General features: G+C 42.4%; 1 protein-coding gene across 1 annotated transcript; it reads left to right on the top strand.

Moving 5' to 3' along the window:
- The first annotated feature begins 965 nt into the window (after positions 1–965).
- LOC145342239 (uncharacterized) lies at positions 966–52,432 on the top strand. The gene is made up of 4 exons (XM_080187634.1): positions 966–5,169; positions 43,579–44,256; positions 48,765–48,837; positions 52,287–52,432. The coding sequence occupies exons 1-3, from the start codon at positions 1,027–1,029 to the stop codon at positions 48,816–48,818; spliced, it is 4,875 nt and encodes a 1,624-aa protein (XP_080043760.1). The 5' UTR covers positions 966–1,026; the 3' UTR covers positions 48,819–48,837; positions 52,287–52,432.
- Positions 52,433–53,780: the final 1,348 nt, after the last annotated feature.

Here is a 53,780-nt window from a genome sequence, read left to right as displayed (position 1 = left end):
GCAAAATTAAATAAGTTGGTAACAAGTCCAGAAATCAATCTTGTCTCAGATGACATTGTAAACAAAGTTTTGAAAGTAATTGTAGATGCATCTACTTCATCATCAAATGCAAAGTTTGATACCAAAAGGCTCCAATCAGGACAAATATCTACGACAGCAGCTTCAGACCTTCCCTTTGATTTAAAATCAGTGAAGCAAAGTCCCCAAGATGCACACATATCCTCGTTATTAATAACTGGAGTTGCTGAAGGGCTGGTTAGCAGCCTGTTAAAGAAGTGCCTTGTGTTCCAAAGTCATACCACAACTCATTCACAGATTGGAAAAGCTCAACCTGCTGATGGTATGTCAATCAGTTCAACAGCACCAGGATCAGACTATGAGAAGCTCTTTACCATAGTAATGAAGTCAATTACTGATATTTTAGGAGATAAAATACAGATGTCCTATGCAAATATGGCTGCAAAAGGCCTAACAGACTTAAAGCCAATACCCACGACTGAAGTATCTGTGAAAGGAAAGCCAACACGGTTAGAAGATACAAAGTTACTTTCAGATGATTCATTTCAAAGATCTCCAGGCAATCTTATTCCTGCACCAACTACTATTATTAAAAAGCTGCCCAAAACACGCAGATTATCTTTGACTAAGATTGCAGTTAGTCCCACAAAATCCTTGTCTTCAGAAAGTCAAAAATTAGGAAACAGACCAGAACGCTTACCAGAAGCAATTCCAAAATCAAAAAAACCTATCACGAAAAAGAAAACCAGTATTTCCAAAAAACCTCCCATTAATCAAAGTGTGGAAAAGTTCCCGGTTTTCCAAAAAGTAAAAGAGATAAAGGTAATAAAAGATGAAAAAACAGAGAAAATTGCTGTCCAAAGCAAACCACATCAAAAACCTACCCATAAGGATTCACTTGATGATAAACCTGACCACAAAGATGATAAATCTGAGGAATCATTCGACGTCTTTGATGAAAAGCTTATAAAATTACTTACTACTCAACTTAAATGTGAAATTTCAGAAATGGTTACAGGGCAAAAAAGGAGGTATACAGAAACATCATTGACTGATGATAAATCCAATACTGAATTAAGTGATTCTTGCCTCGATGTTGTTTCAGAAGATACTACAAAAACTGTTTTAGACCACATCAAAAAAGTAATTGGTCTCTCACTAAATTCATTTGAACAGAATTCTGAATTTGACAGGGAACAATTGTGTGCCGATAAATCATCAGAAACATCGGGCAGTACTTCAGATTTCACTGAGTGTTTTACAAAACTGTTCAATGATATGGCAAGCTCAGTATCTCAATCATGTAAGTTAGGTCTAACTTCACCAGATTTTTTAAATGCTATTTATTATGAAATTAAAAAATCATTAACAGCCTATAAAGAACTAACATCTGAATCAGGGCAAGGAACAAACCAAAACAGAACACCAGCTGATGGAAGAAAGCCCAGCAGCTCATTTGGAGATCAAGTCACAAAACGGCTTCATGAAATATTACAAACAAAAACTGAGATGCTCATCTCTGGTTCTAAAGACTTAACAGAACAGAAGACGACTGACACAGCAAGACGCATGAAAGAGGAACTCATAAAGTTTGCCTTACAACAGCTTTTAAGTGATGAAAAATTTTCCCAGGAAATCACAAGTATTATTGATGGTGAAAGAAAACTGATTTCCTCTCACATAAAGGATCTTGAGGCCATGATTACTCCAGAAGTTTTGCAAGATATTATTTTAAAAACTATTGACATTTTACATGAGAAGATAGATTCCACGTTAAGCTTCATATCACTTGAAAGCGAAATGAATAATGTTTCTCAAGAACTTGTGAATGCAGTTGTTGCAGAGGTAGAAAGGAAGTATGCTTTGGATGATTCATTTGTAGTTCGTTCACATTCAGACACTGGTGATACTTGTCCATTTGTTGCAAAGAAGACAACACAACATACTCCTTTTGCCAGTATGCTTTCTTCAATTTATTTTATAAATGATGTCACTGAGCAAGTCAAGAAAATTCTTTCTGTGAGACCACTGATGCAAACTCAGATAGTTCTCAGAAAGCCCGTGGATTATCAAAACACATTAACCGACGCTGGGACAGAAGATGTTGCATCATATTTTGATTTAATTTCAGTAGACCTTGTCAGATTTATTTTGGAACAAATTCAAAACGTTATTAGTTATTCTGAATCTACAAATGAAATGCAATTGAGCCATTCGCGGACAACAATCAGTGAAATGTCATTTATTGATACTTGCTCAAAGGATACTGCTGCACCAACAATCTGTAGTGAACATTCCTCCAGTAGTTCAAAGACAAGTAAAAAGAGAATATCATTCAGTATACCACAAGAATCTGTTTGTGAAAAAGTATATTCAAGTAGCATTTCATCAATGGCGGATAGTATGACTGAGGAATCATCAGAAGTCTGTTATCATGAGCCAGGTCTAGCTGGCTTAACAAAAATGTCTGAAACATTGATTGAAAATGTAATTAATTCAGTACTCAAGTCTGAGCAATCAAATGAAGAAAGCGGAGTATGTCCATTTGTTAAAGCACGTGTTACACTCAGTGACGATATGGAAAGTAATTTAGTACGTTTCATCTTAGAAGAAAAAAATAAATATCAATGTTCAGAATCTATGGTTTCTGAACCTTCTGACTCATTATCAGATCAAAGAGCTGAAAAACATGTTTCTGGAATGATTGATGAATTTGACACATGTTCCTTACCCTCAAGTGAAAAACAGGTCTGTGGGGAAGCAAAAATGATTTGTGAATATAAGAAACAAGATGCTAAATGCACCTGTTCAGCACCTAAACTGTCTACAAATATTGATGTAATATTGTTACCCCATGTGATGAAGTCTATCACTGAGTATGTAAAGTACAGTATATATCTGAGTCAGTTAGACCGGTTATGTGGGACAAAAGAAGCAGATAAGTTTAAAAATGATATTACCAGACGAGAACTGCAGGATTTCTTCCTGGAACTTGTAACAAAAGAGATAATACAGAAAATTATGGAATGCAAAAAACAGGCTTCATTTTTTGACAAACCGCAATCACAGTATCTAAGTGAAAAAGAAGACATTTGTCAAGATAAGGAAAATGAATTTAGAACTCAATTTCAATCACAATACCCAGAAGAAGAAGAAAGCATATGTCAAGATAAGGAACATGAATATAGAGTTCCTGATGATGTTAGCTGTGATTCAGTATGTCCATTAACTCGAAAAGAGACTGTGACATCATGGCCTGCAATGTCATCAGTTTGTGACACTCAACTTTATGATGACAGCTTTAAGTCAGTTGATGGACTTCATAAAATATTGTGCATGGAAGGAATGAAAAGTCTGTCACAAACTTCAGATTCAGGCTTACTAAAGCCAGAAGTTACATCTGATCAAACTACGCAAACCTCTCAGTTAAATCTGTACTCAGATCCAGTTATTTCAAATACTTACCAAGGATTAGAAAGTAATTTTGAGCCACCATGTGTTTGTCAGCTTGAACCTTCACAAACTGATGTCTGTAAGTTTTCTGGCAAACAGAGCAGCCCATTAATATTTTCTGATAAAGAGAGTGTATGTACACTGTCAGCCATTGAGCCATCAGATTCGAAAATTATAACTTCGTATGATGGACCCTGTACTTGTCCACTACATTCTGATGACAGAAAGCTTTCTGTCTCTTCAGCTGATGAACCACTTTATTCAACAGGGAGCAGTGAAGCAGAAAGTCTAGTACAAACAGTTTTATGTAATATATGGGCTAGTATTCCTTCTGAAAAGCTCCTGTCCTTAGAGGCAGGTGAACATAAATCACATTCTAGTGAAAGTTCTGTTGCACTAGATGATTTGTCTGAGGAGCTGTTGACAGAGGCATTGATTTCCATTTTTTCACAATTAATAGAATCACTTTTTCCTGAACCATCTGAGAAAACAAGTGAGAGTTCACATTCTTCTCAGTTAAATTTGCTTTCAGAAAAAATTGTTTCTGATGTTATGCAAGAATTAAAGTGTTACTCTGAATCTTCAACCTCCTCGTTGCTTATACCTTCATCTACTGAATCATCTGACAAAGATAGCAAACAAATTTCTTTTTTCTGTGATAGTTTAAGGAAACAAAAACCTAGCAAGCTACAAGCTTCTGTAAATATTAGCTCTCGAGGTAAAACTCCTACCATGGCACAAGGATTTGCAGAGAAAAAGCTTTCTTCTTCTTCTTCTTCAACAGAAAGGACGTGTTCCTCAAGCATAAGTAATGATGCAGATAATCTAGTTCAAACAGTTCTAGGTAATATATTATCAAACACAGCTCACAAGAATTCACAAAGCTCCAAGGCCATTCAATGTGAAAAGGCAATCCAACAGCAAACAACAACTCCACATGGCACTGAGTTTTCAAGTGGAAGTTTTCTTTCGCTGGATGAATTCACTGAAGCATTGTCAAAGGAAGATGTGATTAACATTTGTTCACGTGTTGCAAGTACACTTTTGCAGAAATGTCTCACCACACCACCTCAGATAACAAGCTGTTCTCAGTTAAGTTTGCTTTCAGAAAAAATTGTAACAAATATTATTGACGTTTTAAAAGACAGCCCTGAATTATGCAGTTCCTCCCAACGAAAAATTTCATTTACTGTTCCTAGTACAAGTAAGTTAAGCAAAAGAACTGATACAGAACAACCAATTCCTAAAATAGTCGCTTCAGAGCATACAAGCAATATGGTATCTGACTCATCTTCAACTGAAGAAACATCACATACAACTTCAAGTGAAGCAGATAATGTGCTTCGTGAAGCTTTCAGTGAAGACACACTTGGTACAATTTTGGGGACTGATGAAGAAGTAGTCCCCGTGAAGATTGTCCCACGTAAGCGAGAAACACGACTGAAAATAGATCCAGAGCTCGTCTCAGATCATTTGTCTGTTATTGCAATAAAAACCCAGCCAATTGAGTTGCTCCAGGAAATGAGCTTGTTACAAACTGGTCATGACCTGCAAGAACTTCGTACTGCATCTTTGATAAATGTACAACTAGCTCCAAAAGTTGACAGAGAAATGCAGATCAATCATACAACACAACCAATATCTTTGAGAAGAGGTTCTCTGAACACCCATGGGAGATTAAATGTAAAACATAAAGAGGTATGTTCTAAAACAAAAGTTATCTGTTTTTATCATGGTGCCTTGTTTTGCCTTGTTTTGCCTTGTTTCTTCTGTGTACCATTTCCTGATCTGTTTGAGGTTTTTTTCCCAAACTAACAGTTTAAGAATTGTACAATAACAATGTGGCATGACATTTTCCCTCACTTTTCTCTCTTTTTCATTGGGAAAATTACACTTTCTCTGATACCCTGGCCATAGATGGAGAATTATAGAGATAATGTTATCATCTACCCATTTGTCAAGTTGCCTCACCAATGTCACCACAAAATAACAAACTCTGTACCAACATGCGAACATGTACCAAATAAATGAAAATTCTCTCTGAGGCTTCAAGTTGATGCTGAGCCTGATGTTAGGGCAGCCAGGAATGCTGTTGCACATCTCTTTAATCTGCACCTGCACTCACATTTTGTGCTAGATTTTTGGTTGGATAGCTGGGCTGATCATGTAGAGTGTGACTGTGGCAAGAAAATCATAATCAGCCTGTTTTCCAAGGGCATGACTCTCTACTAGTCACTGAGATGGTACAGCTAGAAGAAACTTTCCCCTTCCTGTTTCTTAAGGACAATGTATTATTCTGCTGTTAAGGAGAATCTTGTATTTTTAAACCCACAAAATCCAATTGCTGTTAAAGTCGATAATGGCTGAGATCATTAATAATTTAATTGCTCTTAAGACTGAAGATCAGGGCCCATGATGAAATGTCTGGATTTTCTTTTCTTCTCTTCAGGTATAAATCATAAGATCAGTCAGATGTAATAAATGACCCTTACGTCACTGGGGTATTTTCAACTGTTGGCAGTATTTCACTATACGTAGTCTTAGACTTAGAAGACTTGCCGCTTTTAGAGATGCATGAGGCAGACAAAGCTCATCCTTCTGACTTTTTCATAGGTTGTTTTTCCTGGAACAGGTCACTAACCTGAAACTGGAGGCTGAAGCTCGGAATGTGTCACTCCACAACAAATGTGGCTGGCCTGAGGTCTCTCCTACTCTTACCACCTGCCATAGGTATATTGGGAGGATTTACAGGTTGACAGTCAACCTACAAATGGCTAAGTTTTAAATGTACCTTCCTTGACCATCAAGTTCTGGAATGGGGCTTGAACTTGGAGTTTTTGGCTCAGAGGTTTTATCCACTACGTTAAAAGACATCATCACTATACATGCTAAGGATAGAATTTAGTGGAGCCCATTGGAACAAACAAGATGATGGGCGTACATGGATAATTGTGTGAAAGGCCCCATCAGATTCCCAGCAGCAAAAAAGTGTCTTGTGTTAATTGCATGGCAGGAAGGGCTTAACATGGACTACACACGATTGGTAGTGAGAATCTAATACAAATAGTTAACCCAATTAAAGATAATTTGCATGTAACTCATTGGGAGCACTGCTCAGGTTTTCCTCATAAGATGACCCCCTAAAGGGGTACAGGAGCAGAGAGATTTGGGTGTATATGTGCATTGATCATTGAAGGTGGCAGGATAAATGGAGAGCAGTTAATAAAGCTTCATTAATAGCGGCACAGAATACAACTGCTAAGAAGTTATGCTGAACTTATGTAATACACTAGTTAGATCTCAACTGGAATATTGTGTACATTTCTGGCCATCACATCATAGAAAGCATGTGAATACATGCATGTAATAGCTGTAAGGAACTGATGACCAACAAGGCAGACAAACAAATGGGATAATTGGGGGAAAATAGTTATATATAAGACAGTGATAAGAATGCTTCGCAACCCTATGGAAGCAATTCTCTGACCCCTTCAAGACAGCCCGTGGGAATCCTGATGCCCTGATGAATGGACTGTTGGCCAAAAATCACTAACTAGTGTGAGGGCTGTCAGGATTCACCCAACCCACCCCAATGGCCCCAATCAGGTTCTCACCCAGAGTGAAGGGCAACTCAATAATTAAGCAAACCCGCCGAATTTGAATGGCATTAGTGGGCTTGACAGGCCATTCACCAGTCTCCCACATTTATCTAACTCATCAGCGGGATCAACACCGAGCAGGCTTTACATGTGCTACCTGTTGAGGACCAGATCAGAAACTCCAAGGTATTTTGTGAAGCTTATGAAGTCTAACTAGACCCTCACTTTTACATTGGATTTTGACATTAGTGTGAGCATAAGGTGTTTCACTCCAGGTATGATTCAAGTGACCCACTAAGAAGCTTCTATCAAAACAAATTTTATTTAAGAACAATTAGGATATATAAAGATTTATCATTATTTTTACCAATTAAAATACTTAAACATGACAAAGCATAATTCTTAACAGCTAGCTATCTCTATTGTTTCAATTTAGCAGCATCTCCCACAGGCATGAATCCATTCTTTGGAACCAGTTAGCACAGAAACCGAAAGTGCTTAATTGCATACTAGATTTCCAGCCTTTTGATCCTTCTGGAGAGTGATCCAGACAGCAACTTCCAGAGAAGGCTCCACTCCCAGACAACAGAATCTCAGAGAAAGAGATTTATTTCCTAGCAGATTCCAGTCTCCAGACCTCAGACAGAGCAAGAGATGCAGAGAAAGTGACCTCTCTCCAAAGATCCCAAAAGTGGATTGCCTTGAGTTCTCTGTGAAGGTTTAAGCCTATCATGTCATATGACCTTAATTATAAATCAACTTAATCAAGCCCCACTCTGCAGTATCCTAGGGGAAAACACAAAACAACAGTTCCATACATTAATTCAGATCAAAACAAACACTGCATCAATTAAGATCAATTATGTTGCTGCAGTAACAATACACTGCTGTTGGATCCAGACAAAATGGCTTCAATAAAATGGAAGAGACTAGTGAACACATTCAGCATAGAAACGTGACTAAAATACATTTCTTAAAGGCATAGTATTATCACATACCCACAAGCAGGGACATGGTGTGCTAGATCTCGCAAGCTCATTGGAGCACCTAAAATGCCTCAGAAAAAAGGGGCATCTTTTCCCCAACACCACACAGGCAAGAATGTGACCCGACCTAACCATTTCTCAGCCCCCATTCCCCTTTAAAACCCCTACTCAGCCCCCCTTCGCCCTCAGACTCCAAGTAGCCCCCCTTCAGGCCAAGCACCTTGGCAGTGTCAACAGTGCACATTGGCAGTATCAACAGTGTACCATGGTACTGATACCCTGGCCTGTTGCCTTGAGCCCCTAGAGGGCTTGAGAGGTAGATCCAATGGCTATTTTCTCTCAGGCTGCAGAGTACATGTCCTTCAAGTGCCTTGGTGGTTGGATAGGCTGGGAACAATGGGTTAACCTCACCACACCCCGCCGAGATGTGGGTGTCAAGGCTGGATTGCCCCTTCTAGCCCTGGCAGATCACCCCTGGCATGGTGATTTTAGACAGATCCTGTGAACAATATCTGCTTTCCTGTCTGTCAGCTGTGAAAATTCTGAAGTGGCTGGGTCATTTTAATCTCCATGCCACCAGTCACCTGGCAGGATTTCAAATCTTTGAAGCACTTCATTCTGCAGAAGAGATTTTGCTTTCTCCCTGTCAGAACCTGCAGGTGTGAGCAGACCCCTTTGAAGTCCTTTGACAGAGAGGAGGTGTCAATTTCACCTAACTAGAGGTGGAAGGGTTGCTTTTATTCTGCACACCTGTGTACTCAGCCCCAATGTATCCACACATTGATTTGAAGTTGCTGAGGCTTCCTAGCAAGCTAAAATTGTTGAAACCCTCTTCATTGCACTCTAATTCAATGTGCAGTACCCCCTAAAAGATTTAACTGCCAGCTCATTGGATTTCTATCATCCTCGAGCCATCTGTGTTTATTTTTATTCATGTCATCATTGAAGCCACTTCAAGTGCCCCATCCATCCTGACCACAATGTTGACAGAGTCTAAGTCTGATTGACAGCCTGTGGTTTCGCTTCCTCTTTTGTAAACCCCAATTATTTTGAAAAAAATCACAGGCTATTCAATGACGGGGGTACCATTTTATTTTTGGGGGGAGGAGGTCCTATCTCTGAGTTGCCCTTTAAAAGGGCCCTTTAAAAAGATCTTGACACACCGGGCTGGCCAGCGGTTTGCTCAAAATGAATTAATTAGTATCTTTCAGGTGGGTGAATCCCATCTGAAAGTTGTTGTCAATGCCAGCACAAAACACTCCCTTTTTCCTCCCAGCGTGGCACTTAGTCCCAAAATGGGAGAGTCAGGCCCAATGACCTCAGGACTCCTACTGCCAGAAAACCTGCACTTCTAGGTTGAACTTAAATGCCCCACCATGATTGGCCCAATGTGATCATGTGACTCCATGTTAACTCACCCTTTGAAGGGGCATGCTACCTTATCACTCCCCTTTTAAGTCCTTAATTAATTTGCAGTAACAACAAAATTATTAATAACATTGTTACAGCAAAAGAGGGAAACTTAACATAGTCTTTTACAAATTCTATCTAGAGACTTTCTAATTCTTTGAGAACATTGTAATTCCTTAGCAGAGGCTTCACGAGTCGAGGTAGTTTCGTCTTGAACAACAGCAGGAAGGCTTTCAGTTTGCGAAGCTCCTTTATTGTAAACAACCTCTCCATTCTCACCAGAATGTTACTCGACGCCTCCTCAGAGTTGTTTGATTCAATTCCTCTGGCAATCACTGCAGCTTCACTATGTTGTTTGTCCATCGTCATCGATGAGGACCTCAACACCATTAGTCATTTTGAGGCTGGTTGCGGTGTGTCCAAAGATGACTGATCAGGCCAATTCGGGCACGGAATGTCCTGGCACATATTGGACAGACTTGTGTAGACACTGTAGTTGTTGCGCTGGTGGCTCTGGACTTGCGCAGCTCGCGCTTAAGTTGTGCTTCAGCAATACACCTTGGTTCGTGAGCTTGACACCCTTTGTGGATGAGGCAGCACCAGGTAGGGCAGTTTTGTGCCAACATTTCCCAGATGGTTGTGTCAATGTCAAGTGACTTCAGGGAGGCTTTGAGTGTGTCTTTGAAACGTTTCTTCTGCCCTCCATGCGAGCGTTTCCCAGCAGAGAGTCCCCCAAAAAGGAGTTGCTTGGGTATGCGCTCGTCTGACATACGGATGACATGACCTGCCCACCGGGTCTGTGTTCTCATCAGCAGTGTGTGGACTGACGGTAGACTTGCTCTAGAGAGAACTTCAGTGTTTGGTACTTTGTCTTGCCATCGGATGCGTAATATTCTGTGAAGACAAGTCATGTGGAAATGATTGAGCTGTCTTGCATGCCTTCGATACACAGTCCACGTTTCACAGGCATACAGGAGGGTAGTGAGTACCAAGGCGCTGTGGACCTTCAGTTTTGTTGCTGGGCTGACTCCTTGACATTCCCATACAGTGTAGCGCAGTCCACCAAAAGCAGAACTTGCCTTTGCTATTCTGCAGTAAACTTCTGCATCAATAGTCACTGCTTGGGAGAGGGTGCTGCCAAGATAAGTGAGCTGGTCCACTGTCTGTAGTTTCTGCCCTTTGATTGTGATTATGGGTTCTGTGTATGTTGCATGAGGAGCAGGCTGGTGCATGTCTTCGGTCTTTTTAATGTTGATGGTGAGTCCAAAGTTGTCACAAGCCATAGAAAATTTGTCCCTACTGACTTGCATCTCTGGCTGTGAGCCAGCGTACAGGGCGCAGTCATCAGCAAAGAGGAAATCTCTCAGAACAGTCTCCTTCACTTTGGTGATGGCTTGAAGTCTCCTCAGATTGAAAAGCTTCCCATCCACTCTGTACTTGAGGCTGATTCCAGCAACACTATCCTGGAAGGCATCATTCAGCATGGCAGTAAATATCATGTTAAACAGTGTGGGTTCGAGCACACAGCCCTGTTTGATGCCATTGGTGACTGGGAATGCCTCAGAGGATTCTCCGCCATCCAGTACTCTGGCCATCAAGCCATCATGGAACTGGCGTACCATCTGAATGAATTTGGGGGGGCAGCCAAACTTTGACATGATCCTCCACAGGCCTTGTAGGCTTACAGTATCGAAGGCTTTCACGAGGTCAACAAAGGTTGTGTAGAGCTCGCGATTCTGCTCCTGACACTTCTCCAGAAGTTGGCATGCAGCAAAAATCATGTCAGTAGTCCGACGACCTTTGCGGAAGCCACACTGTGACTCTGGAAGCAGGCCAAGCTCCAGTTGAGTGACCAGACAATTCAGCAGGACTCTTGCGAGGGTTTTTCCTGTGATGGAGAGCAGCGAGATTCCTCGGTGGTTGTCGCATACTTGCCGATTGCCCTTCCTCTTGTAAAGGTGTACGATGGGAGCATCTTTAAGTTCCTGAGGAATGGATCCTTGCTTCCAAAATGACTGGAACAACTCGGTGAGCTTCTCGATAAGTGCAGGACCAGCAGCTTTATAGATCTCTGTGGGTATGCATCTGCCCCTGGGGCTTTGCCCCTGGGGCTTTGCCACTGGATAGCTGGCTGACACCTTTCATAACTTTGACTACTACCGGTGGGTCATCCATGGTGTTGTTGATATCAACCTGGGGAATCCTGTCTATTGCCTCATCGTTAATAGGTGACGGTGGGTTGAGGATGGCTTCAAAGTGTTCAGCCCATCTCTCCAGGATCTGAGTCTTCTCTGTAATGAGAGTTGTACCATCTGTACTCAGGAGGGGGGAGCTCCCGAGAGCTTCACTAACAGGTGTAGCAGGGGGGCTGTCTTCTCACTTAGTACAGTGTGTGGGACTCTTCTGACTGGGTGGTCCACATGCTTTTACATCAACTACATATGACACTGGACCTGTCTTTGCCACAACCATCCCAGGCATCCAATTTGGATCAGCATTGAAATTTCTTACATAAACTAAATTGTTTACCTAAAAAGTCCTCTCAATCTTAGTGGAGTCATGATATAGAATCATAAAATGCCTACTGTGCAGAAGGAGGTCTTTTGGCCCATGGAGACTGCACCAATAACAATCCCACTCAGGCCCTTTCCACATAACCCCAGGTATTTACCCTGCTAATCCCAGTGACAAGGGGATTACATTGCCCATAAGGGACAATGTAACATGGCACATGTTTAGACTGTGGAAGGAAGCCAGAGCACCCTGAGGAAACCCACGCAGACACAGGGAGAATGTGCAAACTCTACACAGGATCCCTGGTGCTGTGAGGCAGCAGTGCTAACCACTATGCCACCATCTCTAGATATCTATGCATTCTGTTTTGCCTCCAACCTTGTTAAGTTTGCAAATATTAAATCAAGTCTTGTCCAAAGATGTCTTCCCGTGAGCAATTCCTGTTGTGGCATGAGGAGTTCTTCTGTACGTTAGTAGCAGGTCAGTAGAAGTTGTAAAGGTGCAGAGGCCTTTTATTTTGGTTTAAACATCTGGATCAGCTTTTCAGCTAACTCATTTGATGTCGGGTGATAGGGGACTGTTCCAAAATGCTGTATCCCATTAGTTTGCATAATATTAAAATTTGTCACTTGTGAATGAAGTCCCATTGTCAGAGACCAGCACTTCAGGCAACTCAGGTGTGGCAAATGTGTGCCCTAGTTTATCAGTTGTGGTTAAGGAGATCTTCATCTCATGAATGTGTAATCATTTAGTGTAAGCATCAATAATGAGAAGAAACATGCAGGAATCTGCAAAATCAACATGGAGTCACACCTTTGGCAGACCTGGCTATTTCCATAGGTGCAGAAGAGGTGAGGGCAGTAAACTTTGCTGGACTGGACACTGGTCATCTGGGTCACAATGCATAACTTTTTCATTTTCATTATGCCGGGATATACACGGTGCAATTCTTGTGAGAGCATCATCCAAGCAGGAACAGGAATGACCACCTTGGCTCCCCACTATAGTGCTCCGTCCTCACAACTCAGCTCACTCTTCCAGATTTGGAAATGTCAGAATTGTACAGAATTGTTGTGATGCCAACAGTGAAGGACAATTTGTTTGACTTCAGGTAAATTGGGGTTCCTTTGGGTCTATAACTTGATTTATCAGGACAATACAGGTAATTTGTCCAGAAAGTTAAAAATAATTACAATTTCTGGGGGTACTGGTAGCATTGGAATATTTTGTGGCAAAGGAAGGTGGCAGTGGGGAGCTTTATGTTGGAATGTGTAGTTGCATGCTGCTAACAGTAGAACCCAATGTTGGACCTTCGCTGAAGCAATGGGGGGAATGGCTTTGATCTTTCTGAACAAACCTAAAAGGGGTTTATGGTCAGTAATTATCATAAATGTACTGATGAAATTTTTTTATCCCATAAATCATAGCCAAGCCTTCCTTTTCGAACTGAGAATAGGTCCTCTCAGCGTCTGAGGCAAAAGTGATAAGTCTCTCTAATCCATCCTCACATCTGTGGGACAATAATGCTCTTATTCCATAGGGCAAGTAGTCATAGGTAAGCGCTATTTCTTTTGTGGGATCAAAATGGACCAAGAGGCTTGAAGGCTGCAATGTAATTTTAACCTGCTCAAATGCTTCCTTTTTATGCTCATTCCAATGCCGCCTTTGCTACTTCCTGCATGTAAAGATGCCAGCAATGTGGACAGGGTTGGGGATAAATCATTCATAGTAATTCACCGTCGCTAAGAATGATTTCTGGGTGGTGGTACTGCTTAGACCACCTTACCTTCTCCTCCATTGGACACAGCTTTTCAGCATCATCCTTGAATCCTAAGTATGTTACTTTGTGGGCTCGGAATTATAATTATCTCTCTTGAGCCTTACCCCTTGTTGATGGGGTTTTCTTTGAGGCTGTATATTACTAAACTTAAGCTAAATAGAGAGACTCATGAAACTCAGTGTACTGATTTTAAGATGTGACTTTATGAACCAGACAGTCGAATGGAAGAATAATGTAAAGCAACCCAAGACTCTAGGTAGAGAATGCAGGCAGCCCAATATCACTCTGAAAAATAATGCCTCCACGAGGGCAATTTTCAAAATCATATTTCCCACCTTTCCCATCAGCATTATCCAATAAACATTAAAACAAATCAGCCAATAACAATTTAGATCCCGACCTCATGGGATCTTATTGGTCCTTAATTTTGAATGTTCCCTTCTATTGGTTGTCCAGTAATGCAGGATGCTGAACAGTGAAATGGGAGGATGATTTTCACAGACTCAAACCCAAGTGACTCTCAATCGACACTGAGAAATTTCTTATGTCAGCCTTGCACCTGTGTTTTCAGCTTTGAGCTATATAGTTCGATTCATCAATCTGGCATTGATAGTCCAATAATTGCTGATAAAATGACCACATTCAGTAGAAATATTGTCCCATGGAATGCAGGTCCAGAGTGCAATCTTATCCCATCAAACCCTACTTACCTTGCTGTTGGCTGAAAGCAAACCTCATCCATTTTATAAATTCAAAATACAAATTTTAAATGAGGAATACTTGCTATTCTGTGATGACAGCTCTTTTCAGCACTTTCTATAGTATAAGATCATTCATTCTTAAGTCAGTTTTGTGTTAATGTTTTCAAACCATGATTACGTGTTTTCTCTTCACCTAATTTAATCCTGTTACATCAATCCCCCCTCCAATTTGCCAAGACCAACTAAGGCCACTAAATAGATATATCTTACTAACTAATTTTGGTCCTTAAAAGATGAGTTGGTTTCTGGGGTCCTCTTTTCCTTACCTTGACTGCCATCAGTGATGCTATACTTCTCATGGACTTAGAAAGTCATGCATGCCCACATTTGATCAGCTATACAATTACTACAAACACTAGGATCACAATAAAAAGTAATATAATTCCTTACAGGATCAATATTCCCAAAGAGCCTTTCCAGCCTGAGTGCCAACCACCTAAAGTAAATGGTTCTGGGCTGTTGAGTTTCTCCAACTGTTCATGTGTACAACCAAATTAGTAATGTTGACTGAACTGTCTGGTATGTAAGTGCAACATTCTGATCCAATTATGGCACCTGTCCCTCCCCTTGCTGCCAATATGTAATCCTATGCCATTCTATGTTCTCTGTATGCATGGCAACCATCTCACCATTGATCTTTGTGAGAGCAGTTGCTGTATCATTGGCAACTTGTTTCAAATGGAGTACACAATTATAATCTTTTGCATTGTTCTAACCACTCCATATTGGGAAAACATTATGCCAAAAAATCATTCTCTCTCTGTCATAGCTCACCAACGTCTTGGTAGGCAAGGGATTTATTTATGTATGGAAGTTTCTCCAAGGTAACAATATACCTTCCATCCAACAGGAAGCCAAGCATAGGCTCTATCGCCACAAATCCAATGTACTATTAAAAGTTGGATATGTGTTAGCTCCACTAAAGCATTACAATGTATTACATGGCTGGTCATTACTGGGTGGACTCAGGCAGAACATACTCCTTGGGTTTACTGTATAATCACATTCGCTTACACTTAAACTTTCCCCTGAACCTTCCAAATTCTCTGTGCAATAGACCTCTCGGTTTTGATGCTGGCTGCTCTAAAACTAAGCTAGGAGCTGATCTTATTAAATTATAAACAGGTGTGTATCCCTTCATATAGCTTACCTTCCTGCACAGGCCTCACTGTCGTGAAACTCCCCCCTTATTTCCCAACTTGAAAATCCTGGTATGTAATGTCCTTATGTGTGTGCCAAATTTCAGTATTAACCTGCGTTTTCTGAGGAAGATGTTGAATGATCTTAGATGCTGATCCCATTTGAGCCAATATCTGCATTTTCAGTACTAGAAGAATAGAAACACATACATGCATTATAACAATTGCCATAATTCTCCCTTCTTACAAGTCATGACTGTTGATCAATGTTGAACAAGCAAAATGCAATTATCTTGCGTTACAATGACAGTATACTTGATGTGGTCTTTTCATCATCTACGTTGAGTGTAGTCCCATTGTTCTGCTACTGGGGAGCAGTCTTGAACTTTAGTTGTCTTCTTTTTCAAGAACTCTCACAATTCTATAAAATTTAATTAGGATGCCTTGTGGTATTGTTAGTTCCTTATCAATTCAATCATTTTTAGCTCTTCCCCTTGATATCCCCCTGATTATTTTGCGCCATTATCTGACTTACCTAGTTGCTAATCTATAATTTCAAATTACTCCAGCAAAGTTCTCAAGCTACTACAAGAGCCATTATTATCCCCTGTTCAGTATGATTATGAATCCATTGGGGTAATCTACTGATACTTACCATTTCATATGGTTTTAACTGATTCAGGTGTTGCCACTGTGGCCCAGGCTTCTCATCAATGAGCGCACATGTTTGTCCTGTAATGATCACATCATAAGGGCCTTCCCACTTGACCCCCCCCCCGCCAGCCTTTTTCTATCTGTCATGAATTTCACCATTAGCTTATCCGCTGGTATAGATAACTTAGGAGTGTTCTCCTCTGCTAGTTTTGTCCAGTCTCTTTGCTGCTGCTGGGTAACCATCTGTCTTTTAAGAGAATGTAAATGATCAATTGAGTCTCTCATGCACTGAAACACTGCTCCTTGGCTGATTTCAAGTTCTCCTCTGCGGGTTAAATTGAGTAGCTTCCTGTCATGACGATATTACAGGCAAAGCCCGCACCCAATTGTTCCTTCTTCTAAATGGCCTTAGCTAGACTGTTTTTCAATGTCCTGTTTATCTGTTCTCCCATTCCTGTGGTATGGTATGTGAAATCTTTGCTTTACTCACAACATTTTACAGATCTCTCTTAAAACTTCCTCCGTGTGCTTCTTGATCTGAATCTAACTGAAGAGGCACTCCCCACCTAGGTATTGTCTCATTTGCTAATATCAAAGCCACTGTTTTGGCTATAACATCTCTACATTGGAGTGCTTCTACCCACCGGGTAAGCTGATCAATGATTACCAGGCAATAGGTCTTCCCTTGCATTCTGGGGAAGGGCTGTGAAAATCCATCTGTAAATTCTCCCACAGTTCTTAAGACCCTGGCTGATTCCCCATCTTGACCCTGCATGGACGATCTGATTCCACTAGGATGCACAGTAGGCACCTTTGACAATATCTTGCCACGTCTCTTCCCATATTCTTCCACCACCAACATCCCCTTATCAAATTGTACACGCGGTCTCTACTCCTGTATACTAATCCATGATATGCCTCCAGTAAGGTCTATTGTATTACTTCTGGAGCTATTATTCTGTCTTCTTTTCTCCATACGCCATCTTGGCCTTCCTGTCTTTCACATTTCTCCGATTCCTGTCTCTGTTCCTCTGATGCCTGTTCCTGTCTTTGTTTCACATCTATGTCTGTGAATTCCATGACTTGCGCTGTTTGAATTCCTTCAGGGTTCTGTTCTAACAGCTCTCTCACAGTTTCATCTGCCTAATCATTTCCCTGCTAGGCTTGCGTTATAATTCTTGTGTGTGCCTGTGCCTCTATTACTGCTGCTTTTAAAGGACTATGGAGCTCTTGAAATAAATTCCTGAGCATCCCGCATTTGGGGACTTCGCACACCTGAAGTGCAAAGGGCTGGCCTCATTCTGGGTGAACCATTTGTTTGATCATGGTTTCACTCCTGCCAGGTAAGTATTGGTTAAAGCTAGCAACTCTGCCACTTGTACTGAATTACTCGCTGGGATTTGTTCTCCTGCAATCACTGTTCCTTCGCTATTCACCACCGCCCATGCTTTGCGGGGTTTGTAATTAACATATTTTCTGGCTCTATCATATACAGATTAATCACTCCTTTCCCTGTGAGTGGTTCCTCTGCTAGCCCATCACTTGATCCTGTCACTTCCACTACACATTCATGCTTTGTTCCTTGCACTGCAGGATTTTCTCTTACATTTCTGCTGATCTCTACACGTTTCTCTCCTGGCAAGAGAAGTAATACCCCACTGGTCTTAATCTGTCTGCATATTTTTGGGTTACTACCACAGTTTGCAGTACATTGTTCTCTTGACATCTGACAATCCCAAGGCATGTTTACCATGGCCTGTTTTAAATTGGAAAAGCCTGCTCCTCTGGGTTTCCCCATTCTATTTTCTCATTCCTAGCTTTTCCTCCCTTAATGAGTTCCTGTCAAGATTTGCAAGTACGGCATATTATTCTACAAAATTCCTACAGTAATTAAAATGCCCCAATATTTGTCTTGCCTCTTTCCACTGAGAAGTCTTTGAACCTGCTTCTGGTCCTCTGGGACTTCTTTTTTACTGAATTCTATAACATAATAACATCTTTGAAACAGAAATCAAACCTTTCAATTTGATTCCAAGTAGTAACTTATTTTGATTGGTCATTCTTTATCTTAAATGGTATCATTTGGTTAAGGTAGCTTGCTTAACAGCACATTTTCTATGCCAGAATTGTCTCACATTCAGAAAACAGTGTAGTGGCCTTTCAACTGTTCATTAGTGTCTATCTTATCTTTTTTTTAAAAAAAGAACTTGTTCCTTCATCCGTATCTATCACCTAAACTGTATTTTACTTTTTAGAATCCCTTTAAATGTCTCTTTTTTATTACCATTGTTGTTCTCTGTACCCAGCAAATGAATCCCACCTAGTCTGTCCTACTCTGTTTATTATCTCTGACTTTTTATTACCCTGTTCACCTCCCACATCTCTTCTGTACATCACAGATATGTTCCTTTCCTTTAATCTTCATTTATTCCACTGGATTATTTCCCTCATCTTCTGTTATAATAATCTGTCAATCATTAAACACACACTCCCATTCTACCTTATGGAACTCTTCACTAAATGCTCTGTCTCCCCCTCCGCTGGATTTTGATTTAAACTAATAATTTTTACTATATTTAAGATCTACAAATGAATTTTTGAATGCCTTAATGTTACTGCAAAATCTTAAAACACAAAGATCCATTCTGTCTGGGACAGAATGGGTTAACTCTCTACTTGTTTCAAAAAGGAGACCGTAGTACATTTTCTCAAATGGACATCATCATGTAAAAACTCCGTATTTTCTGAACCAAATTCTAAACTTTATCTTTTCATTGTTAATCATAATCACTTTTAAATATCCAAATTCTCAATCATACCTGCTAGACTAAGACTATCATATTAATTTCACTATCTTATTTTCCTTATAATTTCCAAACACAATTCTGACTACCTTCCAGATTAATGTAGACATAAATACTCTCTCCAAAAATAGCAGAGCTCAAATCTCTGTCAAGTTATTTTCCTCTTTTTTAAGAATGACCTTGGCCATCAACCATTCTCAAAATTAAGGAATTTCAAGACCCCATTTGATTTTAAAGTGTCTGCATCAATCCCATTAAAAACACTTTACAATTTACCTGCAATTCTCAAGCATCCACATGAGGATGCTCCAAACTGTTTAATCTGCACTCTTTCTTTGTATGTCACAGTTTGAGTACTGTTCATGCTCTCTTTTTTTTAACCCCTTGAGTCCTTCCACCCCCTCCACAGGGATCTCTTGTGCTCTCTCTCGAGTGCTTTCATTTTTCTCTTAAGCAATCCTTAATGCAACTTCTCTGTTTAGCTGATAATGTCCATCACCTCTTGGTGCAGCTCTCTCTCTCACTCTCTTAGGTGCTTCCTAGGGCGAAGCAATCTGGGGTCTTATTCACTCCTGTTCCTTCGTATTGAGTGCCCCTAATTTCTCATGTCTACCCTACCGCACGCTGTTGTTGCTTCACTGTGCAGAGAAGTAGCATGTGTCCATTCATGCCTCCCGCACTACCACCACCACCACCCCCCCCAACTTTTAGTGCAGTTTAGTACCACTGCATATCACAACCCCTAACATCAATCCAGTCTTGATGGCCTGACAGGGACTCCTGTAACTAATTGGTGTGGTCAGTATAAAAATATATTTACCCCTACTTAGGAGACATGTCCTGCCACCTGAAGATAGTGACGTCCGCAGTGCCAAATTGTTGATGGGATTTTCTTTGAGGCTATATACTGCTAAACTTAAGCTAAGTACAGAGACTCATAAAATGTGATCTTGTTAACCAAACAAACGAATAGGAGAATCCCAGTTCTCCAGGTAGAGAATGCAGGCAGCCCAATATCACACTGAAAAACAATCCCTCCACGAGGGCAATTATACATTTTCAAAATCAAAGTCCCCATCTTTCCCGTAGGTATTATCCAATAAACATTAATAGAAATCAGTCAATAATCATCTCTGACACCAACTCCTGCCAATAACAGTTTACATCCTGACCTCATGAGATCTTATGTCATTAATTTTGGATGTCAGCTTCCCTTGGTTGTCCAGTAACTTAGGATGCTGGACGGTGAAATGGGAGAATGATTCCCACAGACTCAAACCCACGTGACACTTGTCCGACTCTGAGAAAATCCTTACATCTGCCTTGCACCTGTATTATCAGTTTTGAGCTATATCGTTCTATTTATCAAACCGGCACTGATAACTGTTTTGTTCCCAACAACTGTAGATAAAGTGGCTGCATTCAGTGGAACTATTGTCTCACAAAGATGCGAGCCGTGTCTGCTACCTCATCCCATTAAATCCAGCTGTATCTTGTTTATGGCTAAAGTTTCACAAAATGTTATCTAAAAGTAAACTGCATCCATTTTATAGATTCAAAAACACATTTTAAATAAGGAATACTTGTTATTCAGTTGGAGCTGTCTTCCATAATGACAACTCTTGTCAGTGCTTTCTATAGTCTAAGATCATTCATTCTTAAGTCAGTGTTGTGTTAATATTCTCAAACTGTGATTATGTATTTTCTATTAGCCTAATTCAGTCTTCCTATGTCACCCCTGCATTTTACAATCTTTTCAACACTTCCTTCAAATTTGCTAAGTGTCCTTCTTTAGAAGTTCGTTAATACATCTTCTAAATAAAAAACTACTTTCCATAGTACGTTGGAATCTGGCACATACCAAAGATACTCCAAATGGTAGCCAAATTTATTGATATAAGCCTTTGTGAGTGTTGATTGTTACAAATTCCCTGGATTTCTCATCTAACTGTATCTGCTGATATAGATTTGTATAAGTCAACCTTCCAGCTAAGTTGGCATAAAGGTCTTCAGTTTTCAGTACAGGGTATTGATCCAGTTTTGCTGCTTTGTTACCTTATAGCTTCTTTTTATCCTAACAGTCCTGTCCAGCTTAACCACTGGAATGGTGGGGGCAGCCCAGTCAGAAAACTGCACAGATTTAATTATTTCCAGCTGCTTGAGCTCAGCTTCTACTTTTTTGTATAAAAATAGGGCCTGGACAGGCTCTGTAGAACTTGGCTGTTGACTCAGGATCAAATAGATGTTTGCCTTGATACCCTATATCTTGCCCAGTTTGTTTTGAAATACTTCCTCAACATTTCATGAAAGTTGCCTTCATTAATGCTGAAGAACTCCAACCAATTTAATCAGATCAGATAGAATCCATCTCAGCCCATGAGTCTTGGCCCTTGCTCCTTGACCATGATGATAGGTAACTGAGCTGATTGATGTTGGTAGGTTACTGGTGCTGCTGTGGTATCTTCAACAATTCTCCAGTATACATGGCCGTTGTGCTTTTTAATTTCAAGGACTGTATCTTACCCTTGCAAATACGAATATATCGACTCTCCTACAACAGTGCCAGTGGCCCCTATATCCACCTCCTTTCTTAGTGGGCAAATGTTCATTGTTAGCACATTTACAAGTGGAGCTGACGTGTTCACTTTAATACTGTTTAATCTTGTAAACTTCAGATTCTTCTTTGGAGTCATTTTCTAAATTATGCACCGGAGTTGTAGTTTTTTTAATTATCCCTTGATAGGTTCTGTTTGGCTTTGCTTTTAATCCTAATATGCCCCTTTCTGTTACTAGCCAAACATGTTACATCTTTAAACTTACATTGCTTTTGAGTGTGCTTTCCCCAACACTGGTAGTATTCTTCTAAGTTCTTGGTCTGCAGATCTGACTTCCTGTATCCTTGTGCCCTGTCTTGCTGTGTGCTGTTCAGGTCATGGCTTTCAATGCCTTCCCCTGGTGCCATGGCTCCCTGAGGTTTTCCGCCAAGTTAGCTGACATTGTCTACTTGCATTCTTTGTCTCTGCTAATAGTTTTTTTCTATATGGTAAGATTGTTCAAACCACAAAATTATCTCTTCACATATTGTTTAGTGTTCTCATTGCTCAGCTAACTTCCTTTGCCATGCCATGAACATTACTATCATCTCCTCTGGATTGGGGTGGCATGGTGGCATAGTGGTTAGCATTGCTATCTCACAGCTCCAGGGACCTGGGATCAAATCCTGGCTTAGGTCACTGTCTGTGTGGAGTTTGCATTTTCTCCCCATGTCTGCATGACCAAAGATATGCGGATTAGGTGAAGTAGCCATGCTAAATTGCCCCTTGATATCAGGAGGATTATCTACGGTAAATGCATGAAGTTATAGAGATAGGGCCTGGGTTTGATTTGATTTGATTTATTGTCACATGTATTAGTATACAGTGAAAAGTATGTTTCTTGCACGCTGTATAGACAAAACATACCATTCATAGAGAAGGAAATGAGAGAGTGCAAAATGTAGTGTTACAGTCATAGCTAGGATGTAAGAAAGATCAACTTAATGTAAGGTGGTTCCATTCAAAAGCCTGATGGCAGCAAGGAAGAAGTTGTTCTTGAGTCAGTTGGTACGTGATCTCAGACTTTTGTATCTTTTTCCTGACAGAAGAAGGTGGAAGAGAGAATGTCGGGGTGTGTGGAGCCCTGAATTATGCTGGCTGTTTTGCCGCATCAGCAAGAAGTGTAGACAGAGTCAATGGATGGAAGGCTGGTTTCTATGATGAATCGGGCTACATTCATGACCTTTAATAATTTCTTACAGTCTTGGGCAGAGCAGGAGCCATACCAAGCTGTGATACCACCAGAAAGAATGCTTTCTATGGTGCATCTGTAAAAGTTGGTGAGAGTTGTAGCTGACATTGCCAGATTTCCTTGGTGAGCTTTCTTAACTATAGTGTCAGCATGGGGGGACCAGGGCAGGTTGTTGGTGATCTGGACACCTAAAAACTTGAAGCTCTCAACCATTTCTACTTCATTGGGATTGTGGTCGTTGCAGATTCTAGGGCCGAATGGCTTCTTTCAGCACAGTAGAATTCTATGATTCTGTGATTCTATTCTATGAAAATAACTATACACGAGACAGAGATAACAGTGCTTCTGAACTCTATGACTCCCAGACTCAACTGCCAGAAGCCCTCACCATGATTGGCCCAATGGGTCATGTAACTCCCATAACTCTCCACTTAAAAGAGGCATGCCATCACATTGCATCGGTCGAATCAATCAATTACCATTAACGGTTTCAGCCACATGTTGACCGAAGTCTCAGTTATTCTTTTCCTATTTGGAGAATAATGGGGAGATAATGGAAGGATTTCCAGGCTGATTATCAGCCATGTCATGAATGCTGCTTCCATGGCCAACAGTTTTGGCAGGGATTTGATCCTAGAGCTTGTGGCCTAAAGATGATGTGCCACAAGAGGAGAGTCATTAGTGAAGCTGTGTTGTAGTGTCAGAGGGACAGAACTGAGGGAAATCTGCAATGTTGAAGGGCCAGTGCTGAGGGAGTATTGCATAGGGGGAATACCAAGGTAGTGGTACAATGAGAAGATTTATCTTTCAGATAAGATGTAAACTCAAGTCCTATCCTCAAGTGGATTTAAGGGATTTTCAAGAGGAGGAGAATCCTCTTGATGTGCTGCCATTACTGACAGGTAATGCATGTCAGCAGACTCAACAACCAGGCGTCATGTGCATCCTCATGTGCAATGTACATACAAAGAACAAAGAACAACACAGCATGGGAAACAGGCCCTTCGGCCCAACAAGCCCACGCCACCATCTTAACAATGTGTTTTTCCTCCTCCGCCCTTGACCCATGTCTTGTCTTATGGTACCCCCATTGGAAACCAGAGTAAGGGGAGAATAATTTAGGGACAATTTGTTACACTAATCAGCCTAAGAGCACATCTTTGGGGTGTGGGAGGAAACTGGAGCACCCGGAGGAAACCCACGCAACCACAGGGAGAATGCGCAAACTCCCACAGACACTGGCCCAAATCCATGTATCTGCACAGCAAACAGTAATAGTCACTGAGCTGTTGTGGTGCCCATCTGCTGGTCCAGTTTTAAGCGTACACAAACGACGTGAAATACTAGGCCACTCTCGAAATATCCAAGAGCAGCCTACGCACGACCCACCGTGTGTATGCCCCTCGTTAGACAACAAGGTGGACCGATGCACCTGCGGAGTAAAAGAGAAAAACATCAACACATGTAACAATTGATTTCCAGAAACGTCCCGAGGCTCTGATCCTTATTTAAAACAGTCAATACCAGCATCATCCAGCAAGGTTTAAGAATATGAATACTGGGTGATATTTAATTTTGCTTCCTAGGTCAGGGACACTGAGGTTTGTTAAGAATGCTTTTACTGAGTAACCCTCAGCACAAAACAGGATGGATTTCACTGAGGATTAGATGCTGGAGATAGAGAACAAGAGGGGGCCATTTGGCTCATCTCTGCTGTGAGGTTTGATAGTCGATGATAGAGGTTGTTGGTAGGTGATTAAAGGGAATAATGTGAATGGAGCAGTGGGTGAGACTAGTGGAACAATTGGTGAGAATACGAGTTATGAGGATGCATTGTATGACCCTGATCCTTTGAGGTCATTAACTATCATTTTCCATTGTATTTGGGACACAGGAGTTGAACTGCAGGCATTATTACCTGCTCCCCATTGCCTTCTCAGTACTTGTCTAAGGAACTTCCCAACACCTTGAGGCAAGACGACCTTTCTTCTCTTATCCATTACCTGCACTGGGTCCACTTGTGAGAACCTTGGAGCATGCCTGATCCTGCTTCTTTTTACCATGTTTACCCCAGTTCAACGCCGGCATATCCACATCATGCCTGCTTCTTTTAACAGTTTCAGCCCCTGTTGCAGCCAGAATGAATGTTCTTTTTAGAACTCTGGCTAGTTTCAAGTGGTAATAGCCTCCGATGAGCCTCCTGCTGAGGTGGCAACCACTCAGCAGCACATTCAGTGTTAGGCTGCAGACCGTGGTCCACTTGTTTGGATGGTTTCTGCATCTCTTTGAATGAGTGTGGGCTAATTGCCCATGGCTTTCACTTTGCCCGATTTAAGGGGCTATGCAATTTAGACCCTTAAGCTTCTTAGTTCATCCAGGTATTTCCTCCCAGTGACACAAGGAATTCATGTTTTGTAATTAGCTATTCTCATGGAGAGCCATAGTGGATTTTCAATTTTATTAAAAACAGGCAAGCAGGTTTTTAGCACCACAACAGTGGTGGGACGCAGAATTCCTGAGAATGGTTCTCTGACATGAAAATCGCTGCGCAGAATTATAGAGATAGCCTTTCTGGAAAGGTCTTGGTGCAGAGGAGATTGAATTGTGTTAAGCATTTATATCTTTTCTGCACACATCATCAATTCACGAAGGTAGAGAACAGAAGGATTTTATAGCGCTCATAAGAGCAAAAAACATAGCGTTGCTGAGTGAATTAATTAGACAGGGTGTGAAAGTTTGATTTTCTGATGGCAGGTTGAGATGTAGCGATAAAGTCAGTGGACTGTTTGAAGCATGTTGAACATTCTGCTGACCTGTGGCAGGTTCATATTTGTAATATATTTGCATCCATGAATATTCACTAACATGAAACAGTTTTCAATGAAGTTGTACCATTGGGATAATGTCAGCGGCGCACAAGTAACTTGTGGCACTTGGCTTACAATCTTTAAAGGTGGTATGCATCAGTCAGCTTTATGCATTTGTGACTAAGATAAGCGGTTAAACTCTGTTGCACTCGACAGTGGATGTAGAAAAGCTTATGTTCAGCTTGATGCAATGGAAGGAAGGGCCTGGCATCCCAGTTGTCATGCTCCTGTAATTGAGGATTGTAAGATGGATGATGGAACTAAAGTGTGGGGTTGATGCTGTCAATGTAGTTGTATCCAGTCTGGCAGCAGGTCCAGAGTCAGGATTGGATATTCAAAAGTCATATGGGGTGGATCTTGGGAATAGAGAATAACGGGAACATTCAGGATTAGAGTGGGTATTTGGAAAGTAAAATGGGTAGAGATAGAATGTCCAGGCAAATTACAAAAGTGTTCAGGGTAACATGGGGAAGTTCAAGGGTAACAGAGATGGGAGAAAAGGTGATATTAGGAGGGTCCAGAGTGATGGGGGAAATATAACAATGACGGGGGAGGGTAAATGTTGGGAGAATGGGTCTTAAAAGTCACTGACACCATTTATTTGGGGTCTAGCATGAAATACAGCTTTTCTGAATTTAAGCTTGTTTGAAACAGGAAGAAGATTGTTTTGAGTGGGTGGAGTTCATTTTGCATGTAATTGGCCAATTAAAGGAATGCATTAATAATTAATTCATTAAATGGATGAAAACCATGTACAATCATGCACTCACATGTATGCCTGCTCTTTTCAAGCAGTGCAATTACTGCAATAACTGTGGTCTCATTCACCTGATATCCCTGAAACCTCAGGAGCAGGAGGAGAGAATGCAAAGAAAGCTGGCACTGCCAAAGTAGCAATGCCCAGGGGGCATTCCCCTGGCACCTGACCCACTGGGAGGCCTCGATTACCCCCCCTTCACTCCAATGAGCTCGGGCTGCCAGCTTCCCACAAGAAAGCTATACTAAACCCTGCTGGAGTGAACCACTCCTGGCGGTGGGGGAGAGGCTAGCAAGAAGTCTCTGGGCCCGCTAATGCCATTTAAATTATATTTAAATCAGATTTTGAATATATTAGGCAGCTCTGCTGATTTCTGGCACAAAGCTAATGGCGCAGGAAATCTAGCACAGGAGATGCATGGAGACCGTGACGCCCAGCAGGGATCTTGCGAAACAGCCTCCACTCAAGTCTCCTGGCCTGCCTAGCTACAAAAGTAGCGCTGCACATAATCCCTGGCATCTCTGCCATATTTCTTCCAACCTCTTTGTTCAGCAGGCTTCTTGTGACCAAGACCAGAGACCTGTCATCAGCATGTGGCACAGCAAAGACCTGGTCCCCAGCCCTTCTCCAATTATTTGTCGTTCACATGTTGCATCCAAGAGCACACAAAAGTCATGATTCCATATATTTTGGGATTAGGTGCCATGTGAAACTTAAGATGAACCACATGTTTGATGACCACATGAGAGACTACTGTTAAAGGTGCAAAACTGGTACTTAGTGAAGCAGAATAGAGCAAATCATTGATCTGTTTCCTGTATTGGATCTAGATTCAGATCTAGATTCAGTTACTTATCCAATGGTTGCTTACCTCCTCTGTCTCCTCTGCCACTTCCATCTAAGCTGCCAGGAGGGCCTCTGATGCCATCAGTAGGAAAGAAGAACCTTTCCCTGATGGCCTGGAGGAGAACCTTCAGGGAAGCATCATGGAACTGGGGTGCTGGTCTGCTGCTAGAATTGGACATCATATTAGATGGGATAGCTGAATGAATCTCAGATGAATATGGCAGTCTCTAGCACTGCAGTGTTGTAGAAGTGAAGCACAGCTTTCCTTTTTGAACAGTGCCTGTAGGCACTGCCAAATATTTATTTATTCATGAGATGTGGGTGCTGCTGGTTAAACCAGCATTGATTGCTTATCCCTATTAATCCTTGAGATGGTGGTGAGCTGCCTTCTTGAACTATTGCAGACTATATGGTGTAAGTACATTCACGGTGCTGCTAGTTGATTTCAACCCAATACAATGAAGAAACGGCAATATATTTCTAACTCAGGTGGTCTTATGTGTTTGCCGCCTTGTTCTTTTTGATGGTGGTGGTTGTGGTTTGGAAGGTACTATGTGATTTCCTGCAGTGAATTTTGCTGATAGTACATATTGCTGCCACTGTGCATCGATGGTGGGGTACCAATCAAAAAAAATTGCTTTGTCCTAAATGATGTCGAGCTTCTTAAGTATTCTTGGCGCTGGACAGGAACGGGGGATGCTGGAGCTCAGGCCATTCGCAACAAAAAAGGCTGGCAAGGACAGACTTGCAGTCATGGCACCCTGTAACATCACGTCATGACCAGATGTACAGCTAGACATCACCCCTAAGTAGTTCTCAATCTCCATCTACAATGGACCGAGCCAGCACTTATTGAGTTCTGAAATGCCTGCTTTATTGTCACTATTAAGCAAGATCAGTGGTATGTGTCAACGCTCCAGATGCTGAACTATTAAATGGGAGAATGCTGCTTTGCACTGAATAACTGGTTAGCATATCTTGACATAATCCCTGGGCTAGTTTTCTGCTCATAATCAACATGGTTATCTGATTGTGAAAGGGCCATCAGTGTCCCAGGATTTCCTCGGAAGATGCTGGAATGGAAATTTTGAAGTCTCAAAAGGATCAGAATGAAGCTCCACTATATTTGATGTGTGCCCTATATTATCCATGAAGAAAGTAAGTAATGCTTAAATGCAGTGTGGACATTTACTTGGCTACTTACTTTCAGATGCCAAGGCAATGCAGGATAGGAACTTTAGAAGCTCTAGACAGAGTTGGATCATGAGTACTTGTCAATGATCAGACAATCTGCTAAAGCTCTCTCCATTCCACAAAGTTGACCTGACTCACAGGTTCGTATCCATGACTGAGATGATGGACAATAGTGTCTTAAAGAAATATCTCATGTGGGGGCTCTCTATGAGGCTAAGGCCTGAACATTATCCTTGCAGGAGAGATGTCTTGTGGAGATGTGTGCAGTCTGGATTCAGATCAGACCTCAAAACAAGTGATAGATGATTATCCTCCTTGAGGCCTTGGACCTTGCAATGCTCCAGACATACTGCCATAAGTGCAGAGAGCTTTGCAGTATTGTTCCTGCTTCTTGAAGGCTGCTATTATCAAGTAATATGTTTGAAAAGAGTGCACCATTTCTAATGCCTTCACTGTGCATGGTGGTGGAATTTTGTTCCCATAATAGAAGGCCACAGTCTCCTGAGGCTGCCCACACTACCAAAGATGATTTCATCGGTGGTTGAAATGGTGCTGCTGCTCTGAAATCAGCTTCCACCCCCATCCTAAGTCCCTGAAATCAGCCTGGAAGAGCATCATGTATAAGTTTCCCCCACTCCAACAATCACTCTTCTACCGCCCTCTATAATCCTGGAGCCCATCATAATTCTTTTAGATATCCCTGTCTCCCCCACATTGATAACCTGACACCCCTGCTGACCTGATCCCTCACAATATTGGTCCTATCCACCGTAACCTACCAGGATCCCCCCAACCTCCTGAGTGCTCTCCTCTTAGTTACTAATTCTCTGTTTATGAGCTGAACATTATCCTTGCAGGAGGGATGGCTTGTGGAGACATGTGCAGTCTGGATTCAGATCAGACCTCAAAACAAGTGATAGATGATTATCCTCCTTGAGGCCTTGGACCTTGCAATGCTCCAGACATACTGCCATAAGTGCAGAGAGCTTTGCCATCAGTGTCCGATTACCAGTCCACCAAACCACAGCATCCAAATGTGTGAGAGACTGACCACCCGCTGCGCACAATGCTATATATGACTGACACAGTATGAGCCTCCCCTCCCTCTTCTACTGGGACAAGGTCATGAGTGCCACCACCAGAGTGGTGGTCACTGGGCACCACAGACTCAGTGCCTGTGGTCATGGTGCACACAGTCCCAGGACTACTTTAACTTCCTAGCTCCAGTCATATGGTATGTACTGCCCTGAGAATATCTTTGCTTTCTGGTCTTGACTACATGGTGTGCATAGCCCAAGGGCTGACTTACTCTAATGCCCTTCTTCCTTTATCATGACCCCCAGTCATGTGTTTCTGTCCACTATCCTCCAGGGGTCTAGTCAAAAAAACCCTCCCCCACAAAAGTGTGCGTCTCTCAACCCCTTCTCTTCAAATTGGTCTTGCTTGACCAACCTTGACACAAAGGTGAAGCAGCCACAAGCACAGCGCTGTGAAAGATAGGTGACCACTGTATGCGCAAAGACTTGTGTGAAATGCCGTTAGCTAATGCACATCTGTTATATCCGCCCAAGATTCATGTTAATCTGATTAGTTGCCATGAACTTTAGATCTGGAGTGGGGCCGTGATTCCAGTGAGGTAGATTTTTAATAAGCATTATTCATGAGATTCAATGGCATGCAAATATAGTTTCCTATATGATGTGGTGGGCAACCTGACCCGCCTTGAAAATGAGAAGCAGAAAATTTACCCCGGTGGAAACAGACTTTTTGCCAATGTCCAAATTTCCCAGTTCTGCCCACCACAATGTCCAACATTTGTGGTAGCAAAGAATTCTGGCCATTGTCTGAAAGATATGATTCAGTGAGCATGACTATATCAGGCTGTTGCTTGATTAGCCTGTGCACAGCATTCCCAATTGGCACAAAGCCCCAGATGTTAGTAAGGAGAGCCAGGGGTTTGGGGGGGGGGGGGTGCGTGGGAGTGATAGCCTAGTATTATTGCTAGACTATTAATCCAGAAACTCAGCTAATGTTCTGGAGACCCAGGTTCAAATCCGTCCATGGCAATTGGTGGAATTTGAATTCGATAAAAAAAATCTGGAATTAAGAATCAAATGATGACCATCAGATTTGCTAATGTCTTTAGGGGAGGAAATCTGCCATCCTTACCTGTTCTGGTCTATATGTAAGAAGTCTCACAACACCTGGTTAAAGTCCAACAGGTTTATTTTATTACCTGATGAAAGAACAGTGCTCCAAAAGCTCAATATCCCAAATAAACCTGTTGGACTTTAACCTGGTGTTGCGAGACTTCATATTGTGCCCATTCCAGTCCAATGCAGGCATCTCCACCTCATGGCCTACATGTGACTCCAGATCCACAGCAATGTTGTTGACTCTCAACTGCCCTTTGAACAAGGGCAGCTAGGGATGGGCAATACACGCTGGCCAATCAGCAATGCCCATGTCCCACAAATTAATAAAAACAAAGGACTTTGCAGGATCGACAGGGTTGGGTCTGCCATTGTCATTTCTGGTGGCTAGTTTAATGCCTCGTGGTCTGTCGGCTTTAATTCCTTTTATATTTTTGTGGTTTGATTGGCTTGCCAAGTCACTTCAGACAGCATTCAAGATTCAACAATATTGCATCATATGAATGTCAGACTAGGTAACAGCAGCAGATTTCCTTCCCTAAAAGATATTTATGAACGAGGTGAGTCCTTATGACAATCATCAATGGTTTCTTGGTCACTATTACTAACACTAGCTTTTAATTCCAGATTTGTTAATTGAATTTAAATTCCAGCTGCCATGTTGTATTTTGAACTTGTGTTCCTAAAGTATTAGCTTGGACCTCTGGATTATGTAGCCTAGTAATAATTCCACTTGGAATTGCCATTTGGAATTGTGATGATAACAACAGCACTGTAGACTCAAGGCTTTGGCCCGAATTTTCCAACCATTTTTGCTGGTGGGATTTTCCAGTCCCGTTGACTATCCATGCCAAGGGTTTCACTGTGGCAGGAAGTTATATAGAATGAGAAAACCTCCACCACCACAAAGCATGCCACAAGGGCATGTGGAAAATCCCACCCATTGTCTAATTATGGATAACTCTTGTCAAAGACGAGGCTGAGATTTAATTTTCATTCCCACTGAAAGTCAATGAACCACTGGCTGGCCTCACAGACCCAGGGCAAGCTGAGGCAAAAAAATTCCAGCCACAGTTGTGAGAGTTTTTGAAAGGCTGTACTAGCACAGCTGATTCTATGTTGAATCTCTTTTTTGATGGTGACTGTTTGAAAACGGTGGCTGTCAAAGAACGTAAGAACATAAGAAATAGGAGCAGGAGTAGGCCATCTACCCCTTCGAGCCTGCCCCGCCATTCAATAAGATCATGGCTGATCTGAAGTGGCTCAGTTCCACTTTCCCACCTTCTCCCCATAACCCTTAATCCCCTTGCCTACCAAAAACCTATCTACCCGCGTCTTAAATATATTTAGCGAGGAAGCCTCAACCACTTCAACAGGCAGAGAATTCCAGAGATTCACCACCCTTTGAGTGAAGAAGTTCCTCCTCAGCTCCATTCTAAACTGCCCCCCCTTATCTTGAGGCTGTGCCCTCTAATCCTGCTGTCCTTTCTGAGCGGGAAGAACCTCTCCACCTCTACCCTATCCATCCCTTTCGTCATCTTGTATGTCTCAATGAGATCTCCCCTCATCCTTCTAAACTCTAACGAGTACAAGCCCAGTTTATTCAGCCTCTCCTCATAGCTCAACCCCCTCAATTCCGGTATCAGCCTAGTGAACCTCCTCTGCACTCCCTCCAAGGCCAAAATATCCTTGCGCAAGTGCGGCGACCAAAACTGCACACAGTACTCCAGCTGCGGCCTCACCAGTGCCCTGTACAGTTGCAGCAAGATCTCCCTACTTTTATATTCAATCCCCCTCGCTATGAAGGCCAGCATCCCATTTGCCTTCCTGACCACCTGCTGCACCTGCAGGCTGGGTTTTTGCGACTCATGCACAAGGGGCCCCCAGGTCCCTCTGCACCGTAGCATGCTGCAGCTTTTCGCCATGTAAGTAGTAGTCCTTCCTACCATTATTCCTACCAAAGTGGATAACCTTACACTTGCCAACATTGTATTCCATCTGCCAGGTCCTCGCCCACTCACTCAGCCTATCTAGATCCCTCTGCAGACTTTCCATACCCTCTGCACAATTTGCCGTTCCACCAATCTTTGTGCCATCAGCAAATTTCGACACTTTACACTCGGTTCCCTCCTCCAGATCATCTATATAAATGGTAAATAGCTGAGGCCCCAGCACCGATCCCTGGGGCACTCCACTAGTCACCAACCGCCAATCCGAATAGCACCCATTGACACCCACTCTCTGCCTCCTATTTGACAGCCAATCCCCTATCCACGCTAACACCCTACCCCCAACTCCATGCCCCCTAACCTTCTGTAACAACCTCTTGTGCGGCACCTTATCAAACGCCTTCTGAAAATCGAGAAACACCACATCCACCGGTTCCCCTCTATCCACCGCACTAGACACATCCTCATAGAATTCCAATAAATTCGTCAGACACGAGTTCCCCTTAACGAATCCGTGCTGCGTCTGCTCTATCAAACAATTCTTCTCAAGATGCCTCGCTATTTTCTCCTTAATTACGGATTCAAGCATTTTTCCTACAACATACGTTAAACTAACCGGCCTATAATTCCCTGCCTTTTGCCTGCTACTCTTTTTAAACAGCGACGTAACATTAGCCGTTTTCCAATCTTCTGGCACTTCCTCGGAATCCAGTGAGGTTTGGAAAATAATCACCAAGGCATCCACTATCATTTCTTTCAGAACCCTTGGATGCATTCCATCCGGTCCTGGGGACTTGTCCACCATCAGTCCCTCTAGTCTGTCGAGCACTGCCTCTCTAGTAACAATGATCTCATTCAGGCCCTCCACTCCTACCATCTTTCCATCGTTAACACCCGGCAAACTATTCGCATCCTCCTCCGTGAAGACCGAAGCAAAAAAGTTATTCAAGGCCTCAGCCATTTCCTCATCCCCCACTACTAAATCCCCCCTCCCATCACCTAAGGGTCCAACATTCACCCTAGCCAGCCTTCTCCTTTTTATATATTTATAAAAACTCTTACTATCCTTTTTTATATTTAGCGCTAGCCCAGCTTCATAGTTTATCCTTCCTTTCTTTATCAACTTCTTCATCATTCTTTGTTGATATTTAAACCTCGCCCAATCCTCTTCTCACCCACTACTCTTAGCCACTCTAAACGCATCAGCTTTTAATTTAATACTCTCCTTTACCTCCTTCGTTATCCACGGCTGATTATCTCTCCTCTTATGATCCTTTTTAACCATCGGAATAAATTTCTGCTGAGCACCAAGGAAGATCTCCTTAAAGGTCCTCCACTGTTCCTCAGCAGACCTACCTTCCAATCTGTTCCCCCAATCAACATTCGCCAATTCCTCTCTCATCTTATTGTATTCCCCTTTGTTCAAACAAAGGACACAGGGTGTCAAGCATGGGAAGTGCTCAACAACTTCTAAAGTCTTCACACCAATGGCAGTTACTGGAGATATAGGTGCTTGTCTGGCTTTGCAATGGATTAGAGACTGAGCCGTTTTCTATTTGGACAGGTGTCAAGTAAGGTAAGGCTGTGTGATTGTATCAACTCTTTTCCCTATCTACTGAGCCTGGTCATGGAACTCCTTCCTGACCAACTTCCAAAAGAGCGAATAATTGAATTTTAATTTAATGGGAAGCCTTTTAATCTTGGCTGAGAGTCAAGACTAAGTTGACCATTCAGCATATCTATGACTTACAATATGACTTACAGTAAGTGAATACACAAGTAGTTGGGAGAGACATTACCTAAGTGAAACACAGTCAGTGTATATTTGGGAATTTGATGCGAAGAGAGAATTTGGTGTAAAGAGAAAGGAAGTTCTCTTGTTTTCCTAACATTTTCTTCTTCAGGAAGTGGTCCTGGCTCTTGCAGAAGTTAGGTTGCAAGGGAGGGAGTTGATTGGTAGGTTGTGGCTAATTTGTTTTCTCTACTTTATAAGAACTACAGTAAGGAAAGGTAAGAGTTCTAGCTTTTCAAAAAATAATTTAGATCATTTTCTACTTGGCATATATTTAAGGTAACAGTCCTTTAACCATAAGTATGACCCGGAAGTTCAATCCTGTATTTTGCATGACCTGTAGTGTATGAGAATTCTTAGACACTCCTTGCAGTCTGGGTGACACTTGCAGGAAGTGCTATTGATTTGATCAGCTTGAAAGCTGAGTTTAGGAGCTTGAGCAGCAGCTCAATATTAAGTAGCTAATTTAAATATGTTCCAGACATTATTGTCCGGTTCACTTGTATTTACCTGCTCACCAGTCGACGTCCTGATCGGCGAGGATCATGTATCGTCCTCACCATGTGATGGCCTCACCAATTAGAATAGAGGCCATTGAAGCCTCTGGGTGGTTGGGGGCAGGGTCGGGAGGTGTCCCTTGGGTAGTAGCACCTTGGCAGTTCCCAACAGGCACCCTGGCACTGCCCACCGGACAAGGCAGAGGCAGTGCCAGGGGTGGGGCAGGACCTGGAGGGTGGGGCCTTAATGGGGCAGGGCCTAAAGGAAGTGGGGGTGGTGTGGGAAAGCTCCATGGAGGGAGGGTGCAAGGTACTCTGCATCGGGGAGTGTGTGCATCAGCTGGTGTGGTGAACGGTGTTGGTGGGGGCTGCAATGGCAGTTGGGGGTTGGGGATCAGCTGGGGTGGCGATCAGGGAGTGTGATCAGGCTAGGAGCGGCAATTGGCTGGGATGGAGGGTGGCACTTGTGTGTGGTGTTTGGACTTCGATCAGCCAGAGCGGTGATCAGGGTGGTGATTGGGAGTGGGGCAGGATGATGCCTGGGAGGGCAGGGGGGAGTGACAGATCTCCCAGTGTACACAGTGCAGTGGGAGATGGGGCACCTGTGCAATTGCACCTCAAGAGCTTAGCACCAGCTTCCCAGCAAAAATTGGCTCCTCCCACTCCCCCTCCGGCAAATTCACATTTGAAATATTGTTTTGCACTAAGTGTTATACCTTTGCATCAGAGAGCTTGCCGAAAAAATGGGCATGTTTGTCTCCCATTTTCATGCTTGTTTGATACTTAGAACTGTTTTGGTAAGATCGCCCCCATATAATTTATGATAGAAGGGGATTTCAATTTTTCCATTATTATTTGGGATCGGCAAACTGTGAAAAGCTTAGAATGGGTGGAAGTCTTAAAATGTATCCAGCAGAACTTTTTGAGCCAGCACATTTAAAACCCTACAGGAATCTTATTTTAGGGAATGGAGCTGGGCATATGGTAGAAGTGTCAGTGGGGAGCATTTTGATGAAAATGAACATAATTCAGTAAGATTTCAGGTAGTTATGGAAAAGGACAAAGATAGACTGAAAGAAAATGTTCTGAATTGGGGGAAGGCCAATTTTAATATAAAAGGACAGGACCTGGCCAAAGTGAACTGGGAGAAGCTACTTGCTGGAAATTCAACATCAGAGCAGTGGGAGTCATTTAAAAAGGAAATAGAGTGAATATACGGCCAACATGTTTCCATAAAGGTAAAGAATAGTCTAGAGAACACAGGATGTCAAAGATTTGTAGCTCACTACAAGAATGATGTGGAAGCTATTGAGAGGGTGCAGAGGAGATTTACAAGGATTGGGAGGCATGCCTTATGAAGATAGGTTGAGGGAGCTAGGTCTCTTCTCCCTGAAGAGACGAAGATTGAGAGGCGACCTGATAGAGGTTTATAAAATGTTGAGAGGTATAGATAGGGTGAATTTTCGGAAGCTATTTCCCAGGGCTGAAATGGTCGCTATGAGAGGACACAGGTTTAAGGTGCTGGGGAGCAGGTACAGAGGAGATGTCAGGGTAAGTTTTTCACTCAGAGGGTGGTGAGTGAGTGGAATCGGCTGCCATCGGTGGTGGTAGAGGCGAACTCGCTGGAGTCTTTTAAGATACTTCTGGATGAGTACATGGGATTTAATGGGATTGAGAGTTATAGATAGGACTGGTGGGTATGGATATGATTGGCGCAATTTGTGGGCCGAAGGGCCTGTTTGTGCTGTAGTGTTCTATGTTCTATTTGCAAGATTGGATAGGGGAAAAAAGCGAGGCTTATGGCAGATACAGAGGGCTCAAAACAGTGGTTGTAGTGTAGAAGGATACTTCAAAAATAAATTAGAATAGCAAAGAGGAGGCATAAAAAAACACTGGCGGGCAAAATAAAGGAAAATCCCAAGTTTTTTTAGAAGTATGTCACAGGCAAGGTGGTAACCAGGAATGAGTAGGATCCATGAGGGACCAAAGTGTCAGCCTGTGTGTGGAGTGAAAGATGTTGAAATATTAAATAAATATTTTGCATCTACATTTTGAGAAGTGTGACATAGTTACATAAAGCAGGCAGAGAATCTGTGATAGAATTGAACTGATTAGCTTTGAGAGGGAGGAAGTGTTAGCGATTTTAGTGGGTTTAAAAATGGATAAATTCCCAGGCCCAAATGAGATGTATCGTAGGCTGCTGTGTGAAGTGGGGGAGGAGATAACAGGATCTCTGAAGCTAATTTTCAAATTCCCTCTGGTCACAGGAAAGGTCATGATGTAGAGATGCCAGCGTTGGTCTGGGATAAACACAGTAAGAAGTCTCACAACACCAGGTTAGAGTCCAACCAGTTTATTTGGTAGTAACCTCACAAGCTTTTGGAAACTGTGTTCCTTTGTCAGGTGTGTGGAAGGTTCTGATCAGAGAAGGGCATATAATGTCACACACAGTTTACAGAATACTGATTAGAATGCAAGTCTTTACAGCTAATCTCTGTTCAAGTCTTAAAGATAAAGACAAAGTGAGTGGAGATAGCATTAGCGATGGTTAAAGAGATGTGTATTATCTCCAGACAGGACAGTAAATGAGATTTTACAAGCCCAGGCAAGTCATGGGGGTTACAGATAGTGCAACATGAATCTAAGATCCCAGTTGAGGCCGTGCTCACGTGTGCGGAACTTGGCTATCAGTCTCTGCTTCTTGACAAAACTGCACCGACCTCCTCAGAAGACAAACATGGGACATGGTGGACAGAGTACCCTTCGTCGTCCAGTACTTCCCCAGAGCGGAGAAGCTACGACATCGTCTCCGGAGTCTTCAACACATCATTGATAAAGACAAACATCTCACCAGGGCCATCCCCACACCCCCACTTCTTGCCTTCAAACAACTGCACAACCTCAAGTAGACCGTTGTTCGCAGCAAACTACCCAGCCTTCAGGAGAACAGTGACCACAACACCACACAACCCTGCCACAGCAACCTCTGCAAGACATGCCGGATCATTGACATGGATGACATCGTCTCACGTGAGAACACCATCCACCAGGTATACAGCACATAGTTTTGCAACTTGGCCAACATTGTCTACCTAATACGCTGCAGGAAAGGATGTCCCGAAGCATGGTACATTGGGGAGACCATGCAGACGCTATGACAACGGATGAATGAACATCGCTCGACAATCACCGGGCAAGAGTGTTCCCTTCCTGTTGGCGAACACTTCAGCGGTCACGGGCATTCGGTCTCTGATCTTCGGGTAAGCGTTCTCCAAGCCTGCCTTCACGACACACAATAGCGCAGAGTCACTGAGCAGAGACTGATAGCCAAGTTCTGCACACATGAGCACGGCCTCAACCAGGATTGGGTTCATGTCGCACTATGTGTAACCCCCATGACTTGCCTGGACATGTAAAATCTCACTTACTGTCCTGTCTGGAGACAATACACATTTCTTTAACCTATGCTAGAGCTATCTCCACTCACATTGTCTGCACTTGAATAGCAGGTTAGCTGTAAAGACTTGCATTCTAATCAGTATTCTGTAAATTGTGTGTGATTTTATATGCCCTTCTCTGATCAGAACCTTCCACACACCTGATGAAGGAACACCCTTTCTGAAAGCTTGTGAGATTACTATCAAATAAATTAGTTGGACTCTAGCCTGGTGTTGTGAGACTTCTTACTGCACAGGAAAGGTGCCAGAGGACCAGAGAATGACTAATGTGGTATCATTATTCAAGAAAGGAAGTAGGGAAAAAAGTAGGTAATTACAAGCCAGTGCATCTAACATCAGTAATAGGATAATTACTGGAAAAATTTCTGAGGGACAGAATGAATCTCCACTTGGAGATTCAAGGATTATCAAGGATAGTCAGCATGGATTTATCCAGGGTGGATCATGTCCAACAAATTTGATTGTATTTTTCAAGTAGGTGACTAGGTGTGTAGATAAGGGCAGTGCAGTAAGATTTTTGATGAGGCCCCACGTGGGAGACTGATCAAGAAGGGTGTGATCCAGGCAATTTGGCAAATTGGATCCAAAATTGCCTTAGTGGCAGGAGACAGAGGATGATATTTGAAGGTTATTTTTGTGACTGGAAGCCTGTGTCCAAAGGAATCGGTATTGGGTCTGTTGCTGTTTGTAGTGTATGTTGATGATCTAGGTGTGAGTGTGGGAGGTATAATCAGTTAATATGCAGATGACACAAAAATTGGGGGTGTGGTGAATAACAAGCAGGAAGTTGTTAGATTACAAGACAATATAGATGGGCTGGTCATATGGGCAGAACATAGGCAAATGGAATTTTACCCTGAAATGTGTGAGCTGATGCATTTTGGGAGGACTAACAAGGCAAGGGATACGATTAATTGTAGTAAACTAGGATGTGTAGAGGATTAGTGGGAACTTGGGGTCCATGTCCAAAGATCCCTGAAAGCAGCGGGACAGGTAGATAAGGAGACAAGAAGGCAAACATGATTCTTGCCTTTATTAGCTTAAGTCTAGAATGCAAGTGCAGGGAAGTTATGGTGGAGCTGAATAAAACACTTGCCACATCTAGAGTACTGTGTGCGGTTCTGGTCACCGCATTATAGGAAAGATGTGTTTGCACTTGAAAGGGTGCAGGGGAGATTCATCAGTATGTTGCCTGGAGTGTTTTAGCTATGAAGAGAGGCTGGTTAGGCTGTAGTTGTTTTCCTCACAGCAGAGAAGGCTGAGAGAACCTGGTTGAGGTTATTATGAGAAACATAAATAGGGTAGATAGGAAGAAACTTTTCTCCTTAGTAGAGGGTCAATGAACAGGGACATAAATTTAACGTAAAAGGGAGGGGATTTGAGGAAATGCACTTTTACCCAGAGGATGGTGGGAATCTGGAACTCACTGCCTGAAAAACACCAGAGGCAGAAACCCTTACAACATTTAAGATGCATCTAGGTGAGTATTTGAAATGCCATTGCATGAAAAACTATGGATCAAGTGCTAGAAAATTGGATGAGAATAGATAGGCACTTGACGGTCAGCATATTCACGATGGGCCAAAGGGCCTTTTTCTGTGCTGTAAGACTCAGCTGACATTGTGCAGTTGTAGCTTGCACTGCAAGTGACATTCAGACCATAATCAACCTCTACAACACCACATACAAAAACATTGATCTCTCGCAATATAGTAAGACCAAAATTTTCCACCAGTCCTCCAGGACCAGGCACATATATCTCCAGCTATTTTATTCAGAGTGGAGAGATATGAAGAGAGGTCCAATCTTAACAATTATGGTGTGTTCAATAAAATTTTTGTGACACTGCAGCCAGATTCTAGGAATGATGGCCTTGGCATTGACCTGTTTAGCCAACTTTCTCCATGTCTGTTAAACTTATTTGGTGTGGTACCTTTTGCCATCGGAGAGAAACAATCTACTTTCTGGCTCCAACTTCTTCATTGAGCACCTACATGGCAATATCTGAAAATTGCCCTGACCATCGACACCACATCATGCCCTGTGCTCCCTCACACAATATTCATACACTCCAATGAAAATTCCAACTTTTAAAAGAAAATTAAGAAATGACAGGCCCACTGAATGTTCCACCCTCTCAAGTGACTAGTCAACATTTAGTGCTGTCAACTTACTACTCAGTGTAGTGTAGAAATGTGGTCCAATCACTAAAGGTTACTGGGCAAATGAAACAGGTTTGTATCCTGTTGCATTTGCCTCGAAACTCCCTTCATTCTTTTACATTCAATTATTTAATTTATCAGAAGGATCCTCAAATACGTAATTGGAAATCAAAAACAATTTTATTATGCAAAAATATATTCAGAAGATTTGCCAAAGAATATATTTAGGTTAAAAATAAAGTTTGTTCCACTAAAGATCCAACTGCATTGTTTATGATTTTAGGAAATTTATTTATCCTTCATCTAAATTTTCTGTGCATCAATTTCCTCCCAAAGTCACCTATCTCTGTTTGGAAAAGGTGCCCAATAAAGGCCAAAAGAAAAAATAAAAATCTGATCAATTTGAACATTTTTTTGTTTGTATTTGCTGGAAGTTAGTTTAATAATAATATTAGCTGAGATGTCTGACCAAATAATGTAGTCACTGCTTGGACGAGATAATACCAAGTAAGAGATTTTCCCCATGAAGCATGACTCTGGGTGGCCAGCCCACCTCCCAACTCCAAGTTCTATAAACTCAAGCTCAACTAAGTTGCAGTTGTCTATATCTACACATTCCTACTCACCCTTGTGCCTGTTGATTTACATTGACTCCTGGTCCCTTAATCTTCTCAATCTATCTACCTCTCTCATCCTTTAAGACTCTCCTTAAATCATGTCACTTTGATCAGACTTTCAGTCACTCCTGCTAATGCCTCTATTTTCTGATTTGGTGTTGATTTTTGTTTGATAATGCTCCTGCCATTGTCTTTGGATATTTTTCTTCATTAAGGGGCTTATTCAGATGTAAGAATTTGTCACAGCGCTGGAGTATCATTGTGTACTAAATGTAGGGCAGGTTTGAAAGTGGTTAAAAAGACATACAGGAACCTCAACTTTGTCTAATGATGTGGGCTCGGATTTTATGTCATCCCTCCACCACCTAGGGGTAGGCTGGCAGATGCTTAAAATTGGGCACCGGGCCATGGATGAGGTTTCCAGCGTCTACCTCCCTTCCTTCATCTTGCTACAATTTTCAATGCTGCGAGTTGCAGTCAAGAGGCATACCTGTCCATGGACCAATTAATTGATGCCCTTTAGTGGCCAATTAATGATCATGTAAGGACCTCCTCTCACCTTGGCTGGGAATTTACCTGTAACAGGACAAAGGCTAATGCTTTCCAACCCTCTTCCCTTGTCCACCACCTGCCATCTCACCACCTCAACCCCATTTCTCCCCACCCTCAAGTGGTGCTTCTGCGCCCAGAAAGCTGCTGGCCTCTTGATTGGCCGGTAGCTCTCAGAGATGGTGCTTGTTTTTTAATTGGGCAGAAAACCTGCTCAAACCAATTAATGGTTTGATTGTCAATAACTGGCTTCAGAGCAAGCCGGCAAGGGTGGGGGGGCGGCATCCAACCCTGACCATTAAACCTGGAACAAGAGGTCCCCACCTCCAGTGTAAAATCCAATCCATTGAGTACAGAAGCAAGGAAGATATGATGACAATTTATAAGATCCTCAACTAGAGGGTCCAGTTGTGTCCAATTCTGGGTACCACACTTTAGAAAGGATAGAAAAGTTACAGAAAGGGTACTGAAGAGTTACAAGAATAGTTCTTGGGACTTCAATTACATGGATAGCTTGAAGAAACTGTGGTTCTTCTTTATCAAAATTAAAAATTTGAGAGGAGTTTTGATAGAGATGCTCCAATTCAAAAAGGGTTGTGACAAAATCATTCAAAACTATTCCCATTTGTGGAGGGGTCAAGAATCAGAGCACACTCTGATGTAAGGTGAATATATCGCCTTATATCAGAGATAGCAAGTGCTGTATCTCTGATATAAGGAGATATCATTATATCAGATAATGATAATTCTTTATCAGTATCTATGATACGAGAGTATTGTACTCATTCCTGGCTTTCAGGAGGGGATGGATTATTACCTAAAGAGCAAAAAATTGCAGAGCTGTGGGGAAAGGTCAAGTGTGTGAGGGACTAGCAGAGTTGCTCTTGTCGAGAGCCTGCATGAACACCTTAGGTCAAATGACCTCCTTCTGTACTGTAAGCATTCTAGCGGCAGGATTTTCCAGTCCCAGCAGTGGCGAGCATCATTATAATTGGAATGGGAACATTTGGAGAGCTACCTGGGGTGATCTTACCATTGCCCCCTCCCCACTCCTTCTGGCTGATGGGCACAACGAGCCAGTAAGATCATGAGAGAATTGAGAAATCATGTTTGCACCCAATTTCTCACCTCTCCCAATTTTACTGGTATTGGATATCTGGCACGATCAGCCTCGGGTCCATTTCTGGTGCAAGGCTGAATAAATTATTTAAATCACATTGAAATATATTTTACATGTGATTAGCGAATCCAGGACTCAATCTCTGAGTTCACTTGCTTCTGTGGCCTCACCAAGGAGACGTTCTCTCTGGTGAGAATCACAACTGGTCCCCAGCAACGGGAATCAGATGTGATGGCCTTGCTGGTAGAACTGGAGGCCATTAAGACTCCCCCGGGAGGTCGAGAGCAGGTGAGTGGTGCTCCTTGGGCAGTGCCCATCTGGCACCGCCAACCTGGAACTTTAGCACTTCCTGTATAGCACTCCACCACTGCCCACCAGGCATGCTGGCACTGTCCACTGGGCACTGGGCAGTGCCAAGGGGGGTGGAGCCTGCAGGGCCTACTGGGGTAGGGCCAGATCATGCGTGGGTCGATTGGTGGTGGGGGTGTGGCATGCTGCCACTCTGCAGTTGCAATTGGTGAGGGGAGGAATGGAGACTTCTAGCTGCTCTCCAAATTTTCCCATCCCATCCACAACACTGCTGTCTGCTGGTAGGATGAGAAAATCCCAGCTTATGATTCTATTCTATGATTTGCTGTACAATGAGAAGAATTACTGCATTGTTTCAATCTTGCTGTATAAGAAAACATCTAATACATACTTGTGTGTAACAGTTACTTGCTAGAAACTCCTTCACAAATTTGTTCAACCCTGACATTTCTAAAGTGGAACTTCTAAAAGATGTGACCAGTGAAAAAGAATTAATAGTGCGTCTGGTAGCCCACGATGTGCCAGCCGATCGAGAACATACTGACCAGGATGAAGAAGAGGAAACAGAAAAGGAAGAGAATGACAATGAAATCGAGGAGATAATACATGAAGATGTTGGTCTGTTTGATATAAAACATTCTGAAAATAACAAACATTTGAAGTATGCTGATGACAATGGCAATATAATTGTAGAGGATTATTATCAGCCACCATCCATCAAAAAGAGGGACAGCATAGGAGATAAAACAATTAATGACTTATCAGTGGAGAAGCTGCGTTACAATACTGCACAAAATGAGAGAAAGAAAAGTCTTGAGGCTTTCATGGAACTTCTACACAGAAGAGAACAGCAGGGATTTCGAAGTCAATTGACAGCAATAAATAGCAGACACTTCCTACATGAACATACAACCAATGTTAATTTTCATTCAGAAACAGCTGAGTCCAGCACTAGCTTTAAAAGATCTTTAGAAGATCAAAGTCAAAGTTCATCACATAGAACTGGGACATTGACAAGAGAATTCAGCCATGTACACTTTGACTCGAAGGCACTACTTGCTTCTCTAGGGATCACTGACATGGTATGTAACAACACTAATTTTTATTTGTTAATATAAGAGAACTATGGCACAATGGATTTCCATTTGTTTTCAGAAACAACTTTAAACTGATTTTCCAAGAAAAAGTTTGAAGTTGTTAAAAAACAAGAATAAAGCAATGTCATAGCAAAAATTAAGTTAAAAAAAGTAATGAATTAAAATGACCATTAGAGTATGAGAAGGTCAGAATGTGTGTGCCAGGCTCACTCCCAGTCTCAAGGCACTCAAATCATTCATCCACAACTATGGTGTGAGTGTGTATCGGTGTGTGGTGATGAGGGTTAATGAGAAACCCAAGACTCTAAGACAAACATACCATCACTCCCTCATTTCCACACATACATGCAGACATACAAGTTCTCTCCCCAAATGCACTCTCACACATTTCCCCTCCATCGGTCAGCCCCCCCCACCCCCACCCACACACACACACACACACACACACACACATACTCAAACACAGACACATACAATTCAAGTGATGTTTTCCCTTTTGTCACAGATTTAGGAATATGGCCCACTAATGCTACAGACTAGTTACCGTCCAAAATATTTTAATGCTCCTGAGCAAGTTCCTACCTACATCATTCCCAGGCTTCCATGGAGTTATGGAATTTTACCAGTACGTCCACCCGAGATTCATACGATCCCACACAAGGCCAATGGAGAATGCCATTCTCTGAGCGTCACCCACTCCCGGATTCACAGTGGGCATGCATGCCAGTAAAATTATGTGGAATAAGTATAAGCTTTAGTGTAAATAAAAGTAACATTTAGTTCCTTTTTGTTTTGTTGAAATTTTACATTTAAAGGAAATACTGACACCCTTGTTTTGGGGTTGGTGAAACCTTTTGGATTATCTTGTCCTACAAGGAAATTTAATCAAATGTCATTTTCCTCTTTCACTACAGACTTTCTCATATCCAGCAGTGCACAAAGCAACTAAGCATGCACTTATGTCCATTTCCTTCATCAGTGTTTCTGGTGGTTTTCCCACCTTGCTGCACCTGGTGGGGATTACACCAATCTGGGAAAATACTGCCTGAGCCTAAAAATCAGTTTCACACCCAGCATGAAACAGTTTGCAATCCTCCCGATCCCTGAACAGGCGTGAACCGGATCACACCCAGACAGGGCACAAGGCTGATTAGTTTATTTAAAATAGCACTTAAAAATTGTAAGGTTCAAAAATTTGCAGATGCCTTATAGTTTGGTACAAGCATACAATTTTATAAGGAGTTCCTTCTTTGTCTTACATGATGTTACTAATCTCCTTCTTCTCTTCTCTCTTAATATTATTATACATTTCTCCAGAGAACGACCATTTACATTTGATGGTTAATTAAACATATTTACAGAGGTGGCCGACACTAATTGGTGCTGACCTCTGATCATGCACTGTTCGCAAGTTAGCGGTCCCTGCCGAGGTTAAGCTGATCATGAGCTGTGAATGTGCACGGCACATCTCATTTTATAACATTATAATATCTCCCAGCACAAGTAAAACCTGAAACCTCAGCATGATTTATCCCATGAGAAAATGTTAGTACAAATACATTGTAGAAATGCTAAAAAAATTATAAAAAATAAAATAGTTGGCTTCCACAGTCCCCCTTTAATTCTTCCTGACACTTTACGGAAGAAAAATTAAGCAAACAAGAGCTTATATTGCAAAGCATTCTCAGCTATTTTCAATAGCCCCAATTCTTTTCATGGAGCAGCCTTCAATAGAAGAGAAAGCACAGCTTGGCTAGTGCATGTATTGAGCTTAATTATGTATATGCATCGGCAAAAGCGTCAACAGGAGGGGAGGCGATATGACAGGGAGAAGCTTCACAACATTCGAAGCCTCACTTGCAACAATAATTAAAATGAGTTATATAATCAATAAAAACACCAAGAAAAACACAATTCCCTGTGCTATAATAGATGGTGTCAGAGAACCCAACCATCCTGAAGCAGAGCTCCAAAGGTAAATGATGGAGGATGCTTGAGTTTCTTGACTTCCTTTTAGAAATGCTCGGCCAAATCAATGATGGATTCTGAGTTATCTGGTATATAAGAGCAACATTCAGAGCCGATTAAATTTCACTTTCCCCACTTGGCTGCTAAAACAAAGTCTAACGCCATTTGGTTCTGGAGGGCTATCTTGCCAATAGCTACTGTGTCATCATTAATCTTAGTCAGTAATGAAAAGATGTCATTGGCTACCTTCTCCAAGACAAAGGCCATATTGACAGTTTCCCTGGTCAATTTGGCTGTGCCATACCATGGAAGTAGGATAGAGAAAACACACTGAGTCTCCGTGATAGCCTTCTTTTTCCTTGCAGGAGAGGAGAGAGGAGATAAGGAGGGAGAGTGATAGATGTAAGGGATAACATAGCCAAGTTAGCATGATCCATGCCAATGTGCAGGTAACCATGGAAATGCATGGTCACCACAGATCCACTGAGGGGCATGAAGACAGTGATGATGGAGGGCATGAAGACAGTGATGATGGGGGCATGAAAACAGTGATGATGGGGGACATTAAGACAGTGATGATGGGGGCATGAAGACAGTGAAGATGGGGGACATGAAGACAGTGATAATGAGGGGCATTAAGACAGTGATGATGGGGGCATGAAGACAGTGATGATGGGGGGCATGAAGACTGATGATGGGGGGCTTGAAGACAGTAATGATGGGGGGGCATGAAGACAGTGATGTTGGGGGCTCGAAGACAGTGATGATGATGGGGTCATGAAGACAGTGAAAATGGGGGAATGAAAACAGTGATGTTGGGGGCTTGAAGACTGTGATGATGATGGGGGGGGCATGAAGACAGTGATGATGATGGGGGCGTGAAGACAGTGATGATGGGGGGCATGAAGACAGTCATGATGGGGGCATAAAGACAATGATGATGGGGGGCATGAAGACAGTGATGATGGGGGGGCATGAAAACATTGATGATGGGGGACATGAAGACAGTGACGATGGGGGGCATGAAGACAGTGATGATGGGGGAAGATGAAGACAGTGGTGATGATGGAGGCATGAAGACAGTGAAGATGGGGGACAGGTGATGATGGGGGGGCATGAAGACAGTGATGATGGAGACATTAAGACAGTGGGGGGGCATGAAGACAGTGATGATGGGGGGATCATGAAGGCAGTGTTGATGGGGGAGTGCATGTTGGGGATCAGGCAGGGGGACCCACTGGAAGGGCCCTGATGCTGGCGACCATTATGTGGGAGGTGATAGGGGAACATGCCACTGATGAGGGAGAGTGGTAGTTCTAATGTACATGGGTGAATCTCCCAGTGTGCTGTGAGATCTTACAAAACTGAGCTCGGCTTCAGTGCCCTGGTGCTATGATGTGTTTAGGCAAACCGCTTCCCCCCCAACCCCACCTCCCCAATCACAATGTGGAGCACTCCATTATTCTCGCCATTATGACACTTAGCTTGAATTCTCCTACCATTCTTGCCGTACCACCACTGGCAGCGAGAATGGAGAATTTGGCACTCAGCCAAATCTCTAATTTCTGGCAGCAGGAACAGAATCCCAGCTGCAGGCAAGATTGGAGAATCCAGTCCTTAGTTTTTTGGGAGGAAAATTCCACCCCAGGTCACTTCCTGTTACCATTGGTTATTACATGAGGTGCTTCAATTTGTGTCAAGTATGCCTGAGCAGGAGGCTATCCTGCTCTTACCAACAGCCTTAGGTGTATTAATATTAATATTAGAAAGTAACAATATGTACCCAATAAAATAATACTGGAAATGATATTGGTGGCCTGATACAGAGTTGGATTTTACCAGCCCTCTGGAGATGAATTGAGAAGCAAGTGGGCGTACCATAAAATGATGAAGGAAGACAGCAAGTGGAGTACTTGTTGTCCTCCTGCTGCCATGGTATTTTACCAACAGTGGAGAAGGATGGTCTTCCTGCCAGTTAGGCCATTTTAGCAGCAAATGAAGGGACGCTTGCTGCCACCCTTGGAGGAGATGCCTTCCAGGTGGCAAAGACCACCCACATTTCACACCTCACCAACTGCAGTGTCAGAAGTGACTTACTGCTTGAGGGTCTTCCAATGCTTTCTTGAACATCCCCTTCAGTCTATTGTAGTGCTGTTTCTGTAGAGATTGGAGAGCTGCTGGCCAATCAAATTATCTGCAGGCAGGGCGAAATCCCTGCCTGCATCCAACCAAAGCTCATTTAAGCCTAAATTGGTTATGGGGCAGTCGTGGCCACTGGGGCAATAAGACCACGCCATCCAAATAGTTCAGTCTGATACCTGGAAGCTTCAAAATGGCTTCACGTGACTTGGATTTATTAAAATAATTGGTACAGCTTTGTTGCCATATTAGTGTTAATATATTAAATTAAAACACAATGATAGAAATGATTCATGATTCAAATGATGACTGTAATTACTAGAATAGTAACTTATCAACATGAAAATACATTTGTATGTGTTATTGATTGTTACAATATCTTGCAGACTGTGTTAGAATTGGAGAAAATGGAAGCTGAACAACAATCAAGGCGTCACTAACAGGCAAACTTCCAAAAAGGTGATCTATATAAAATTATTACTGTCTGCAATATACAAAGCTTTTATCCTAAGGGGGTTCTTATGATGTCAAATAGAAATGATGTCATTAATTGTATTTCTTGTGTTCCTAAGTCATCAATGTAATTTTATTTTTGACACAACTATCCTTTTGAAAAAAATGGCTCACAGTTTGCATCCTGAACTATAGTGTGATATTGTAGCATGATTGTGATGCAGGGAAAACCTGGGCATGTATTATCCAAATATAGCATGCCCTATATGGAAAGTTATTGTGGGTATTTATTTTATTTTCCTGGTATACATCTTATAACATTAATTTTGAATTATATACAATGTAAAGAAGTCACATTATGGAAAGACATTGGCTGGAAATGTCCTCTAAGCTGCTTTTATTCCATTGACATAATTTCGTTGCAAGTGCAGGAACTCCAGATTTTTTCACAAAATCGATGGCCCAACATCCACTGATTGAAAAGTCGGCTTCGAGTCTGCCTCTGCAGGAAGCCTCAAATAGATTTATTGGTCGTCAGGCTTAAGTCATGGCTTCAACCCTCATTTAAAAGACGTCCTGCCTCTATGATCTACCAGCCAATCAATTGGTTGGCAGCTCTCCAGTCCCAGAAGAATAATTGGGAGCGCTGGCCACTACTAGGGCTGCAGCCATCCCCCATGAGGAACCTCCTCTGAGGCCAGACGTCAAGCTAAGGGGGCAGCTTCAACAGTGGGGTTGATCAGGCAGGCTTCAGCAAAAGGAGTGGAGGCCCATGATCAGAAGCATGACTGAAGGTGGTGATTAACATGACATGGGGCAAGGATGGTTAGGGAGGCCTCCATTGAGCATAAGATGCCCAAAGAAGAGTTACCCTCTTAAGTCTGCAATCATGACAGGCAAACCTGTGCTGGTAAAATGGCAGCAGAAGAATCACACGGTGGCACAGTGGTTAGCGCTGCTGCCACACAGCGCCAGGGCTTGGTTAGATTCCTGGCTTGGGTCTGTGTGGAGTTTGCACATTGTCTCTGTGTCTGTGTGGGTTTCCCCGGGTGCTTTGGCTTCCTCCCACAGTCCAAAAGACATGCTGGTTAGGTGGATTGGCCATGCTAAATCCTCCCTCCATATACCTGAACAGGCGACAGGCCATTGATTGGCCAATAATAGCCCATTGAGCACAGGGCTGTTTGCCAGTACCATAGTCAGCGGGCAGTACAACATTTGTGTGATGTCTGCATTCGTTTGAATGAGCACAGGTTAATCATGCATTGTGATTCCCACACTCACTTGCAGCGGTTATCCAGTTTTTCTCCCTAGGTTTTCAACATGTTGCCTTAGTTAGATAATATAAACTTAATCCCATTGCACTGTTGTGTCTGCATAGCCATTAATGCTGCTGTTAGTTCCTCTCCACTGGCAGCATCAATGATTCCTCTGTTCATTATATCTTAAAAGACGATTCTGAACAAGAGAAATAACCTCAAATCAGGAGTTTTAAAGTCTAGAACACAGAAAAAAAGTGCGTAGCCCATCATAATTCCCTCACCAAGGGACTTAACAGCTTGCAAAGTTAGCACGTGTTCTAGGTAATCTCTAACTCCTTAAGGGAACTTGGCCTTCTTAAAGGGGAGCGGCGTTGACTGGAAGGAAGCTGAGTGCCACTATTGCAATTTGAGACTGGGAAAATGAAAGCACCAGGGCAAAGAGAGGCTGCCCAGGTGGCACTGGAGTTCCTGGGTCATGTGGATAAATAGGAGTGAGACAATGAGCATGATGTTTTGACCCTGTTGTGCCTGGCGCAGTTCACACCAATCACAGAAAATAGCAAGGTGGCCTTAAAATTAGTTTTGCGCCCAATGCTAAATGGTGTGCAGTCATCCAAGTTCCTTCCTAATGGAGCAAACCAGATTGCTGTTTAGTATCTTTAGAGTAGCATTTAAATTTGCATAGCTTGTTCAATGTCAGATTCTCCCAGCTCCTGGGATCATCCAACATTCAGGCATGGCATGAGTCAGGTGAGAATCTGTAACAAGCATGATGACAATGCCAAGGGGCTCAGACTACTAAAACCTTCTGGTGGTAAGGGACATGATTGAGCAGTGCTGATTTGGCAGTGACAGCTGAGCACAGCCAGTTAGCCAGGGGCAGTGCCATGTGGGTGGAGCCTGAGTGGGGGTGGGGCTTGAAGAGTTGGTTACAATGGGGAGGGCGCTATGCAGGGGAGTCTGTGCAGGGGAGATCATGCTAGGGGGTTGGGTCATGCAGTGGTGGAGCATGAAGGGGGACACATCCGGGATCATGAAAGAGCACGTGTCAGGGATCATGATCATGTCAGGGGGTATAATGGGAGGGCTATGCAGGGGAGGTCATGCAGAGGCTGAGTATGAAGAGGGCATGAAAGGGGCACCATTGGAAGGGCTGCAATGCCCTAATGCCCATGATTCACATCAGGCAGGGGGTGGCCATTCGCATGTGCTATTCTCACTGTGTTGTGAAGGATCTACCACAAACCTCTGAGCACCTCCTTATTGAATCTGCATCACCTCAGGCATTGCTCCTGGGTGTGGTAGAGTTATGGGAAATGCATTTCGAAAACTTGTTGGTATTAGAATTTTCAGTGTAAAACCCTATTCCTCCTTCCTCCCCCATACCTTTTCCCAGAGCTTTCTCTCTCTACAATCTCTGCTCTATCTATCAATTCTGTTGCAGATCCAGATGCACTGCAACTACAGCACCCATCCTTCTTGCAAACTAGGATACAAAATACAATGCATTTCGTGCCCACCAACAGCTTTCCAAAAGCAAACCATAGTACTTCCGGCGGTTCCTTCACAATCAAAAGCACCTCACCTGCAAGTATCCTTTAAATGGTACTAGTGAGGGATTCTGTGTGCGGACTGCATCTGTGCTCAGCCAAGAGTGATTAGTTTTGATGCTCAGTAGAAAGACCAAGAAAAGACCTGAAAAGACCAAGTTTGAAAGGCATGCATCAAATCAGCCGGAAAAGCTCTTTGTAGCTTCTTTGCGTCCTCCTCACAGCTTACGTTCTCACCTGATTTTGTATTTCCAGCAAACTTGGACACATTATTCTAGGTCTCTTCATCGAAGCCATTAATATAGATGTGAATAGCTGAAAGCCTAGCATTGATCCTTGTGCCCTCCATTAGTTGAAAATGGCCCATTACTTCCTGCACTCTGCTTTCTACCCAGTAATCAACCCTCCATCTATGCCAATGTATGGAGGATTGATTACTAACTCCATGACTCCTTATCTTCTGTGTTGATCTTTTGTATGACACCTTATTGAAGCCTTTTTTTGGAAATCCAAGTAAATTGACTGGCTCCCTTTTATTTACCCTATCAATTGACAATGCAGTCGTGCCATTTTATGCCTTCAAGGTTTCTGTAGCATGACCCTAGAACACACCTACTAATTTGTGCCTGTCATTTTATTGTAGGTATCGTTGATGAATGAGATATGACCTAGCTGTCCAAAATCATTATCAACATATTTTTATTTTTTTTCTACAAATTTCATGTCAACAGGAATAAAGTTGGATTACAGAAATGTAGCATCAAATAAAGCTAAATCCATCTCTGATCACACTTATGGTTAATCGTGTTTTGGTATTCTGCTTTATCTTTTCTATATTATAGTGTTATCATTGAAAACATAAAGATAACCATTGTGCTTGGGAACTGTAAGATTTCTGGGGATGACAAAATCATGGCTATCATCAAAAGTTTAAGTGCTGTGGTGATGGCACAGTAATGTGCAATTTATAAAGCAGCATTAATAGATATCTACATGGCCAGCATCCAAGAATTACTTCTGTGTCAAGTGTACAATATTCAAAGTGTGAAAGATTGCTGAGAGTGGGATAAAGTTATAAGCATTTTGAAGGGGACTTAAATGAATGAGAATGTGTTTGGCAGAATGTCTGTACTGTGCCCAGACTCATTCCTCTTTAAAAGGGGTACTGGGAGAACTAAGGAATATTTTGGGGGTAAAAGAAGTAGCTTTTGAGAGTGTTATTGAGAAGTTATTGAGGGCAATTTTTGGCAGTGTGTTCAGGTGCAAAAGAGCCTCTGAGGTCACCAAGGTGGGGCCTTAAGCTCAAGTGTTAGTTTAAGCAGAAATTGTTAAAGTAGTTAAAGCTTATGCAAGAAATGACCACCCAGAAGACTTTTTGCCACTTAAAATGTTTGCTCACACTCATTAAAGGAGACTGCATGACATATTGGCAATGACTCAATGCTTCTTCCTGACAGCAACCAGCTGCTTCTGAGTAAACACAGCATTGATGCCAAATTTTAAAGGGATATTCACCATTTCATATTCACTAGTGCTGGAAAATTTCTGGAAAACTTTGCCAAGACTTCAGCAACACTGGAATAGCATTTATTCTGGAAATTCTCAGAACTCTTAACCTAAAACAAAAGTAAATGTGTGCTATTGCAACTTATTAGAAATCATATTGGAGTTATTGGAAGGAGCGGAGTACTTGATCACAGGCATCCTGCTAGGAGCCCCTCTCAGCTTTGATCAGGAGTGGGTGGTGGACCTGAACTAGCCAGAGCAACACCAACTGCTGCAGGAGAGAGAAAGACTAGAGGTGAGATGGACAAAATAGTGTCCTTCCCTGAAGGTACAGGACTTCAGTTGGACTTCTTCCAGAGCCTCCTGTGCTGTATCTGAAATTCTTGTGCTGTTTCTCTCATTCCCATGTCTCTGAATGCCAACCAACTCACTCCACACCTTCAGTGGAAGTGGGTGCGAGGAGACCAGATATTTGCTCTTTGAAAATTGCATCAGCACTTTTGTTCTGAACTTACAGGTTTCCAGTTTAACAGGTCCAAGCAAGTTGAAATTACGATAATCAGCAATTCAGATGTCCAGATGTCAAACAGACATTTGTTACTAGCTCAGTACCCATCTGTTTTCGACCTTT

The sequence above is a fragment of the Carcharhinus amblyrhynchos genome, chromosome 4 (assembly GCF_965287045.1).
Source record: "Carcharhinus amblyrhynchos chromosome 4, sCarAmb.v2.hapA, whole genome shotgun sequence".
Classification (NCBI taxonomy): Eukaryota; Metazoa; Chordata; class Chondrichthyes; order Carcharhiniformes; family Carcharhinidae; genus Carcharhinus; species Carcharhinus amblyrhynchos.
The sequence above is the reverse complement of the archived record's forward strand: the minus strand, read 5'-3'. Positions and strand labels throughout refer to the sequence as shown.

What these genes read in the sequence shown, in the direction of transcription:
- LOC145342239 (XM_080187634.1), top strand. Translation starts at nt 1,027, where the DNA reads ATGGTTACAGGGCAAAAAAGGAGGTATACAGAAACATCATTGACTGAT. An exon ending in TAAATGTAAAACATAAAGAG is followed by an intron (nt 5,170 to 43,578) that starts GTATGTTCTAAA and finishes TGTGTGTAACAG; the next exon opens with TTACTTGCTAGAAACTCCTT. An exon ending in CTCTAGGGATCACTGACATG is followed by an intron (nt 44,257 to 48,764) that starts GTATGTAACAAC and finishes AATATCTTGCAG; the next exon opens with ACTGTGTTAGAATTGGAGAA.